General features: G+C 41.3%; 3 protein-coding genes and 1 long non-coding RNA gene across 7 annotated transcripts; 3 read left to right on the forward strand and 1 right to left on the reverse strand.

Moving 5' to 3' along the window:
* Window positions 1-4312: 4312 nt before the first annotated feature.
* Window positions 4313-12286, forward strand: LOC115107006 (calphotin-like). The gene is made up of 7 exons (XM_029630357.2): window positions 4313-4421; window positions 4844-4943; window positions 5508-5613; window positions 8990-10177; window positions 11571-11634; window positions 11736-11860; window positions 11941-12286. The coding sequence occupies exons 2-7, from the start codon at window positions 4899-4901 to the stop codon at window positions 11970-11972; spliced, it is 1560 nt and encodes a 519-aa protein (XP_029486217.1). The 5' UTR covers window positions 4313-4421; window positions 4844-4898; the 3' UTR covers window positions 11973-12286.
* Window positions 12287-15169: 2883 nt separating this feature from the next.
* Window positions 15170-19394, forward strand: LOC115107339 (NADH dehydrogenase [ubiquinone] flavoprotein 3, mitochondrial-like). The gene is made up of 3 exons (XM_029630767.1): window positions 15170-15276; window positions 15717-15819; window positions 19034-19394. The coding sequence occupies exons 1-3, from the start codon at window positions 15232-15234 to the stop codon at window positions 19201-19203; spliced, it is 318 nt and encodes a 105-aa protein (XP_029486627.1). The 5' UTR covers window positions 15170-15231; the 3' UTR covers window positions 19204-19394.
* A 477-nt stretch (window positions 19395-19871) lies between these two features.
* On the forward strand, window positions 19872-35305 carry LOC115107072 (homeobox protein PKNOX1-like). Of its 4 annotated transcripts, none has more exons than XM_029630629.2 (11): window positions 19872-19948; window positions 21541-21652; window positions 24055-24185; window positions 24412-24583; window positions 28706-28894; window positions 30364-30469; window positions 30637-30734; window positions 30821-30949; window positions 31075-31151; window positions 31331-31491; window positions 31731-35305. In XM_029630629.2, the coding sequence occupies exons 2-11, from the start codon at window positions 21599-21601 to the stop codon at window positions 31892-31894; spliced, it is 1281 nt and encodes a 426-aa protein (XP_029486489.2). In that variant the 5' UTR covers window positions 19872-19948; window positions 21541-21598; the 3' UTR covers window positions 31895-35305. The 4 variants fall into 4 exon arrangements, with proteins under 4 accessions (XP_029486489.2, XP_029486526.2, XP_029486425.2 ...); XM_029630666.2 differs by lacking the exon at window positions 19872-19948 and adding an exon at window positions 19971-20211; XM_029630565.2 differs by lacking the exon at window positions 19872-19948 and adding an exon at window positions 20618-20704.
* Window positions 19972-20571, reverse strand: LOC135564672 (uncharacterized). Its single transcript, XR_010461203.1, has 2 exons — window positions 20483-20571; window positions 19972-20278 (listed from the first exon to the last, which is right to left on the reverse strand). It is a non-coding gene; the product is annotated as an uncharacterized LOC135564672 (long non-coding RNA).
* Window positions 35306-72089: the final 36784 nt, after the last annotated feature.

A 72089-nucleotide genomic window follows, 5' to 3' on the forward strand; every position in this document is an offset into this window, starting at 1 on the left:
GGCACCGTTATTGGATGCCACCTTTTCAACAAGCCAGTTCGTCAAATTTATGCCCCGGTCAACTGTAAGTGCTGTTATTGTGAAGTGGAAACGTCTAGGAGCAACAACAGCTCAGCCGTGAACTGGTAGGCCACACAAGCTCCCAGAACAGGACCGCTGAGTGCTGAAGCTCGTAGCGCATACAAATCATCTGTCCTCGGTTGCAAGTATCCTTATTACACCTTTAACATTAGAATGGCGCCGGAGGGGATGTCTGCCATTTTACGGGCACCTAACCAAGTGCTATTTTGTGTGTTTTTTTTGCATTGTTTATAACTTATTTTGTAAATAATGTTGCTGCTACCGTCTCTTATGACCGAAAATAGATTCTGGATATCATAACAGCGATTACTCACCTCGAACTGGACAAAGATTTTTTATTTAATGTGTCCCACACAAGGGATATACTGTTTCTCCAAGACTAGGCTCAAATCCTTGTTATTCACGTGAAGAAAAGACGGAGGTACAGTGGGCGGAGATCGGGGTACCTTGTGAGAATTTGTTGGCGAGTGGGTAATCCGCCTGTACCATCTGTTCTATTGGCCAACGTGCAATCACCGGAGAATAAACTATGAGCTCCATTCGAGACTATCCTACCAACGGGACATTAAAAACTGTAATATCTTATGTTTCACAGAGTCATGGCTCAACTACGACACAGATAATATACAGTTGGCTGGCCACACTCAACTCTAGACCACCTTTACTCCACACACAGAGACCTGTCCAAAGCTCTCCCTCAATTTGGAAAAGCTGACCATAATTCTATCCTGCTGATTCCTGCTTACAAGCAAAAACTAAAGCAGGAAGTACCAGTGACTCGCTCAATAGAGAAGTTGTCAGATGACACAGATGCTATGCTACAAGTCTGTTTTGCTAGCATAGACTGGAATATGTTCCGGGATTCATCCAATGGCATTGAGGAATATACCACCTCAGTCAATGGCTTCATCAATAAGTGCATTGAGGACGTCATCCCACACAGTGACCGTACGTACATATCAAAACCAGAAGTCATGGATTACAGGCAACATCCGCACCGAGCTAAAGGTTAGAGCTGCCGCTTTCAAGGAGCGGGACACTAATCCAGACACTTATAAGAAATCCCACTATGCCCTTAGACGAACCATCAAACGGGCAAAGCATCAAAACAGGACTAAGATTGAATCCTACTACACCGGCTCTGACGCACGTCGGATGTGTCAGGGCTTGCAAACCCAGCCGCGAGCTGCCCAGTGACGCGAGCCTACCAGACGGGCTAAATGCCCTTTATGCTATCTTCAAGGAAAGCAACACTGAAGCATGCATGAGAGCACCAGCTGTTCCGGACGACTGTGTGATCACGCTCTTCTTAGCCGATGTGAGCAAGACCTTTAAACAGGTCAACATTCACAAGGCCGCGAGTTCAGACGGATTACCAGGACGAGTACTCAGAGCATACGTGTACCAACTGGCAAGTGTCTTCACTGACATTTTAAACCTTTCCCTTACATAATCTGTAATACATACATGTTTCAAGCAGACCACTATAGTCCCTGTGCCCAAGAAAGTAAATGTAACCTGCCTAAATGACCACAACCCTGTAGCACTCACATCGGTAGCCATGAAGTGCTTTGAAAGTCTGGTCTTGGCTCACATCAACACCATCACCCCGAAACACTAGACCCACTCCAATTCGCATACCACCCCAACAGATCCACAGATTACGCACTCCACACTGCCCTTTCCTACCTGGACAAAAGGAACACCTATGTAAGAATGCTGTTCATTGACTACAGCTTTGCGTTCAACACCATAGTGCCCACAAAGCTCATCACTAAGCTAAGGACCCTGGGACTAAACACCTCCCTCTGCAACTGGATCCTGGAATTTCTGATGGGCCGCCCCCAGTTGGTAAGGATAGGTAACAACACATCTGCCATGCTGATCCTCAACACAGGGGCCCCTCAGCGGTGCGTGCTTAGTCCCCTCCTGTACTCCCTGTTCACCCACGACTGCGTGGCCAAGCATGACTCCAACACCATCATTAAGTTTGCTGACGATACAACAGTGGTAGGTCTGATCACCAACAACGATGAGACAGCCCATAGGGAGGACTGCTGATCAGTTAATCCAGGTGGCCATTTGACCCCCCACCACCCTTTGTTTTTACACTGCTGCTACCCGCTGTTTATTATCTATGCATAGTCACTTTACCCCTACATGTACAAATTACCTCGACTAACCTGTACCCCCACACATTGACTCAGTACCGGTACCCCCTGTATATAGCCTCGTTATTGTTATTTTATTGTGTTACTTTTCATTTTATTTTATTTAGAAAATATTTTCCTAACTATTTATTGACCTGCATTGTTGGTTAAGGGCTTGTAAGTAAGTATTTCATGGTAAGGTCAGCTGTTGTATTCGGCGCATATGACAAATAAAATTTGGTTTGAAATGGGTCAAATATTGCACCTTTAGTAACTAAAAACTGGAAGCCCTATACAGTGTGTAATCTTCATATAGGGCTAACCCTCATGAATGGTAATGCAAAAACATATATATTTTTGCTGACATGTAATCACAGATATTGGACTTTTACATGGTCCCTAAACCATTTAAGTGCTAGAAATAAGCATATTGCCTCATTTTCGGCTCTGTTAAGGGAGGAGTTAGACCATCGATAAAAACAAAGGGTATACCTTGCTCTCTTCCATCATCTGATCCTACAGTAGATACGGTGCATTCGGAAAGTATTCAGACCCCTTCCCTTTTTCCACATTTTGTTACTTTACAGCCTTATTCTAAAATGTATTAAATAATTTTTCCCGAATCAATTTACACAAAATACCTTGTAATGACGAAGTGAATAGGTTATTCGAAATGATTGCAAATGTATTACAAATAAAAAACAGAATTACATTATTTACTGAAGTATTCAGACCTTTTGCAATAAGACTCGAAATTGAGCTCAGGTGCATCCTGTTTCAATTGATCATCCTTGAGATGTTTCTTCAACTGGATTGGAGTCCACCTGTGGTAAATTCAATTGATTGGACATGATTTGGAAAGGCACACACTTGTCTATATAAGGTCCCACAGTTGACAGTGACATTCAGAGCTAAAACCGAGCCATGAATTCGAAGTAATTGTCCGTAGATCGCCGAGACAGGATCGTGTTGAGGCACAGATCTGGGGAAGGGTACCAAAATATTTCTGCAGCATTGAAAGTCCCCAAGAACACAGTGGCCTACATCATTCTCATTCTTACTGCACACATTTAGTTAATTGCTGAAAAGCTTTAAGATAAAATATAATTATATTACATATTTTCAGGGTCAAAATCAGGTTCCATAATTATTGATGGAAATATTAAAAGTATTAAAAATATGGTTTTATAAATCCTTGTGGATTAGTAGAATATTGAAATAAAAGACAGGCCTACTTCTTATTTGTTAAATTCTGAAAACAAACGTACTTAGTCATAATAGAACAACAAATCAGGAAATTCAATTGACAGGGTTAGAGCTTCCAAGCCCGTTCTATTCATTAATATTTATATGGTAGGGACGTCCCAAGGATTCGTGATAGCACGGACCAGCACAGAAGCAAAGACAGTACAGTATGAAGATAATTAGAAACTGCTTCTCCAATATACATCATCGATTACGCTTGTGGGCGATGCCATGGCGACGTTGGCGAGCTAATAAACTCATGCACAGAAACACATCACAACGAATCTAGTTTGTACCTTTAGATTTCGATCAAATTAACCATGGAAGAAATGTTAACTTCTCTCATTTACTAATAAAATCCCGACCTGGTCTGCTTCACAAGCGTTTCCGGAAATTTTGTGATGTTGCACCTCTGGATTTAGAAACTCTGTGACAGATTTGCGAAAGAATTTGTCGCACCTCATTTACGTCATCAAAGAACAACATGTACACTCCTTTGAATTATGAACTAAGCTTTGTTGCTTTAAAATAAGTAAGGTGACTTTAACAAGGGAGAAAACTATTGCCTGAATAGAGATTTACATAACTCATGTCAAGATGAGTTGAAAAACTGTTTCATGTGTTATGCAGCTGGACCTGAATACAGAATCAGTATGAAAACAAAAGGAAGTGCAGAAAACAAACCAACTGTTCATTATAAATGTTGATATTATGTTGAAGGTTATATAAAAACTCTTGCACACTGTTACATTGATAGAACAATGGGATAGTTATAAAAAATATTTGCTGTTATCTTTGCCACAAGCACTTTCATTGCACTGATGTGTCCCAGACTTGAGGAGGGGGCGTGTACGGTCACTGTTTGAGCTTCTGTTACGTAAGCCGCTTGATGCTGTGACCACCAGGCAGACAGGAGCTTCAAGATTTGCCCTTCCAGACCTATTGGTAGATATCCTATTTTCATAGCTAGGCTATAGAAATTTAGCAAATATCCACCATTGGTCGAACCTTAGTTTGAGGATGTTTCCTGACTAAAGAAGCCATTGAACTTTACTAAAGTTGGTCAAACGTTCACTGAACTTATGGCAACGGCATATTGACCCTGATCTCACATTCGTAAAGAATAATTAAAATACAAACTGTCAATCGCATGAATTATCAATCATGTAATCGTTCTATATTTGCAGACGTGTAATAACTATTGTTATTACTGCTTCAATGAACACGTTTCATATTTGTTAATTGTTGTGTCGCAAAATTAACTCACTTCCCTAACAGTGATCACATGCATTCTGTTATAAAGTGATGATTAAAAAAATGATGGAATATATTTTTATTTGTTTTGTTATTAAAACACACACATGCAGACTGTGGGCCGAAGATCAAGCAGTGTTTCCATAGGAAGGATTTTAAAGCGCAAAGATGGCGGCTTCCTTGCTGAGGATAGGGCGACTTGGCTCTCTCAAGGTAATGAAATGTCATGCACATAACCACAGTATTCTTTAAAGTTTTAACGCACCATTGTTTTCGAAAAGACACCTATAATAACCTGCTCCTTTGTTTTTCCATTTGTGCTGAGAAAAACATGAGTTGTGTGCTTGATTGGATTTTAGAAACATGGAAAGCGCTAGCAAACGTTAGATAACTTAGCTATCCAGCTAACGTTAGCGGTATACTTTTCATATCAAGTGCACACGTGGTTAATTTAGAATATGAGAAAATATTGAGTGAGTAAACAAGTTGTCAAAGTATATAGCTATATCAGCTATTTATTTAAGATTGTCACCGCTCGCTAACTTTCTATACGTAAACGTTGATGTTAGCCAGCTAGATGGCTGGGCGGTGGGGCCTATTCGCCATGTAGTAGGAGTAGATAGTCTTCTGCTATAGCTAACATCTCTGCGCTTAAATGTAATAGCCAACCAACTCAACATTGAACGTTAACTAACTGCAAATCTCAAGTTTTGTCTGACAATTATTAGTTTGTTGCAGTCATGTGAATTATCACTAATTCGTGTGTACTTTGATCAGTGCGTGCATGCGGAGAGCTGGGGCTCTTTGAGGAGAGCTCCTGCAGCTGTTGCCTTATGCACGAATGCTGGTGGTCCCAAGAAGCCCAAGAAGAGCAATTCAGAGAGTAAGTACAATTATTTGTAGTGTATGATACTTGAATAGATTAGTGATGTGGAGTTCACGAACGATTGGTTCTTTTTGAACAACGCATTTTACGTACCCGAGTCATGATTAGTTGTGCATTTAATCATTTCGCGACACTCGCAATAACATCTGCTAACCATGTGTATGTGACCAATAAGATTTGATGATTTGAGTGACTCGTTCATTTAAGTAGTTTGTTTGACCTGCTGACAGTAGGGTTGGTATATGCTCCTGCGGCGCTAGAGTCAAATCAAATTGTATTTGTTAAATGCTTAGTAAACAACAAGTGTAGACTAACAGCCCATGTGCTGGGATGGGAGGTAGATGCAGTGCCTAGGGAACGTATTAAGACCCCTTGACTTTTTACACATGTTGTTACTTTACAGCCTTATTCTAAAATGGATCAAATAAAAATCAGTAATCTACACAATACCCCATAATGAGAGAGAAAACAGGTTTTTAGATTTTTTTTGCAAATTTATAAATTTTTTGAAATAGATACCTTATTTACATAAGTATTCAGACCCTTCGCTATGAGACTCAAAATTGAGCTCAGGTGCATCCAGTTTCCATTGATCATCCTTGAGATGTTTCTACAACTTGATTGGAGTCCACCTGTGGTAAATTCAATTGATTGGACATGATTTGGAAAGGCATGTAAGAGCAAAAAGCAGGCCATGAGGTCGACGGAATTGTCCATAGAGCTCCGAGACAGGATTGTGTCGAGGATCTGGGGGAAGGGTACCAAAAACTGTATGCAGCATTGAAGGCCCCCAAGAACACAGTGGCCTCCATCGTTCTTAAATGGAAGAAGTTTGGAATCACCAAGACTCTTCCTAGAGCTGGCAGCCCGGGGGACTATTTAATCAATTTTAGAATAAGGCTGTAACGTACCAAAGTGGAAAAAGTCAAAGGGTCTGACTACTTTTAGAAGGCGCTGTATATACAGTACCAGTTACAGTTTGGACACACCTACTCATTCAAGGGTTTTTATTTTATTTTTACATTGTAGAATAATAGTGAATAGATCAAAACTCTGTAATAACACATGGAATGATGTAGTAACCAGAAAAGTGTTAAACAAATCAAAAATATATTTTAGATATATTTTAATAATATATTTTCTTTAAAGTAGCCACCCTTGACCAGCCTTGACAGCTTTGCACACTCTTGGCATTGTGCAAAGCTGTCATCAAGGCAACGGGTGGCTACTAAATCACCAGCTTTCTACTTCCTTAGGTACGAATAACGTGGTTGGAGGAGTTTTGATTGGTTTACGGTTAAGTTTTTCTCTAACAAAAAAGCATTTTTTTTGCAAAAATGTGCAATAATTGACATTACCAACAAATGGAAGTATGTTCAGAATAAATAGACACGATATGCAAAAACCAGCTCCCCCCTCAACAGACAGAGATCGATCATCTCGAAAGCTAAAGCAGATATCTTGCTTCGGCCCACCGCCTAAACGTTGAAGTTCGACTTCATGCATCTCTGTTTTGGATCTATTCCAAAATGCCTGGCTGTTGCCTCGACAGAATTTTGCTTTTGCGGATTTCATCACTCCTAGCTTGAGTTAGGTGTTTTATTTGTTTAATGCACATGACTGTGGCAATAATCAGAGGCTTTGTCCATGGTAATCTCATAAACAATTCATTTAGACCCTAAGTTTATTTGAAACGGGTGTTTATTTGCTGAAATATGTCCCCATGCTCCGAGTTTAAAAAGTTTTAGGATACTTTGTTTTTAAGCAGACTTTTACAAGTCTGTCACAAGTGACCGCTCCAATAAGCCCCCTATGGTGAGCAACATTTGAATGAGAAGCTTGTAGAATCAGGACTCAAGTTTAGATCATTGTTCACCAGCAGGGTGTCCTGCGTGCTCTTGGCATTAACGGACTCGAATGAATGAAATGAGTCTAAATATTTGTTATTTTGACTGGACGAGAGAAAGATCAGAGTCAGTAAAAAGAGCCCAAATTCCCATCACTAGAGCAGATGTCAATTCATGAGCATAGTGAGAGTGCTCAAATTGTGGTACAAGTATAATTAGGCAAATAGACTGACTAACTCCATAAACTGACCCTTTTAGCATCATTTTGTTGGATATTTTACAAAGGCATCAAATACTTGGCACACCATGACAAAGTGAGAGACTAGGCTGTGAACCATCTAGAGATTTCATTTAGCTGTAATAAAAGGGCCCAGTAATCTGTTGCTCCAGGAAGAAGAGGATGAAGACCCAGTGATGGCAAGACTGAATAAACACCCCAATCTGGCTGATTAAACACCCCACTTGTGACATGACCACTCCATTTGTCCCAGAAGATTTCTATTTGTCGTGAGACTTTTAAATATGAAGTATTGTGGAACATTTCCATAACTAATCAAGAACACTCCATAATCCTGCCTTTACTGAAGATTGACCAACACTGTCATTATGAAGTTGCATAGAAGATAGGTTTGCCCCCCCCAGATTACATTTTAAATAATTTTCAGATGCTGAAGACGCTGTAGGTGCCATTGGCAGAAGTCAAGACGATGTTTGGAGAAGAACTGAAGATGATAATCTAACTGAAGTCATCTAGGCCTACATGCTGAAGGGAAAGTGACGCTCAAGCGTTCTTGGGTCCCTGGAGCCTAAAGGCTGAAAAATCTACAATTCTGAATCTTCTAGAGATTTGTTTTCTGCAGGCTACTTGTACCACAATTTGAGCAATTATCTTGGCTAGTTCAACCATTAAAAAAAAAAAAAAGTTGTGGTGAACATTTTGAATTTAAAGTCTTCCTTCCCCAGGTGTCAACATTTCTCAACTTTCAGTAATAGGCCTATAAATCTGTTATTTTTCAAATACCTGTATCCTTAAGTTGAATTGTTAATGAAAGTTCGTTTTATCTAGTGGCCAATTTTTGTTTAGTGGCACATAAGCACTTCAATTATGAAACTATACTTTGATTCAGATTTGGGGTTTTTAATATGTCCCTCCCACAGGAGGCTGGTGAGAGGTGGACAGTTCATAATAATGTCTGGAATGGATTAGTATCAAACTGTGTTTTTATACCGTTAAGTGTGCTCATTCCAGACATTACTGAGCTGTCCTCCCCAATTAATGTGCCACCAGCAGTCCATTTTAATATTACAACAACACTTTTTGTACCCTTGCTTGAAATTTGGCACTTGTCTAGTCACCATATGTGTCTTGCAAAGGGACATTCTTGAATACTCTGGGGGTAGCCATGTTGTGTTGGGTAAGTTTCGTCCACATTTTTATGGAAAAGTTGGTGTCCAAGCCTTTTAGACTACATAGAGTATGAATAGAAGTAAATAAATCCTTTGTTTTCACCCCTCCTCCGTCCTAGAAAAGTCCCAGGGCAAAACATACTTCGATATAGAGAAGCTTGTCCCACACAGAACATATGTGGAATTTCCCAGGAAAGACGCGACACCAGCAGCTGCTGCCGCAGCAGAACTTGCTGCCACCCTCAAACCTTTTGAAGCAGTTGCCGCAGAGCCAATTGTCGCCGCCACTGAAGCTGTAGCAGCTCCCTCTGCAGTCGAAGCCACACCAGTTGTAGAAACCGTTGCCCTCTCAGGTGAAGCAGTTGCTGAAGCCGCTGCACCGACTCCAGCCGCTGCTCTGGCAGCTGAAGCTGCCCCCATTGTTGAAGCCATTGCAGTTGAAGCCACTGCAGTTGAAGCCATTGCAGCTGAAGCTATCCCCGCTGTTGAAGCCATTGCAGTTGAAGCCATTGCAGCTGAAGCTGCCCCCGTTGTTGCAGCTGAAGCCATTGCAGTTGAAGCCATTGCAGCTGAAGCTGCCCCCGTTGTTGCAGCTGAAGCCGTTGCAGTTGAAGCCACCCCTGCATTTGAAGCTGCTGCTCCTGCTGCAGCCGAAGCTGCCACACCCGCTGTTGAAACTGCCACTGAAGACGCACCCGCTGTCGAAGCCATTGCACCCGCTGAAGCCGTTGCACCAGCAGCTGAAGCCCCAGTAGAGGTTGCCCCTGCAGAAGCTACCCCTGTTGAAGCTGCGGCTGAAGCCCATGTTGAAGCCATAGCAGAGGTTCCAGTAGAAGCTGACCCAGTTGAAGCTGCTACAGAAGATGTGGCTGAAGCTGCCCCCGTTGAAGCTGTGGCTGAAGCCCATGTTGAAGCCATAGCAGAGGTTCCAGTAGAAGCTGACCCAGTTGAAGCTGCTACAGAAGATGTGGCTGAAGCTGCCCCCGTTGAAGCTGTGGCTGAAGCCCATGTTGAAGCCGTAGCAGAGGCTCCAGTAGAAGCTGACCCAGTTGAAGCTGCTGCAGAAGATGTGGCTGAAGCTGCCCCCGCTGAAGCTGCAGCAGAAGCCCCTGTTGTAGCTGAGCTTGTGGCTGAAGCTACTGCAGAGGTTGTGGCTGAAGCTACTGCAGAGGTTGTAGCTGGAGCTGCCCCCGTTGACGCTGCCACTGAGGAGCTGGTAGACACCTCCCCTGTAGTGGTGGAGGCTGCAGGAGAGGAGCTGATTGCAGAGGCCCCGGCTGATGCAGTACCGATTGAGGCTTCTGAGGGTATACACACCCCCCCTCCCCTAAACCCTTCTCTCCTCTCTGTGGACCCTACAGTCTACCAACAGTCATATTTGTATTCCCATTTGATGTTAATATATTATAACTGTAAGGATAACTTGTAAAGATACCCAAAATCACAAAAGCGCTTTTCGTTCTTGCATTGGGCAGCTTATTGGCTTATTTCTTTTAGTGGGCTTATTTACTCCATGCTATTTATCCCTTAACTACCACATTTCTACATTGCAGTCATGTAGACTCAAGCCACACAACCCCATTCTCCTCTGTGTATTTGTGGTCCTTCTGGGATTGTGTGCATTAACTTGTAACCATGCTGCTTTGACCACCTTGATGCATGCATCTGGATGCATCATCATTTTCTCATGGGTTCATCTGTGATGGCCTGCACTGATTTGCTTGGCTCAGTGTCTTTCTGCACTTTATTTTGCCATGTTTTTCCAGCACTCACTAATTCTGAACTGCCCTCATCTTTGTTTCTCAGCCTCTCCTTTCTATTTTCACTTGATCATTGTGATGTCATTTACCTGCCAATTAATGTATTTGCACAACTCCTCATTTCCTCGTCCTCTATTCCCTTCACCAAATATTGTTTCAAAGACTTGATTCTCAATGGCCCTAATTTTGTTTTTTTATAATTAAAACTACTTTTGGCGTGTTTATGTTAAAGATTATTTGTACGGTTAATGCTAAAGTTACTGTGTACTGTCAAAAGTAATGTTATGGTCATACTAACCAACCAGGGTTTTGGCCAGTCTGTTGCCTCTGGGCAGCTACTGATGGATTACATTGTGAAATGGGGTCTGATTTCCTACTCTTCCCTTGTCACACTTGTTTTACCCAGGAGGTGCATGATATCAGTTATCTGTAATTGATCCCCTCACTTCTGTATTTGTTTGGTGCTGTATGAGATTACTTTGGAAATGTCAACTTTCCATCCACTTTGTGGTCAATGCACTCGGTGAGTTTGAGTTTGCACCTTGGTTGCTGTGTGTGGAATTAAACATGAGTAGGGGAAGAGGTTGTCAATTATTACCTTTTTTTATGTACATGAATTGGTTATGCAGGGATTTAAATTGGACATCTCAATCTCAAATATAGATCCAGTGTCTGCCAAGTGATGCTATGAACTTGTGATGCCTAGCATGACACGGAACTTATTTAACCTGTTACCTGACCTTTCACACTCAATCCTTTCCTCTCTTACCCCTGTAGATGCTATACTGTCTACCATTCCCAGGTGCTGTTTTGTGCATGAGGGTTTAGGTCACAGATGGGATTTGTTTTTTTAATCGTATGGTTTAAGCCAAAGGGGCATGGTCATAGTTGGAATTTCTGTGAATGAATGGAAAATAATTGTATTTTCTTGGACTCTCAGCTCAACTGGACCCCATCCAGAAGCTATTCCTGCATTCGATCCGCGAGTATTCCTCAAAGAGCGCGTAAGTGACAGTTGTTTTTTTTTGTGGCTAGCGCTTCGGTTTTGCTTACAATCACACCCTTTGTCATCAAGCGGACGTTTAGGCCTATTTTTCTCTCTCAGGGCTAGTGGTGGTTTGGTAGATGCAGGCCCTGCATATGAGAAGAACTTGGCAGAAGAGCTGACTAAACTCCAGAGGCTGTATGGCGGTGGTGACCTCACAGCTTTTCCAGAGTTCAAGTTCCCAGGTTAGTATAAAGGTCATGAATCTTTAAAAAAAATGCTTTACATAGAATTCTCATCTCACACCCTTTCTCTCCTTCTTCAGAGCCCAAGTTGGAGGAAGTTGCCCCCAAGTAAACTTCACCAGTCGACATTTCTGTTGTCTTTTCCTGTCAATCTGTTCTTTGAAGCGGACATTTAGTAATAAATTACGTAGGCTACTATATCTAATCAAGGCTAAAAATAATGTTCATTAATTTTGTTTGTGGAGTATACAGCTGTTTCCGTGTATCTAGAAATTCTCTTGCAAATTAGTCTGTATTAGACGTACGTGTTGGAGGACAAGCTGATGCTGCACTTTGAGCTGTGAAATATGCTTTTGCATAGGATGAAGATCCAGAAATGTTTTAAGTTGGATAAGGGAAAAATAAACTCTGATCCATATTGTTTTACTTTTGTCTCCGTTGCATGTTTCATCCGAAAGTGGATCAATATGTTGTAAGTCATCATTGTACATCACATGCAATGCTTAAGTCAAGAGACTACCCATACACAATCAGTGGCTAGTTTATTAGTGACACCCATCTAGTACTGGGTCAGACAGCCTGAATTATTTGGGGCATGGAAACGTTGCTCAATTGGTATCAAGGGGCTTAACGTGTGCCAGGAAAACATTTCCCACACCACCGCCAACAGCTTGTACTGTTGACACCAGACAGGATGGGTAATGGACTCATGCTGCTTATGCCAAATCCTGACTCTGCCATCAGCATGACACAACAGGAGCTGGGATATGTTGCACCAGGCAATGTTTTTACACTCCTAATTGTCCATTGTTGGTGATGGCATACCCATTGGAGACGCTTCTTGTTTTTAGCTGATAAGAGTAGAACCCGGTGTGGCAGTCTGCTGAAATAGCCCATCCGTGACAAGGACTGACGAGTTGTGCGTTCCGAGATGCTGTTCTGTACTGCGCTGTTATTTGCCTGTTAGCTTGCATGATTCTTTCTGTTCTTCGACCTCTCAATGAGCTGCCGCTACCTGGATGTTATTTGTCGCACCGTTCTCTGTAAACCTAGACACTGTCTGCATGAAAAGCTCAAGATGCCTGCTGTTTCTGAGATGGCACCAATGATCATACCACGCTCAGTCGCTTAGGTCACTCGTTTTTTCCATTCTAGCGTTCATTCGAACAGTAACTGTCTGCCTGCTTTATATAGCAAGCCACGGTCATGTGACTCACTGTAGAAGCAAACTTTTTGTGGATTGGGTGGTGTACCACTCAGTGTATGTATTGTACAACTGCACATAAATTCCCATGAATAAGATGAATACAGATTTGCCTTAACCTTTAATTACAGATGCTGTATGTCCACATTAGATTTGGGGTGCCGTATATTGATGAAACATATCAGTGGAGGTTGCTGAGGGGAGGACGGCTCATAATAATGGCTGGAAGGGAGCAAATTGAATGGCATCAAAAACATGGAAACCGTCTTTGTATTTTATACCATTCCACTAATGCTGCTCCAGCCATTTCCATGAGCCCATCCTCCCCAATTAAGGTGCCACCAACCTCCTTTAAAATGTGTACTTTTAAAAAAATAGGGCAGCAGGTAGCCTAGTTTAAAGGTTGCTGGTTCGAATCCCTGAGCTGACTAGGTGAAAAATATGTCTGTGCCCTAGAGCAAGGCACTTAACCCTATTTGCTCCTGTACGCATCTGATAAATTACTCAAATCTACTTTTTATTTGGCCCAAAATTCAAAAGGCACTCGCACATCTGAGCAATCTCTTTGCAGGTGCATGGCAACAGGAACAAGATGAAGGAAAAAGGAGGGTGCTGTGGTTGTTTCGACTATGAAAAATATAAAGAAGAAATTCAGAGACAACTCAGTACTGAACGTGTCTACAGAAAACTGAGTGTTGATCCCCACACAGGTGTTCCAAAGGGATATATGCTCTAATCTGGAGCCCTATTAAACCACCTTATCTCAACCTGAATATGAATATCTTTACTGCAAATCTGCCATACGTCCATGCCTGTACGTTTTACCAAAATTACACAAACCTTAAAACACAAGGCAATTATCCAGGCAGGCCAGTGGTTGCAGGAATAGGCTCAATGCTAGAGCCATTGTCGAACTTTGTAGACTTTTTAATTAAAACTCACGTGCAAGCATTGGCATCATATGTAAAATACTCTATAGACTTCATAAACAAGATCTCACCAATAACGGGTTTAAAAGAAGACTATTCTGATCACATTAGATGTCGAGAGTCTATTATACCAGCATCCCCCATGTATGTGTATGTGTGTGTGTGGGGGGGGGGGGGGGGGGGCTGGGCTGGCAGCACTAGCACACTATTTGGGAGACAGAGATACTAATGAATATCCACCAACAAACTTCATTCTAGAGCTGGCAGAATATGTTTTGACATAACTATTTTAGGTTTGATGATGAATACTACCTCCAAACGAATGGAACATCGATGGGCTCCACATTCGCCCCGAGCTATGCAAACCTTTATGTGGGTCTTTTGAAGAACGTTTTGTTAATAATGAAAACGAAAATCTATTTTTGAATAAAGTCCTGAAGTGGTATTGATATATTGATGACATTTTTTTGCATATGGTAAGGAACTGAACAAGAGCTGTCAGATTTTATGGCACTACTCAATGACATTGACCCCAATCTCAAATTCACTATTGAATGTGACACTCAACGTGTTCATTACCTCGATATGTGGATTGAGCAATCAAATTGAACCCTGTTTACAACTCTGTATAGAAAAGAAACGGACAGATATACTCTATTACAGGGGGACAGCTTCCATCCTGAGCCATTAAAAAGAGGACTTCTAAGAAGACAGTTTTTCAGACTCCACAGAGGATTATCTAGAAAACGCAGCGGAGATGCGCATTAGGTTTCTAAGAGGAGGCTATTCGCCACAATATGTGGATGTTGGCCTGGCGTAGATCAGAAAAGGATCAGAAAGACACCCAGGTTAACGAAGGCTGCATTTACAATACAAAACAATGGAATGTTATTTATTTCTGTGCAGGCTCTCCAGCAAGAGAGCTCTGGCCTTTTGAGGAGCCCCTCTGCAACTGCACCCGCCCAAGGCGGAGGAGCCAAAGAAAGCAAGGTAGTGGAATGGTGGGTTTTGGTAAGTGAAGGGTTAGTTGGCAGGATCATTTTATTAGTATTTTTCCCCGTTTTGAATCACATAGTGTAATGGATTTACACTATCCAGTCTAGTTGGTGGCGGTAATGTACTTTTCGGTTGCCAACCGACTTTTTTTTTTTAAACACAGGAAAAAAAGAAAAGACGCCAATGATGTGTATGTACACGTCTTTTGTTTCCCCACGGAAAATAATAGAGGGAGCACCAAAATGGCGACTTCCTTACTTTGGCTAGGACGACTGGGGTCTCTCAAGGTAAAATGTTTTGGTTATTGACTAAATATGTTGTTCTTCAGTTGTAATATCAGAAGTAACTTATTCGTTAGATGATTGGTTTCTAATCAACGTAGCCCCAAAAAATGTTGTTAAACAACCGACTTCGCCGGTCCTGTTGACCTGAGCTGGACTGCTTGTTAGCTGAAGTTTTGAGACTTGGCTGCACCTATGGCTTTTTATTTAGACGTAAATTGTAGTGATGACATTTTACAATGCATAATAAAAAATACGTGCTCATTGTGATAGCTAGGTAACACATTAAATAACTGAGCCAGGGCACGGGTGCTTAGGCTGGTCCCAGATATGTTTGTCAAGCCATACATGGTCAGCATGACAATTCCATAAGGAGGGCAGAAATAGACTTACACCAAGGCTAATGAACGCTGCATTTACAATGGAATGCATGTATTTCTGTGCAGGCTCTCCAGCGAGAGAGCTGGGTCCTTTTGAGGTGCCCCTCTGTGGCTGCATTCTGCACCAAGGTGGAGGAGCCAAAGAAAGCTAAAAAGGCGAAGGCTGCAAGTAAGAGCACAGGTTTGCCAACTCCTGCGCTCAATAACCCCCAACAGCACACATTTTTTGTTGTAGCCCCATACAAACTCACCTGATTCAGCTTAATGATTAACTTAGTTGACAGGTTGACTCCGGTGTGTTTGTCTGGGGTAAAATGTGTGCTATTTGGGTACTCAAGGACTGGAGTTGGGAAATACTGGTTTATGTTATATGCCATTGCTAGGTCCTTCTTATTTTCCCCTGAGTAGCTAAACCTGAATGACATTTATTTCTCTGGTATAGCCCACACTTGGATTATCTCCATGATTCAAACTATGTGCCAACAAACTTACTCAAATGACCAAATTCCTGGAATCTTACAGATAAATCATGACCATTTTCTAAAGCCAATTGTATTTCTGTAGTTCTACAGAAGCATTGGGGTTAGGTGAGTTTTCTGTATGTTGGTTGGTATTGGTAGTTTTATGTAACCAGTACCATTTGTTCAGCCCTAGAGGCCTCAGAAGAGAGGGCAGCACTACTAGCCTACAAGACCACATTTGCCTTCCTGTTAAGCTTTCAGCCTCAGGACTTTTCCCAGCACAGGCTCTAGGTGAAATCGAAACAGTGGCTAGCCCTGTCACTGCCGAAACAATCGTAGTTGCAGCTTCCGCATCTGCAGAACCAGCTCCCATTTCCACAAGCCATGCCGAAGCTACGCCTGTAAAACTGCTGTGGCCGAAGAAATGGCTAGTCCTGCTGTCGATGTAGTTCTCCAGTCGTTGAGGTGGCTGCTCCTGCTTCTAAGAGTGTTGCAGAGACTGCAGCTCCTTTAGCAGAGGACGCTGCAGCACCAGAAACACCAGTAGTAGAAGCCGCTGCACCAGTCGCTGAGGCCACAGCAGTCGCCCATGCTATTGCCATTGAAGCAGTCATGACAGAGGCCCCAGTTGAAGCGGAGGCTGTCGCCAAACCTGCCCCAGTCGCTAACATTGCTGCTCCCATCGATTTTTGCCTCACCTGTAATCGATGTTGCCACCGAATCGTGGATGCTGCTCCCCCTGTCGCTGAGATTGTTTTTACTGTATGTTCTGAAGCTCCCGCGCCAGAAGACATTCTCTGCAGAACCACCCGGAGTGGCTGCTGCTGCCTCCACGGAACCCAGAGCCCCATCGGCTGAATCGTCCTCCACAGTCTCAGACAACAAGTCTGAAGTGAAATCAAAGGTAAAACCAGCAATCCTAGTAGATTTATTTGCGGCCATTGCTGAAGCTGTGCGAGTGGCTACACCTGCAGTGACTCTGGATTCCGTTACTGAAGATAAGGAAAAAGCAACAGAAGTTGTAGCCGAAGAGGTTCACGTGACCACACTAGTGGTTGCAAGTGCTGAGCTGGTTGACCCCGCTCCAGTCCAGGAAGCAGCCCCAGCTGAAGCTGCTGTGGAGGTTGCCCCTGAAACTGCCCCTGCTGCAAGTTCTGAGGAGCTGGTAGACTCTGCCCCTAAGATCGCTGCTGCCCCAGAGGTTGAAGTGACAATTCCAGAAGTCGCGGCTGCAGTAGAAGCCACTCCAGAAGCTGTCATGGAAGCTGCCCACGAGGCTCAAGGAGCAGTAGAACAAGTATCTGAAGCTGCCCCTGTAAAAGTTGACGCTGAACTCCTATTGAAGCTGCATCGGGAGCCCCTGTTGAAGCTGCACCAGCCAAGGCTGTTGCTGAAGCTGCCGCAGAGGAGCTGGTAGATGAAGCTGCGGAGGAGGAGCTGGTAAACACCGCCCTTGTTGTGACTGAAGCAGGAGAGGAGCTGATTGCAGAGGCCCTGGTTGATGCAGTACCGATTGAGGGTATACACCACACCTCCATAAAACCCTTTTATTTCTCTCCTCTGTGGAACTTTCCAACCACAGATGGTTATATTTCTTCTAAATGTTGTTTTTCATAACACGTACTGTTAGATGTTAATACTCTAAAGTGCCTAACATAAGTGCTTTTGCTTAGTTTTTTTCTCCCAGTCATTTTATTATGCCATTTAATTTGCTCTAGCTAGTATTCTTGCAGTGTGTAATGCAAAATTCTTAAAGTGAAAGTAGACTCATTTCACACGATAATTTTGGCTACTTAAGCCAAGTGCATGACGCATGTTTGCGTTAAATGCTGCGTTTCAACTCGGCTCTACTTGCATTTACCTCTGTACTGATGGTTCCCAGTTGGGACATAGAATCTATTTGCATATAGAATGTTAATTACATAGCAATGTATTTTATTTTGCCTTGCCTGCATTGTGCAGATTGAGGTGTTCCTTGTCTTCTGCACACTTTAACCCCACACCATCATTGTTACTGTATATTTTTGAAAGATGCTGCGATACATGTTATTTTACAGGCTCACATTGGATATTTTCTCACAAAACAAAAAAATGGCAGTAAACTAATCCTGCTCTGTTTCCTCCCCTTCACTCTTTTGTCTAGTATATTTACATGCACACTAATAATTAGATATTAAACTGATTATGGCAATAGTTTGGCATTAGTCATGTGAACACTTTACCCTTATTTTGTAGGAATTTATTTTTATTATTGGCACATGTAAACACCTTAATCAGAGTTCATGCCGTGTATTTGATCTGTGCATATGCTATCATGAGCAGTGTGAGCCTACATCTTTGGCAAGAGTGCGGCGAGTTTGGAAAATCCAACAGTATCTTCTAAATAGTTGAAATACAAACTTTGGCCCAGCTAGGGGAGAACAACTGCCCCCTCTCATTTGAAGCCATGAATGTTCAAGGCTGACTGTGGTACTGCAGGCATTGTTTGCAGAAAACAGGATCCCCCGTTATAGTGAATGGAAAAATGGCAGTCTTAGTGTAAATAAAACAACATTTCGAAGACAATCCTGGTGCCAATAATTGCTTCTTGATCTGATTTATTTTTAAATCCCACACAGAACAAGGTAAGGAATTTAGTTTGTAATGGTAGCCTGCAGTACCCCGGTCTGCCTTCAATTTGATTTACATAATGGGTTGGAGGCAGCACTGAGCACTGTGCTGTTTTTCTGCTAGGTTTTGATGGTTGATAGGGTTCTGAATAAGACTCTAAAACCAAAAGGGACTCACTAATTCAGCAAACTGCTTATTTCTATCTTTTTGAGTTATGGTTTTATTTTTCTAAACTCCAGCCCCTTGGTCAGCCAGGTTACCTATATTACTGTGCTTTCTCTTATACCTGTTTTTGTGTTCTAACCCCTTAAGAGGCGGCAGCGGCACCTCCAGCGCCAGCCCCCGAGTCTTTCGACAACAGTACTTACAAGAACCTCCAGCACCACAACTACAACCATTACACCTTCGCAGACCTGGACCTGGAGATGGCCAAGTACCGTCTGCCCCAGCCCTCCTCCGGCAGACCCTCCCCCAGACACTGAGATGGCCCAGCCTGCCTGGACACCAGGCCACATGACCCCAACCCCATGTCTCTGATCCCACTGCCCAACATACCTGGCCCGGGTGTCTTAAGAATTATTTCCCCCTCTACTTTACAATCCCTAAGACATGCTTGCAATTGTTATAGGAAATGTATGATATTAAACTACACGAAAGGGATATTAGGCTTTGACATTTGTGTAATGTTTGAGGTTTTTCTCTTGTATAAAGTTAGAAAATATCTAACATTTCTTATTTTCTGGGATTAACCTTAGGGGTCATTTGAATAGTGCTGTGCATGCAAATGTTTTTACTCTACGGTCTATTTGAATTACTCCCGAATGACTCTGGGCCTGAAAGTACAGTACACATGACCTAATCACAGCATTACAATCAATACACATCATAGAAGAATGGATCTTCTGTGTAATAATACCCACTGATATGGGAGGAGGATGGGTATTGGTAAATGACAGGTTAATTACATTAATGTAATTGGTATACGGGCTTTTAATTTTGGATTGAACAAAACTTGAGAGCAGCAGTGGTTTAGATTTAGCCTTGTATGCTACCAGCCGCGTGCCTAGATTCTATGGGCGAGGAAAAAGGCACACCAGACGACGACTCCCACTTTATAAATATTCATGAGTAAATGACCCTGCGTGACCAGACGTGATGACGCAGCGCGACAACTGCGAGTCCCCATTGCTGCAGCCGCTTGTCAGTGTGACGAAGATTGGCACTCAGGTAAGCTGTCACTCAAAATCGTATTTTTCTGTTCCCTATCAATCAAACAAACAATCTGGGACGCAAAGAAAAAATGCCTAGGGCTAAAGATAGGGACACAGCCAGGCCAGTGGAGTTTATTTGGCAGTGAATAGATGGCCGGGGCCAAGGAAGATGCAAATCTACAAGAGGAAAAAATATGTCCGCGTTTTGGGCGGAGAAGGATTCTGGAAAATAAAGGGCGAGAGCTAGATGAGGCCCCAGCGTTATCCCCATCAGTAGAAGTGCGAATGGGGAAGGGAAGGGCATCTGTTCCTTGCTTGACTGTTGTGGGCAGGATTTTAGAACCATCTAAAATTAAAGCGACATATTTACACAACAGTAATAATACTGGAATACAATGTACATACACATTCGATGAACTAGGCGTGTATATGCACTTCATTGAGCTAACAGTTTGTTATCCCGCGCGGCTAGCTAGCGAATCCGTAGCAAACGCCTCTGATACATATGGCACTTCTGCTAGCTACGTTAGAGTAAATGTGGTCAACCTACGTTTAAAACAAGGATGCTTCAGTGGGTGTCTCGGCCGTAGAGGGGGTGATGCATATTATAGTTGACATACATTTGAGGTTGTTTTCGAAAAGATTGTCAAATAAAACTGAAATGTATTAGCTAACGTTACTGACCTAGCTACGTTCGCTGTTTTCGTAAATGACCTATTATAGCTACAGCGTGTTATTTCATCCAGCGACCGTACAATCTGGATATGAAGAGGTAAACATTTTCTATGTAGCTAACGTTCTCAAAAATTGCATTTTCTCGACTGAATTCTCACTCGACCGTCCTCCTTCACATGGTTTACAGCTAATCCGATCCTTGCTTGCTAACTAACCACCTACAAACTAGCTTTGTTGCCGCCAGCACGGTAATGAGGTAAAGCAAGTCAGTTCAACATGGTGGGTGTGTAAACATTAATTATGATAGACGGATATGTTTGACCTTCATCGCTTTCTTGTCAATTCGCTACATTGTATGGTATGTTGCTGAACACAAGTTAAACGTGAACAAAACATTCGAATGGAAGTGAATAAACTTGATACATTGTGTTCCCCTAATCATCAAAGGCCTTTCATCTGGATGGAGACATGAGATAGATGCATGTTGTCCCATTCTCTTTGAACACAGACGGTACAGTCAAATAGGCAGCTGGATTATATAGTTTTTATGGTATTGAAGTAAAGTAGAAGACCACCTCTGTCAGAGCAATCAAGCTTTGCAATGCTCCATTCATAGAAATATGGACATTTAGCCAAGTATAAAAGTGGAATGTTATGGTATTTAGACTATCACAACGATCAAATGTTTATAGCATTTGTTCTGTCAGAAGGAAAAACTATTTACATGAACCATTCAAATAGATTTTCACTGAAGCGCAACAACTTTCTCCCACCACAACCCTACTCTATTCACAATACAATATCAGTACTACCATTGTAATTAGAAGTCAGTTTTTCATATTTGCCCTGCATTAGAATAATCATAATTCATCATCATTGATACAGTAATAGTCTTTACTTCTCAAAAATGTATGGGTTTATGTCTCTTTCTAGGTCCGCCAACTCTCCACATCCTTATAATGCTTCAGTGTTTGTGGCGTCTGCAGTGAACATGATGGCTGCCCAATCAGTTTCCATGGACAAGTACACAAAGAGAGAGCAGCAGGTGGGTCAGAAGGACAAATTTAGTCTGAGGCTCCGATTTGAGGCCTACTTAAACCTGCCTAAAACCACAAGTGTGGGTGAAGGGAAGATTTGAAGTTCCTGAGATGATAATTTACATTTTTAATCGGTCAGTTAATGGCAAAGTATCATTAATGGAGTCATTAATGGATTTAGAATGACTAGTATTGCAAAATGTATGGGCAAGGAGATGGATATACAGTGCCTTCAGAAAGTATTCACACCCCTTGACTATCCACATTGTGTTACAAATTGGGATTTAAAATGGTTTTTGTCCTTTTTGTCAATGATCTACACCAAATACAAGGTCAAAGTGGAAGAAAAATTATTTTGTAATTAATGGAAAATAAAACATTTTGATTAGTATTCAACCCCCTGTCAATACATGTTAGAATCACCTTCGGCAGAGATTACAGCTGTGAGTGTTTCTCGGTAAGTCTCTTAAGAGCTTTTACAAACCAGAATTGTACAATATTTGCCCATTTTATTCTTTTTTTAAATTCTTCAAGCTCTGTCAAGTTGGAAGTTGATCATTGCTAGACAGCCATTTAAGTCAAAACTGTAAATAGACCACTCGGGAACATTCAATGTCGTCTTGGTAAGCAACTCCAGGTTATATTTGGCCTTGCGTTTTAGGTTATTTTCCTGTTGAAAGGTGGATTTGTCTCCCAGTGTCTGTTGGAAAGCAGACCATCATTGATGGATTTGCCCCAAACATAATGCTTTGTATTCCGGACAAAAAGTTCATTTCTTTGCCAAATGTTTTGCAGTATTACTTTAGTACCTAATAGCTAACAGGATGCATGTTTTGGAATATTTTTATATTTGTACATGCTTCCTTCTTTTCACTCTCATTTAGGTTCGTTTTGTGGAGTAACTACACATTTTTTGATCCATCCTCAGTTCTCTCCAATCACAGCCATTTAACTCTGTAATTGGTTTAAGATCACCATTGGTCTCATGGTGAAATCCCTGAGTGGTTCCCTTCCTCTCCGTCACCTGAGTTAAGAAGGATGCCTGTATCTTTGTAGTGACTGAGTTTATTGATACACCATCCAAAATGTAATTAATAACTTCACCATGCTCAAAGGGATATTCAATGTCTGATTTTTTATCCATCTACCAATAGGTGCCCTTCCCGAGTGGCGCAGCGGTCTAAGGCACTGCATGTCAGTGCTAGAGGCGTCACTACAGACCCTGGTTCGATTCCAGGCTGTATCGCAACCGGCCGTGATTGGGAGTCCCATAGGGCGGTGCACAATTGGCCCAGCGTCGTTAGGGTTTGGCCGGGGTAGGCCGTAATTGTAAATAAGAATTTATTCTTATTAACTGACTTGCCTAGTTAAATAAAGGTTAAATAAAAAAATGAAATAAAACATTTGCAAGGCATTGGGAAAACCTCCCTGGTTTTTATGGTTGAACCTCTTTGAAATTCACTGTTCGACTGAGGGACCTTACAGATAATTGTATGTGCACACAGTACATTGTTGAGGTAGTCATTCAAAAATCACTATTATTGCGCACAGTTAATCCACGCAACTTATTATCTGACTTGTTAAGCATATTTTTACTCCTGAAGTTATTTAGGCTTGCCATAAAAGGGATGAATACTTATTGACTCAAGACATTTCAGCTTTTCACTTTTTAGTCATTTGTAAAAATGTCTAAAAACATAATTCTAGTTTTACATTATGGGGTATTGAATGTAGATCAGTGACACATCTACATTCAATCCATTTTAAATTCAGGCTGTATCAACAAAATGTGGAAAAAGTCAAGGGGTATGAATTTTTCAACTCTAGGAAAAAAATATTTTTAGTGAGCCTGACTAGCTGCTGGTAGGCATGGTGTAAAAGCAGAAGAGGTGGAGCAATTTGGCTTCCAATCAATGAATGTGACTGACAATCTGAATAAAGCAGCACAAGTTAAAGCTTGGCATGGCTATCAATAACAGTTAAATATGATATGCCACCACCCATCTTTCCATTCTGGCACTGACCAAAGAGATACTGCCATGGCCAGGACACTTCTGCATCATCCACCAATTTTAGAATTGTTAAGATAAGCTATATCCTTTCCATTTTGTACTGAAGTACTCAGTGGTCCTCTGTAGCTCAGTTGGTCGAGCATGGTGCTTACAAGGCCATGATAGTTGGTTTGATTCCTGGGACACCCATATGTAAAATGTATGCACGCATGACTAAGTCGCTTTGGATAAAAGCATCTGGTAAATGGCATTTTATTATGATAATTTTTAGTACCTAAACCTATTGGTATTGTTGGCATTTCCAATCTTCTCATGCCTTATTGTTGAGGAAGGGTTCTGAGCTTTACCTGTCCACCACTATTGCTCCTTACTCTGCTGTCATCTCTCCTCTCATGCAGGGTGTGGAGCAGAAGGAGAGTGATGCTGATCATGATCAGAAGTTCAGTGAGGAGAGGTTGGCTGCAGCCTCCATTCCTGCCCCCACTGAACCCCAGACACCCATTGATGTAGATAAGGCCTCCATATACCGGTACACCTCCTAACTGTTGGCCCCCTGCCAAAACTTTAGTCAAGCGACCCCCTCAACTACTTTTAATCAGGATAATGTTAGTGACGATGGCAGTCTACGATGATCGGGCTTATGTGCCCTACCTAAATAAAAGTATGGGGTAGAAATGGCAACATGTGACAACTGTAGATAGTAGCAATTTGGTAATGTTTTTCTTTGTGTGTGTGTGTGTGTGTGTGTGTGGCAGGCATCCCTTGTTTCCTCTCCTGGCCCTGCTCTTTGAGAAATGTGAGCAGTCGACACAGGGCTCAGACTGCATCACGTCAGCCAGCTTTGACGTGGATATCGAGAACTTTGTCTGCAGCCAGGAGAAAGAGGGCAAAGCATTCTTCAGCGAGGATCCTGACCTCGACAATCTGGTCAGCTTCCTCGTCTGCTGTCAATACTCTGAATGATTTTGCATCACTGTGACCTCTAGTGACACTATTCACAAAATATCTGCAATTGACACATCAAATGTCAAATCACATTTTATTTGTCACATGCTTCGTAAACGGCAACTGTAGACAAACAGTAAAATGCTTACTTTCAGGCCCTTCCCAACAAGGTAGAGAGAAAAGAGATGGTTAACCATTAAACAAACTATCAGTCTTATGTCTTGGGACAGAAGCTGTTCAGGGTCTTGTTGGTTCCAAACTTTGTACATTGGTACCGCTTGCCCTACGGCAGCGGAGAGAACACTGACCTGGGTGGCTAGAGTCTAACCATTTTTAAGGCCTTCCTCTGACACCGCCTGGTATAAAGGTTTTGGATGGCAGGGAGATTGGCCCCAGTGATGTACTGGGCCGTTCGCACTACCCTCTAAACGCCTTGCAGTCGGATGCCAAGCAGTTCCATACCAAGCGGTGATGCAGCCAGTCAGTATGCTCTCAATGGTGCAGCTGTAGAACTTTTTGAGGATCTGAGGGCCCATGCCAAATCTTTTCAGTCTCCTGAGTTCTCCGTCTTTGTTTGTACCGTGATAATTCCTTAGTGATGTGGACACAGAAGAACTTGAAAGCTCTTGACCCACTCCACTACAGCCCTGCCGAAGTGGATGTGGGCGGGCTTGGCCCTCCATTTCCTGTAGTCTACAATGATCTACTTTTGTTTTGCTGTTGAGGGATAAGTTGTTGTCCTGGGTGAACAGTGAGTACAGGAGGGAACTAAGCACTAGTGCTCAGCGATTAGTGTTTGAAGTCTGTTCGGTTGCTGTTCAATTATTAAAAGAGAATCATGGTTTGTGTTTCAATTTGATTTATTTTTTTACATTAAATGTACTATGCATTATGTGGGTTGAATGTTGAAACAGACTAAATCAAATGTCCCATGATGGTAGTGACAGCACATTAACCTAACATGGAAGGAGTAAAATTACTAGACTGAGGGAGGTGTTCAGTCCCAGGGTACAGAGCTTAGTGATGAGCTTGGCGGGCACTATGGTGTTGAATGCTGAGCTGTGGTCAATTAACAGCATTCTCACATATGTGTTCTTCTTGTCCCGGTGGGAGAGGGCAGTGTTGAGTGTAATAGAGATTGCATTATCTGTGGATCTGTTGGAGTGGTATGCAAATTGGAGTGGGTCCAGGGTGTCTTGGATGACTGTGTTGATGTGAGCCATGACCAACCTTTCAAAACATTTCATGGCTACAAAATGCGAGTGCTACGGTGTGGTTGTCATTTAGGCAGGTTACCGTTGACGTTCTTGGGCACAGGGGATTAAGGTGGTCTGCTTGAAACATGTAGGTATTACAGACGGGGTCAGCCACGCTCTGAGTATGCATCCTAGTCATCTGTCTGGGCCCGACCAGCCTTGTGAATGTTGACCCGTTTAAAAAAAAAAAAAGGTCTTACTCACATTGGCTACAGAGAATGAGATCACACTTGTCCGGAACAGCTAGTGCTTTCTGCATGGTTCAGTGTTGCTTGCCCCGAAGCGAGCATAGAAGGAATTTAGCTTGTCTGGTAGGCTTGCGTCACTGGGAAGCTCGCAGTTGGGTTTCCCTTTGTAAGCAAGTTCTGCAACATCCGACGAATGACAGAGCGGGGTAGTAACATTCGATCTTAGTCCTGTATTGACGTTTTGATTGTTTGATTGTTTGATGGCTCGTCAGAGTCTTAGTGGGATTTCTTGTAATAATAATACATTTTATTTTAAACACTTTTCACAACACCCAAAGTCCCTTTACATACACAAGAAAATCAGTATGATAAAAAGCAATAAAATCCCATTAATTAAAGTACAGTGTATTCAGAAAGTATTCAGACCCCTTGACTTTTTCCACATTTTGTAATGTTACCGCCTTATTCTAAAATGTAAACAAAAATCATTGTCAATCACAATACCCCATAATGACAAAGCAAACAGTTAACTTTTTTTGCAAATGTATTAAAAATACAGATACCTAAATAAGGTAACTATTCAGACCTGTTGCTAGGAGACTCGAAATTGAGCTCAGCGACATCCAGTTTCCATTTATCATCTTTGAGATGTTTATACAACTTGGAGTCCACCTGTGGTAAATTCAATTGATTGGACATGATTCCCACAGTTGACAGTGCAAGTCAGAGCTAAAACCGAGCCATGAGTTTGAAGGAATTGTCTGTAGCGCTCCGAGACAGGATTGTGTCAATGGCACAGGTCAGGGGAAGGATACCAAAACATTTCTGTAGCATTGAAAGTCCAAGTACACAGTGGCCTCCCATCATTCTTAAATGGAAGAAGTTTGGAACCACCAAGACCCTTCCTAGAACTGGCAGTCTGGCCAAACTGAGCAATCGGAGGAGAAGGGCCTTGGTCAGAGAGGTGACCAAGAACCAGATAGAGCTCTGTCAGAGTGACTAGTACTCATCGGTGGAGATGGTAGAACCTTCCAGAAGGACAACCATCTCTGCAGCACTTCACCAATCAGGCCTTTATGGTAGAGTGGCCAGACGGAAGCCACTTCGCAGTAAAAATCACATGGCAGGCCGCTGGGAGTTTGCCAAGAGGCACCAAAAGGACTCTGTCCATGAGAAACAAGATTGGTCTGATGAAACCAAGATTGAATTCTTTGGCCTAAATGGCAAGTGTCACATCTGGAGGAAACCTGGCACCATTCCTACAGTGGTGGCAGCATCATGCTGGGGGGATGTTTTTCAGCAGCAGGGACTGAGAGACCAGTCAAGATCAAAGGAAAGATGAACAGAGCAAAATACAGAGATAGATGAAAACCTGCTCCAGAGCACTCAGGACCTCAGACTGGGGCAAAGGTTCACCTTCCAACATGACAATCACCCTAAGCACACAGCCAAGACAACGTAGAGGTGGCGTCGGGACAAGTCTCCGCATGTCCTTGAGTGACCCAGCCAGAGCCTGGACTTGAACCTGATGGAACAACTCTGTAGAGACCTGAAAATAGCTGTGCAGCGACGCCCTCTATCCAACCTGACAGCGCTTGAGAGGAACTCCAAATACAGGTGTGCCACGCTTGTAGCATCATACCCAAGAAGATTTGAGGCTGTAATCGCTGCCAAAGGTGCTTCAACAAAAGTACTTAGTAAAGGGTCTGAATACTTATGCAAATGTAATATTTCAGTTTTTTATTTTTATATACATTTCCTAAAATGTCTAAACCTGTTTTTGCTTCGTCATTGGGGGGGTATATTGTGTAGATTGATGTGAAAAATGTAACAAAATGTGGAAAAAGTCAAGGGGTCTGAACACTTTCCGAATACATTGTGTATAAAAGTACAGTAAACATGAGACTGCGCATGGAGAAAACTAAATATGATGACAGACTACCCATGTAAGTGAACTAGACTAGCGAGGGATGGTGAGGAGGCCAGTGTCAGAGGAGCGCAGTGAACAGGTGGGAGTGTAGGGGTGCAGGTGGTCAGTAAGGTATGTGGTCACCAGTCCATTTAGTGCTCTGTAGGTGAGCCTAAGCAATTTGAAGATGATCATATATTGAACTGGGAGCCAGTGGAGTTTGTGGGAGGGATGATACCATTTATAAACGCAATCCCATTTTATAAGTGTCCGGATTAGTGTCCCACTCCTTGAAAGCGGCAGCTATAGCCTTTAGCTCAGTGTGGATGTTGCCTGTAATCCATGGCTTCTAGTTGGGATATGGAATATGGTTGGAATATGGCTTCTGGTTGGTCACTGGGGTCGACGTCGTTGTTGCACATATTAATGAAGCCGGGGACCAATGTGGAAAATCTTCAATGTTATCAGATGGATCCCGGAACATATTCCAGTCTGTGCTAACGAAACAGTCCTGTATCTTAGCATCCGCTTCATCGGACCACATCAAAGTGAGCTACTGTTTCATGTCAAAGGGTTAATAAAGCAAGTTGGGTACACATTACACACACACAGCATGACAAAGGCCTTATACCAAAGTAGCTACTAGTGGAATAATGAATGTACTACGTAACACTACAGACAACATGAATGCCATTTCTAGTGCAAATGTCCTTGCCTCTGCTAACTCCTCCTCCCTCACCTTTGACTCCAGATGGTGAAGGCCATCCAGGTGCTGCGGATCCACCTGCTAGAGCTGGAGAAGGTGAGTGACCTTTGTAAAGACTTCTGCAGCCGCTACATCGCCTGCCTCAAGACCAAGATGAACAGCGAGACCATGCTGAGTGGAGAGCTTGGCAGCCCCTACTCACCTGGACAGGGCTACTCTCCCACCAAGACCCAGGTACACAGACACACACACACACACACAGGGGCAAAAAAGTATTTAGTCAGCCACCAATTGTGCAAGTTCTCCCACTTAAAAAGATGAGGCCTGTAATTTATCATAGGTACACTTCAACTATGACAGACAAAATTAGGGAAAATAAATCCAGAAAAGCACATTGTAGGATTTTTAATGAATTTATTTGCAAATTATGGTGGAAAATAAGTATTTTGTCAATAAAAGTTTCTCAATACTTTGTTATATACCCTTGGTTGGCAATGACAGAGGTCAAACGTTTTCTATAAGTCTTTACAAGGTTTTCACACACTGTTGCAGGTATTTTGGCCCATTCCTCCATGCAGATCTCCTCTAGAGCAGTGATGTTTTGGGGCTGTTGCTGGGCAACACGGACTTTCAACTCCCTCCAAAGATTTTCTATGGGGTTGAGATCTGGAGACTGGCTAGGCCACTCCAGGACCTTGAAATGCTTCTTACGAAGCCACTCCTTCGTTGCCTGGGCGGTGTGTTTAGGATCATTGTCATGCTGAAAGACCTAGCCACGTTTCATCTTCAATGCCCTTGCTGATGGAAGGAGGTTTTCACTCAATCTCACGATACATGGCCCCATTCATTCTTTCCTTTACACGGATCAGTCGTCCTGGTCCCTTCACAGAAAAACAGTCCCAAAGCATGATGTTTCCACCCCCATGCTTCACAGTAGGTATGGTGTTCTTTGGATGCAACTCAGCATTCTTTGTCCTCCAAACACGACGAGTTGAGTTTTTACCAAAAAGTTATATTTTGATTTCGTCTGACCATATGACATTCTCCCAATCTTCTTCTGGATCATCCAAATGCTCTCTAGCAAACTTCAGACGGGTCTGGACATGTACTGGCTTAAGCAGGGGGACACGTCTGGCACTGCAGGATTTGAGTCCCTGACGGCGTAGTGTGTTACTGATGGTAGGCTTTGTTACTTAGGTCCCAGCTCTCTGCAGGTCATTCACTAGGTCCCCCCTGTGTGGTTCTGGGTTTTTTGTTCACCGTTCTTGTGATAATTTTGACCCCACGGGGTGAGATCTTACGTGGAGCCCCAGATCGAGGGAGATTACTTGCACAATTGGTGGCTGACTAAATACTTTTTTGCCCCACTGTACATACCACCGTACACTTGTGCTATACACCCACCACAGACACACCCTATGTAGCATATACACCTGATAAGGTAAAAAAATAAAGGTGAACTGAGCCTTCATTTAACTAGGCAAGTCAGTTAAGAACAAATTCTTATTTTCAATGACGGAACAGTGGGTTAACTGCCTGTTCAGGGGCAGAACGACAGATTTGTACCTTGTCAGCTGGGGGGATTTGAAATGGCAACCTTTTGGTTACTAGTCCAACGCTCTAACCACTAGGCTACCCTACCGCCCCATGGCGGAATAGTGTTGAACTCACCTGTGTGTGTGTTCTGTGTGTGTGTTGTGCAGACCTCCAGCTCTTTCAAAGGAACCCTCAGTCCCCAGGGGATTGTGGTGGCAGCGTCAGCCCTGCGGCAAGGCAACGTAACAGTCAACCCCATACAGGTTATGGCAGGTATGTCACCCTGGCATACAACAACCACCGGTACCCTCAGACACCAACCACCACTGCTCACCGCCATCAGTTCAATAGGACTGTTAGTGTACCAGCTGGTTTCAGTCTCTCTGTACCTGCAGTTTAAAGTGGTCTGTTTGCAGCCCTTACGTGTGCGTGTCCTCCAGGTGGCGCAGTGTACCAGCCTGTCACAGTAGTCAACTCACAGGGTCAGTTGGTGTCACAGACGCTCTCTCCCCAGACTATACACATTCAGAACACACAGGTAAAACATCTGTCTGGACTAAAACATAAAAGGTTGACATTTACTGCCTGCTGAAGATTGTGCTAATGTAAACGCCTCTCTTGCAGCTTCAGCTGCAGCTCAACCAGGACCTGAGCTTCTTCGGCCACAACGACAGCTCGTCCAAGAACAAGCGTGGCGTCCTTCCCAAACAAGCGACCAACGTCATGCGCTCCTGGCTCTTCCAGCACATCGGGGTGAGTAGAACACAGGCCAACTCTATGGGTTACAACCTGGAATGATTCTGGGATTTGGTTGGCTAGCAGTGTTTTAATCTTGCCCTACGTAATTACTGTTATATTTAATTGTTTTGTTTCCATAGCACCCATACCCCACAGAGGATGAGAAGAAACAGATCGCTACCCAAACTAACCTGAGCCTCCTCCAGGTCAACAACTGGTGAGTTACATGAACCCATGCCATACTACCATGAATAACCACCTACGTGCATGAAATGACAGAACGACTTCTCTTAGAGGGAACCTCAAGTAGTGTTTCAAACTCTTCAATTCCCTTAAGTGATTGGTCAACACTCGTTCCCTTTCTCATGATGGGTCCAATCTCTCCTTCCGTTCCAGGTTCATCAATGCGCGGAGGCGGATCCTGCAGCCCATGCTTGACGCCAGCTCTTCGGAGACGGCCAAAACCAAGAAACCGCTTCCGAACCGGCCGCTACAGCGTTTCTGGCCTGACTCCATCACCACGGGGATGACCCAACAACAGGTCCAGATGGCAGACGGTACATATGGCTACTGGCTTGCTACACTGCTCATTGGATCAGCACTGCTGTGTATTGCGAGTTGCTAGAGCTGTTGGCTATACTTGTTTTTAAAGCAACTAGGCACAAGAGAGCTCACTGTATTGGGAATGATAGCCACAAGGCAAGGTCAAGGCTCTCCTGGTAAAGAAACTTCTTTCTCAATAAGAGACTAAATGTAATGTCGCTGATGTGTCCTCTCCTGGTTGCCTGTTCCCCAGGTACCATGGTGACAATGAGTGTGGAGGGTCTCCAGAGCCTGACTTCAGACGGCGCCACGCTGGCCGTGCAGCAAGTGATAATCGGCGGGCACAGCGAGGACGAATCAGGAGACAGCAGGGACGATGAGATGACTGGGCTGGGCAACAGTGACTCCCTGCAGTAGGACACACACAGGCGTACTGTATCCAATCACCACAGGAGGCTGCTGAGGGGAGGACTGCTCAATAAATGGCTGGAATGGAGAAAATGGAATGGTATCAAACACCTGCAAACCAGGCTAATTTATTTGATACAATTCCACTGATTCCGCTCCAGTCATTACCAGAAGCCTGTTCACCCCAATTAAGGTGCCACCAACTTCCTGTGACTCACACGCACTCAAAAACAAACGTTGTATGCTGCGTTGAAAATATGGTAATTCAGGCCTTCCACAACAAACATACAGACTGATATTGAATGATGTAGGCTGCTAATGAAGTGTGCACACACACACACTAGCACAAAATCAAATCAATGTTATGCAAAAAAAATAATGGCGGCTCAGATCATGTATGTACTGTAGATAGACTGATATTGCATTGCACGTGCACACACTCTAAATCAGTTTACACAGCACAACCACAAGATATACGGGAGCACTCCTGATGTCAATTTATTGAACGGAGTGCGCTGTGTGTGAGAAGTTTCATTTCAGAAACTGTTTTTCACTACGTAGTCTGTAGGCGAGTGCATTTTTTTTGTATAATATAATTCTACGCTCCAAAAGACAAAAAGAACGGACGTAGCTAAAACAAATCATGAAGTGTTGAAAAGCATTACATCTGTACGCTCCGTTAATAAATGTTGAATGATTCTTATTTTTCCATTTAATCTGCTTTTGGCTGCCAAGTTTCAAGTAATCGTTTGTTTTGTTCACTTTGCATGCCTGTGACTTTTACCCACTCTGATCATGACTGACTCTCAGGCTTACAGACTGGCCCTATAGAGCCATCTTCTGTTTACCATGAAACTTCGTTTAACATTAGAAAGCTCTGTAGCAGGATAGCTAACGCTGATATCGGGACCTTAACACATTTAAACAGTGAGTTTATGATGACCATGAAAACACTCAAGACTGATGGCTATAGACAACCAATTGTTAACTTGCACAAGCTGCATTTTAAGTTGGATGTGATCGTATCCACTGTATGGCAAACAAGGTATCTGACGAGTAATTTCGTGCCCAACTTTTCATGACACGCCGGGGAAATGGGTCTCTAGAGAGCAATAGCATCGTTTTGTAGGCACTAATGGGAGGTTAACTCCGCCATGGCTCGTTGGCCAACGCCTATGGGGGAAATTGTAAAATGCCGAAAATAAGGTACATGGTAAACAGGCTTAAGAGATCTTCAACATTTTGTTCTTTGAGATATCAGCTAACATCACTTTGTTTTTTTTTAATGGCATTTATGTAATCAAAACAAGTGGGATGTCATAAGTTTTTTTTTAAATGTACACCTTTGGTCAAATGCCTTTGATGTAAAAATATAACAGGCTTACACGGAACCTAAACCGGCTGTGCGCGTGCACCATCATGCTTAAATGTATTGTCCCCCCACACCAAACGCCAGCATGACACGCAGCTTAAAATATCAAAACAAACTCTTAACCAATTATATTAATTTGGGGACAGGATCAAAAAGCATGAAACATTTATGGAAATTTAGCTAGCTTGCTGTTGCTAGCTAATGTCCTGGGATATAAACAGAGTTGTTATTTTACCTGAAATGCACAAGGTCCTCTACTCCACCAATTAATCCACAAACGGTCAACCGAATCGTTTCTAGTCATCTCTCTTCCTTCCAGGCTTTTTCTTCTCATGACTTTATATTGCGATTGGCAACTGTCATAAATTAGGTGCATTATTGCCACTGGCCTCGTTCGTCTGTCGATCACCCACGTGGGTATAACCAATGAGATGGCAAGTATGGTACCTGCTTCTATAAACCAATGAGATGGGAGAGGCAGAACTTGCAGCGCGATCTGCATCATAAATTGGAATGACTTCTATTTTAGCCCATGGCAACGCAGACGCTCTTTGGCGCGCGCGAGCAGCGTGGGTGCAATAATTGAATAACAGATTTCAAAATGTATTTTACGACGCGAGCGGTGTGTTCAGCCTTTTAGTTTACCTTATCAGCTGGGCCAAATTAGTCTCTGGACAACATTGTTCAGGGAAACTAAAAAACACATTCTCGCTGAAGAGATATGTTGCAACCTGGACCAAAACAATATAACGTTACCATCCAAGCTGGTAAAGCAGAAGGTGTGACGAAGAATGGCTATTACTGTAGTTCCATTTCTCTGACAGTTGGCTACTCGTTAGCAACTGACATTTTAAGCACGAAGACTTCATAATTCATAAAGGTCATTACATTTAAGGTCATGTTAACTGACTGATATTATCTCATAGAACAAAATGTATAAGACCTCCTGAGCCTGTTTTAACCTCAGACTTCATTTTCAGCATTTATCCCAAAACCACAATTTCCTCCCATAGGAATGCCTAACAAATCAGAGGTAGAAAATGCTAACTCCTTTCCATTTTGTAGGACTACAAGCTGCCAAGCTATATAGGCCCAACAGAGCCCGTGAGAAAAAAAGGGAGATGCATATTTTTTATATACGAACATAAGTATATGTTTTTGGGTTTGTGTTCTCTTGTTTTGTATGGAATGTTTGTACAAAATGGTTCGTTATTTAAGCTAGTTGCCCTATTTACCAGGGTCCGATTAAGTTTTCTAAATATTTAAGACGAATGAGAAACAAAATGCCTATTGGTTTTAAACGCCAGATCTGAAAAAGGCCTTGTGTTTTTTTTTTTTAAAGACCTAACTACCACAGAAAGCTTAACTAGATGAAGCTATATACCTATAGTGAAATTAGTCAAAAGGAAGCTAAAATGCAGGACACTGACTTGGCTAAGGCATAGTAATGTTACATTGTCAATCACAGTTCTTTGAAATTCAAATATACTGATATGTACTTGATCACAGTTAATTGATTGCAGTACTCTAATTTTCTACAAACAAGTCCAGTTTTGCCACAGTGTTATGTTTTGTAATCATGTATAATAGTAGCATAGATGTCACTTTCAAGTGCACAATCCAGTACACTATGCTTATAACACAATCACATGGAACTGAAATCGATATTATGGTGCTTAGGCAGACAGATGCAGTACAAAAAAAAGAGGATATTTTGCATGTGTTAATCAAGAGTGCAGTTGAGATCCTCAGACCTTACAGATGGCACATTGGTCCTCTGGGGAATGAAAGACTAGTGCTGTGGCTGACCAAGGGCCAGCTTTAAGGAATGTTTTCCCAAACGCTCAATCTTATTTTTCATATTATTGCACAAGTTATGAAAACCTGCACCGATGTATCATTCAAACCTGAGCCTGAGATCCCCAGTTTCAGGCTCTGGGTCCGGTGGGTCTCAGCTGCTCTCTCACATGTCGCTTTTTATCTACTGTGCACTTCTGTCTGTTTGCCTTAAAGCTTTCTATTTTGGAATAAACAATGCCTAAACTCAACTGTTACTCTACCTTCATTGTGCTTGGTTATAGACATGATTTGTGACAAACGGTCAACCCCACAGGTTATGGCAGGTATGTCACCCTGGCATACAACCACAGGTACCCTCAAGACACTGCCCACAACTTGGCAAGTGATGATATGGCTGGGCTAGGCCTGGACAACAATGACTCCTTGCAGTAGAACACACAATGTACTGTATACACATGAAGACATACACTCAAAACCAAACTTTGTATGCTGCGTTGAAAATATGGCAGTTCAGACCTTCCACAACTAACATATCATTTTGGCAGGCTGATATTGAATGTAGGCTGATAATGAACTGCATACACACCAGCAAAAAATCAGATGCATTTGTTATGCTTTACCATTTTTTTTTTAGGATGGCTCAGATCTTGGACTCATGTATACACCGTAGATATTTATTTACATGTTCACACTGCCATTATACCTTTGGTGGATTGGACACTTGAATACACAATCTCTGCCTATAGTTGCAGAACACCCACTAATTATTCTGTTTTTATGTAAGAAAATATGATGGCTACCAGATTATTGCCAGTTGGTCGCTCGTAAAACCATAAATACGTGCTCAAATCTCAATTCCTACCATTGGGCCATGAAATCGCTAAAAACCGAGGGAAAGCCTAATGCATTTGCTTCCCTCTGCTGGATACAACCATAACTGCAACGTGTATGCTTTCTATTTTATCATTCTCTGGTCAAATCCACAGAGCCAATTTTACCTCCTGACATAAATACAACAGTTTATGCAATAGTCAGTAAATATCAAGAGTTCAACTGACAACACACAATCCCTGGCGCACGTGAACATTTTACATGACACCGATGGTACCTGCATCAAAATCTTAAAAAGACAGGCCTACTCTATTCAAGTGGTAATTGAGAATTTAGTAACCAGGATAACTCTAGACAGGAAATAGTATAGCCTACACACGTTTTCTCTTCGTGTTGTCAGATGGATCTTGCAGGCTAGGAGAATGCTGCTGGTAAACAGAACACATCTCACCCTACATGTAGTTAATAGGATCTCTTTAAGGCTTAAACCAATCAACTTGACATGACTAGTTCAGTTCATATGTGCCAAATGTTGCAGATGGCTTTGTGGCATTTCTATCTACATGGAGGAATATTTGTTCTACATTACATTTCCATCTGAACGTTCCAAAACAATGTCCTGCTGAACACACCCCAGGTGCCAAGTTAATTTAATGGAGGGTCGAGTGTTGGTGTTATCACTACTCCATTGTACCTGATTAGATAACTCCCCTCACCTGTCTAGACAAAAAAAGGCACAAACACTGCCAAAGACCGTCTTAGAGTGACCGCTCTAACAAAGAAAATTGATTGTCCTCAAAGATGGCAAGACCATTCTAGCCAATGAGTGCAAATATGAACAGGCTAAATCTTTGTGCCACTGCAGCACCTGAGAGCATGGGTAGTGCCATCTCCATTTTAAAGGTGGTCAATTTTCTTCATTGGCTGATTCCGGCAAACACAGGAATCCCCACCCTATTTGGCTACTTTAAAATGGTGGAAGGCCTCAATGTCCATACTAAAACAGGTTATATACGTCCATCTCTTGCACACACAACGCCGATTTAGTAATTATTGGGTCCGTTGCCAAAATGCAATCAGTACATTCATAACCTAACCACCACAGAACTTCATTCAATCAAGTAAGGCTCATGTAGCACAACAGTAAATACATTTTTTTTGTTTACCAGATTAGACAAGCGCATCGACCTCAATTCCTCACGTCGTGGGCTTATTCTAGTGGACAGATTTCAGGCCGCACTTCCTCTGCCTTGCATGGAATTCGTTTGACATCCCTGCCACAGAGCACATCTCGCCACATTGGTCATGTAATTTCAAATGGACTTGGTTTCATACTCAAGAGCATAATAATTGTGCAAAGTGGCTACAAACTATATCTACAAAGCCATGACATATGGATTAGACATGGTTTACAGCTACATTATAGCTTTGCGTTTACTTGCTCAGGGGTCATATTAAGGACCAACAGAACATTAATTTGAACAAAAAGTGCTTATCACAGCCACTAAACAGATTTAGTCTCCATTTAAAACAATCTTTGTTTACGCCTTCAACATGACAAATGAAGGCTTATAAAGTTGAGAAACCATTTCACACAAACAGTCATCCCAATATCTTGAAATCAACATTTTATTTTGTCCTAGATCATTAAAATGTTTGCTTTCAACACAATGTTACTACATTCATCCTTGAAATAACAATACCATCTTCAGTTGGATGGACAAACTACAATGAAATCAAGATACTTTTTACAGAGTGAGGCCGTAAGCAAAAGTAAATAATTTATTAAAGCAGTCAGCAAATCAAGACACTCCTTCAAATCTATTGGAAACATTCAGAGATTGATTGTAGTCTGTAATGTCACCCGGGAGACCTTCAGCAGCAGGACAATTCCCCAAGTCCTCAACAGGCCGGGACAAGTGCAATACCATACAAGTAATGAGCATTGCTGCCTATCCCAACCTGCACAGAAAGGGATTGCTATTCTGATGAATGATTTTAAATCACTGCTATGATCAGTTTTGCATGGATTTGCACAGCAGTACATTGAAAAGCTGAAAGCAAACCAGCAAAACTAACCAGAGACCAGTGGCTCCAGCCCCAAGTGGCATCTGCTGTACCCGGTGGTGATGCATTCATCTAGAAGTACTTCAAGTGCTCACACTGCAGTAGATATCCATAAAACTACCTGCACTATAAGCACTTTAATACTGCTGAAACCCATCTGCAGCGCACATTAACATTGCTGTGGGAGAAAGGGTCTTGGATGTCCAAGCGCCTTCCAGGATGCTCAACCGATGTCAATGTAGACAAACAGGACAGATGGACACACAGGCCACCGACAGTTTTGCATAGATTTGCACAACTCAATTTTTCTTGTAGTGCAACTATGCAAAACTAGCAGAGATCTGCAAGAATAAATCATACACGTCATAGACCAGATGAGTCCCAGACCCTTATGCCAGAAGGAGCACTTAGGGCAGTAGGTGCTAGTCTAATTCACTATCTGCACTAGATGCACCTTAGCATAAGCACCAGTGAAGGTTCGGAAGATTAGTGTACAATGAAGACAGTGTCAGTATAGTGCTTAAAGTGCCTTCACTGCAGTAGATATTAGAAGACTACCTGCACTGTAAGCACTTTGACGCTACAGTGACTGCCAGTTCAGTGAAGCATTCCAACACCAACAGATGCTAGGCTTCGGGGTCAATTACTTGTGATCTGGGATCTGATTCTAGGGGTGCATCACAATGCAATGACTGTCTGCAAAAGGAGAAAAAAGGCAATTAATTTCTACTGTTTATGTAAAGACTAATGCACAGAATTTTCTAAAATACATAGGACTAAGGTTGAGAACTTGATCACTAGTTGAGAAATTAAATCTACATCACGCAAAACGATTTCAGAACAGGAATACATTGTGACATGCCTGGCAACACAAATTGAAAAGTAACCCATGCTGATATTAGTTGGGTCAATGTTACTTTCAAGTGTGTTTACGGAATTAATTAAACAAACGGATATTGTCAACGCATCACACAAGGCGATTTGGACAGGCGTAAAGATCAAGCACGCAATCTACCAACATGGTGCTAATTAATCCAATAGTGAGATTCTTGGAAGTCATGGCAAACGTAAATCTTGTATGAAATGCGCAACTTGTGGCCCACGTCGTAGGAACTGCACATGCGTTAAATTCAATACCCCTCCCCCACGTTGTGCACTAGCTAACATGGCGCCGCCGAGTCCGCAATACCAATATACATTTTAGTTGTAATAAACCACCAATATAACCCATAATCAACTTAACACATCCATAGACTACACATGTTGAGATATGGAAATATGCCTTGCTAGTTGGCCAAGCGCCCCACGCGAATGATATATCGCGAACTTAACATGAATCCACACATCAAGACGCTGCATACAAAGCATGTGAGAAGCTAGCTAACGTTCGCTGGCAGCCCATGCCACGACAAGTGTCACGTTGAGACCAACTTTGGCATGTTAATGTTAGTGCTAAATCATAGATTGAGAGTCTGGTACAAAATGTGGGAAAGATTTACACCAACGTATGAAAACAAGAACAGCTCTACGAAGCTCAAAACCGCCAGCCATTACTGTAGCAAGCTAAAGTTGCCTCCCGGCCTTCAACTCTGCGCATATTTTTCAACATTGTTGATGTCACCGACTGCACGATATGGGCACTTAACACGCGAAACAAAGTCTGCCCAGCAATAATTTTATACAGCTATCAACCAGCGGGTGGCTAACGAGCTATCTGAATGACAGGCAAAGTAATTTAGCTAGCTAAGTGCTCGTTGGCATAGCCTGCCAAGCTAACAGAGGCGCGCGGCCTTCAGCCCCATGTGTTACTGCTTTGTTCTGGAGGCACTTCAACGCACACGCCACTGAACAGACAAAATAACGCAACTTTATTTATTGCCTGGTCATAAAATGTATACCATTACACAAATATATTTCTAGCGACATATCCATAATTACCTAAAGTAATGTTCACTTACACTAGCCACACTAGTAGAAGCATTGCAGAGGCAGCAGTGCACGCTTTTCAAATCTCCCTCATTCTCAGAACTATGGAGGAAGGGGCCATGCGCCTCTTAACGTTACATTGTTTTAAATGCAAAAACAGCCGATAGAGAATATATTCCCTGCATCAATTTGGTAAATAAAATGCATAAATAAGCATTGTTTAACTTCTACAGTCGCATCCCATGAAGAGGCTAACAACAGGTTTCTTGTCAATAACATGCGCGTACTAAGACATTCGCCTCTGAAATCCACCATCTTCACTCACTACTGCAGACTTACCGTTTACTGTCAATGCTCCAGGCATACCTACGAAACTAAACCATAAACTTGTCAAATGCGTCGTAGCGAAGTAAAAAAAACACAAATAAACGCATCCCCGTATGCTGCTATTTTGATTCGACAGGACTTTGTGAATCATAGTAAAATTGTGAAAGTGGCGCGAACGTCCCCTGCTTTTAACCATGTGGTGAATGAAGGGCGGTTCCCGCCGTCGAACGTAAATATCTACAACCCCAACTCCTTCATTAGCATAAATAAACTACTTCCGATCTTTACCCTCGGCCAATCCAAAACACGAGTTTACTACAATGGAAATGTTGGCCATGAGCTCTTTTCTTGTTCGAAGTCATGTTGATCGATCATCGATTGGCTACAAATATATCAATAATGGATCAACTGCAACATTTTAGTTCAAGTAGCCTATGCGTCTCATGATGAATTATTTGATTTCAGACTAGTGGAGATAAAATAGCAAAGTTTACTCTCTTAATCAGTCTGAAGTATTTTCTGTCTTAGATTTTACATTGGTTTCTTATGCAATCAGAAATCATTATGATATGGACGATTAATTAGTTAATGTTATTCTAAGTAGGTGAGATTTACATGACTTTTTGAAAAGTTACACAACTGAATAGGCTATTGGAGGTAAATCGTGGTTACACTTTGTTAACATTGCCTGCAGGTAGGCCTATAAATGCTTTATTACTTGTTATAAACAACATGATATATAATCTCTTATAAAGAGGTTTATATGTTATGCTTATAATGGACATTTGCAGCTGACTCAAAACGTCTATTATTTATCCAGGAATCAGCATCATTATTAGATTATATAACATTATAAAAGGGTATATTACATGACACGTCTTACGATGCCTTATAACATCACCATAATGCGTTATAACTGAAGGATTTTAAGTCAAATGTTACCTAAATCATTAATGCATTCTCAATTGAACATGTTGTTTAGATAACGAGGAATTGGCTTAGTCTGTGTACAGAAAAACAATAATTAACAAGCATTACTTTTATTGCAAAGTCAATTTAACTACGGTCATTTCGGAATTCCATCTTAATAAATTGTTCCCCCCACTGTGATTACGCCTATATGCCTATACTAAACCCAAATCTCATCTAAAATATATACGTTTCTTTCTATCGTGCATTGGGCCGCATTTTACATTCATAAAGTATATTGCAGACCGTTCTTAAACTAGGATCTTGCGGACTGGACAGTTATCCATTTGTTTAAGCTACCTTGTTCAGTCATGTTGGCTCATTAGCTAGCTACAGCTAACAACCTGGGTCGCGTTCACAAGGGGGCAACGCTTTTGAATGTTCGCATAGAAATATGCTATAGAACAATCATGCGTCTCTAACATTTTGAATAAGGAATGACGTCGGCTTTATTCATGAAATGTATATCGTGGTCCTGTTAACATTACCTGTTGCCTATATGGATTTTTTTTGTTGGCACAAACAATTTATTGACTAAATCCCTCTTGCCACTACGCTATATCTGGCTGTCTAAATAACTTTATTTTAACTTAATGTGGACCCAATGACTCAGACTCGAGCACTGGGACTTGAACTTTAACCATAGGGTCGACTCGACCATTGGTGACTCCAACTCGGACTCAAGCACAGGGGACTTGGGACTCGATGTTTGGTTACTCGACTACATCATTGGGCGAAACAGTCATTAATACCTCCCGTTCTACGTTTGGACATGCTGAGGTGCAAATCATACTACTTTACGATACCATTGGGTGAAAATCTCGCACTCGCTCTCTCCCTCTGCTTGTGTGTGTCTGTTTTGTACTTAATGTGCAATATTTATGTAGGCTGAATTAGGATTTTACATGGCCAGATAATTCTTATATAATATTATATTTTTCTTACAAGGTATATTTCTGCTGTTAGGAGATAATATAATGCTATGGAAGTTTGTAGGACAAGGCTATGTATGTTTGTGCTCATGGAAATCAGGCACGAAAAGCATGAAAGGACATGTAGTTGACTAAAATGTCCCACTGTTTTCATCATTTTGACAATAACTAGATTAAATCATTATTTAAATGACAAATGTGACTAAGACTTCATTATATTTTTGTCAAAAATCACTAAGACTAGACTCAATCTAAAAAAGAGTGCCAAAATGAACACTGATGCAAATGTGATGATTTGGAGAGAAAAATGATATGAATAGCTTAGTAGGCTATAATGTCTTAAATATTATAAATATAGGTGAAAATGCATACTGTAGGCCTGTGGTTCCCAACCTTTTTCGGTTACTGTACCACCAACTGAATTTTACTGTGCCCGGAGTACCCCTGAAGTACCCCTTCATGTACATTTGACCAGTATGTCTATGGTCTCTTGAGCCTTCTCAAGTACCCCCGGTGGATAGGCCAAGTACCCCCAGGGGTCCTAGTACCCCTGGTTGGGAACCACTGCTGTAGGCTATATGACATGGTGCTTAATCCTTACAGAAAATTACAAAGATGCCAGTGTTGTGGAAAGTACTACATTATTGATATGATAGATGATGTTTCCAACAAAAACAAAGATGGCTGGCTTCATGTTGTTGCACATACTATCCAGCCCTGTTCGTGGAGACCTACCGTCCTGTAGGTTTTTACTCCAACCCTAATCTAGCGCACATCTAATAATTAGCTGGTTGATAAGCTGAATCAGGTTAGTTACAACTGGGGTGGAAGCAAAAACCTACAGGAGGGAAGCTCTCCGGGAACAGGGTTGGAGAGTCCTGCAATAGACTCAGTACTAGTCCTGAGTAGTGAAGGGAACCACTTTGAATTCCCCCTACATTCAGGTGATGCCAGAGCACCATACAGTAGGCCTACTGTAGTTTACCACTTGTCACTCCCTTCTGATGAGTGCCTCTTCTCTGCTCTGGCTTCTAAGTGGCAACAAACTTCTTATTTACAGTATGTAATATTATGTTATAATATAGTGAGTATAAGACTGTTAGGTGGAATACTATGACACTGTGTTAGTTTTGTGAAGAAATCATGTGAAACCTACACTTTGACAAAACCTAAAAGGGTTCTTCGGCTGTCCCCATGAGAGAATCATTTGAATAATTTTAGGCTCCAGGTAGAACCCTTTTGGGTTAGATGTAGAACCCTTTCCACAGAGAGTTCTCCCATGGGGACAACGAAAGAAAGAGTGTACATGAAACCCCTCATTCTTCCCCCTGTATGGTATTGTTTCACTGACTCTCTGTTTCGGAATTATCCATAGAGTAATGCTGCGTTCATAACCAAGTTGGAGGTGGGAATTTACCAGTTGTGAAGTCGTAAATACCAGTTGGATCCATTCACGTGGTTTTAACTAGTTGAGAAACACTGATTGGCTAATTGGCAACAAGCTGTGTAAACCATAAACTAAAAGTACAGCTATCATGCTTGTTAACAAATTACAGTGCTTCTTATCAATGATGATTTGTTTTTGCATTTAACTGCCGAAATGCCGTTATCAAGTTAATTTCTTAGGTAGGTGACGTCAGCATGTGGGAGAAGTGGGAGCTCAGGATGGTAGACGAGTTTCCCATAAGAAATTACCAGTTGGAGGGCCGTTCAAATGGGTTTTTACCAGTCGTATGTGGTAAATTTCCATTTCCCACTTGGTTACTAACACAGTATAACTGTCAACTTGTGAGTCAAGGTGACATTGGACGTAAAGGAATCGGCATTGTATGCACACATTTTATGTTCAAAGTCCTTATTCTCAATGCATACTTATGTTGTTAAAATGACCTTGAAGGTAAAGCTCATCCTGCTAGTATAAGTCCATGTATGTCACCTATGCAATTTTTTAATTTGGAGATAAATTAAGAAACTAGAAACACTTATTTGGCATAGATGCTTTAAAAATATGGTAAACTGTTTATTTTTGTGTTAAACAGTAGGGAGTTTTATTTCTATGCAGATCCATGTGTGAATCCCATACCATCTCAGTGTGAGAGCTAGTAATGGAATCCTTGAAGTAGCAATGCTACCAACTCTTTTCTAAAATGGCAGTTGCTGAAACTCCTCCCACCGTGGGGCCACAGGAGTGTTCCACACCATAAAAGCAATGCTTGGAATTGTCTTGCTTTGTGACCTGAGGTCAGGCCAGCTCACCTCTCACATCTAGCCCCATTCATGTGTAAAATCTCACACAAGGGGTGCAAAAACACATAGGTCTTTCCTCTCAGAGCCACATGACAACCAGCCAGACAACAGATAAAGCATTACCAAAAATTCAATGTTGCTGCGTACTTGTGCAATGTCAAAACTAATTGGTTTGAATGTATCTGACGAACTGAATGGTTCGCCAAGTTACTTTGTGAAATTAAAATAAAGTATTTATTCAGCTTTCCATAGATATAAATAAACAATACTTCTAACCCCCTCTTAATTTTTTTGTGCATTATTAACAGAAAAAAAACATTGAAAAAAAGATTGCAGTATAACTGAAAGTACTTTGTCCAAGTTATGTTTTTTTATTGCAGTAATTTTGCAGTGTAATTGCAATACACTACAGTTATTCTGCAACTACTGCATCCAAAATACCACAGTCAACTGCAGTTACTGCACTTTTACAGCAGTATCAAAACAGCAATCTTTTTTTGTGATGGAAACCCCCTCGAAGTTATTAATATTAACAATTGAATGCAAGTAACTAAAAACGAACTACTGAAGCATTTACATTTTTCACTTATAATCGTGCATTGATCCCACTTTTGATCCAACAGTTGATCCCACTTACTCTTCTGAGGCTAGGGTATTTGCATGTTTGTTTTTTTCTTTTCAGATTCAACTAAATGTCCTGGGAAGAATAATATAGAATTGAAGGGAAAGCACGTTGTTTAAAAAAAAAAAAATTGGTAAAAAAAAAAGTGGCTGCAATAAATCAGATCCTAGATACATCCTTATCCTATTTGGTGTACAAAACACGGAGCCATGGCAAAATAATTACATTGCTCCCTGCAGTTGTGTCCTCATAGCGACAAGCTACAAACAACTTTACTCTGAGCATATCCACCCAAGCAAACCTCAGAGCAGACTCTGTGAAGGTTAGGCTACTACTACCTTCACAGCCAGTGATTTTCTATCACAGGTTCAAGATGCCCCTGTCTTGTCCCGTCCTCACTATATTTAACCAAAAGTAGTAGATTGGCATTGAGTAAGTCAGTAAATCTTTCATAAGGTTTTTGTTTTCATTTAAAAAGATTAAGGTAGAATAAACCAAATGTGAAAATTAGATGTATGGTTTGGGTTGAGTAAATAAACTGCTAGAAAAATAAAACATACACCCTTTCATATATCCTGGTCCTGTGAACCTCTCAAGTTGTCCATGAACTGAACATCTCTACTTGCCGATACTTACTGAGGTGCTTCAACCAAAAATATGATAGTGTCTTCTTGATGCTCTGTCCCCCTGATACATCCCCTGCTCTAATCCCACACTAGTATGTGTTGAAGGCTAGTATCTGCTGAGCACACCAGAGGTCATACCCTCCCCTCCCTTCGACCCCTCCAACCCCACTCACACTGAAAGGGAATTTATGTTCCCCACACTTAGTCTACTCTGATCTCTGAGGACTCCCACAACTTAAATTCTATTTAAGACAATTGAGCGTGTTCTTGGTGCCCTCCTAACAGTGATACTTCCCCTTGGACATGATCCCTACTAGACTACTAAAAGAGGTTATGCCTACTGTTGGCCCCAACATTCTGTCTATTGTAAATAGCTCCCTGACCTCTGGCTCCTTTCCAGCCTATTATAAAACCGCTCTGGTCCAACCTCTCCTTAAAAACCCCAGTCTAGACGCCTCCTCACTGAGTAATTACAGACCTATCTCGAGGATGTTTTAGTCGCATGATTTTTCATCGAACTAAGGTGTTTGGTGCAGTATTTCTCAAGTAAAAAAACGTGTGAGATTTGTCTTATGTAAACAAAGTCCAAGCTGCTGGGCAAGTCTGTCTTACTGTCTATGCTATTGGATAGAGAGCTATCAATGCCCACTAACCCGATGTTAGTGGGCATTGTCAAAACAAAACCCAATCTTAATGTTGTGATGCACGGATGTTCCAAACTCAGTTTTACACTTTGTAGTCAATTTTGACTAGAATAACTGTTTCTGACTCATATCGATGCCACATAGGCTGTTTTCAAAGGGGTTTGTTGCTTTTTAAAGGCTCTTTAAAACAATTGGTGGCTTATTAGTGTATGAACTACTCATTCGAAAAATTCCAGGGGCTGCTGAGGAGTATTTCTGTCTGTAATAAAGCCCTTTTGTGGGAAAAACTGATTCTGAGTGGCTGGGCCTGGCTCTCAAGTGGGTGGGCCCTTGTCCAGTCATGTGAAACCATAGATTAGGGCCCAATTAATTTATTTCAATTGACTGATTTCCTTATATGAACTGTAACTCAGTTAAAATCTTTGAAATTGTTGCATGTTGCGTTTATATTTTTGTTCATTATACTTCACACTGGATATATTTAATCTAAACAAAGCAACCTTTAAAAATATATAGTTTCCTTAATTAAAGTTTCTTTGAAAAAGTAGTTCACTGCATGGAAACCACTTTGTGATATATAATCATATCTAAATCTGAAATATCATAGACTACCAGTGGTGGAAAAAGTACTCAACAGTCATACTTGAGTAAAAGTAAAGATTCCTTAATAGAAAATGACTTATGTAAAAGGGAAATTCACCCAGTAAAATACTACTTGAGTAAAAGTCGAAAAGTTTTTGTTTTTAAATATACTTAAGTATCAAAAGTAAACGGAATTGCTCAAATTTACTTAAGTATCAAATGTAAAAGTAAAAGTATAAAACATTTCAAATTCCTTATATTAAGCAAACCAGACAACACAATTTCCATTTGTTACTTTTTTTTATTGATGGATATCCGGGGGCACACTCCAACACTCAGACATAATTTACAAAACAAAGCATTTGTGTTTTTTGAGTCTGCCAGATCAGAGGCAGTAGGGATGACCAGGAATGTTCTTTTGATAAGTGTGTGAATTGGAACATTTACTTGTCAAAATGTAACAAGTACTTTTGAGTGTCAGGGAAAATGTATGAAGTAAAATGTACATTATTTTCTTTAGAAATGTAGTGAAGAAAAAGCTGGCAAAAATATAAATAGTCAAGTAAAGTACAGATACCCCAAAAAACAAGTTAAATAGCACTCTAAACTATTTTTACTTAAGTCCCTTACGCCACTGTGGACTACTAATTGTCAGATGTTAACAGAATTAATTTAGCCTATTAAAAACAAAAATTATGTTTCAAGTGAGAATTAAGAAGGTTCTTTTCTCTTTGCTAAAGAAGTAGTGTGTAGGTCTAGTAGTAAGCTACACCGCTACATGGCAAACAAGTAATTAACTACAAAAAAAACACTACCAAGATTAGAATTTAGTTCAAATACCACCAAGCTACTGCATGTAGTTAAGTTACTAGTTGAACTACATGTAGTTCACTACTCCCCAACACTGGTTGTCCAGACCTGCTTTAATCATGTAACATATATAAATTGAAGTATTTTCAGTCACTGATCTGGAGAAAGTTATACACACTTTTATTTCCTCACACCTATGTTACTGTAACTCTTTGTATACATGTCTCAACCAGAAATCACTCCATTGTCTACACTTAGTTCAAAATGCTGCAGCTCTGCTTTTAATAGGCACCATAAAATGTAACCATATCACACCTGTTTCTTTACACTGGCTACCAGTGACTTTTAGAATATATTTTAAAATATTATTAATCACATGTAAGGCTTAGCCCCATTCTACATTTACATTACATTTAAGTCATTTAGCAGACGCTCTTATCCAGAGCGACTTACAAATTGGTGCTTTCACCTTATGACATCTAGTGGAACAGCCACTTTACAATAGTGCATCTAAGTCTCTGAGATCCTCTGGCAGGCCACTGTTGACCATTCCAAGGTTGAAAACAAAAGGAGACCGACGTTTGCCATTAGGGCCCTTAGACCTTGGAATGGTCTTCCAGAGGACACTTGCATATTCAGTGGCTCTTTTTAAATCTCTGATGAAGACACATTTTTATAAAGATTCTTTTAATGTATGATTTCAATGTATGACTTTAGTTTGCTTTCTTTTTTCTGTTCTCCTTTCTCCTATCATTGTTTCTTTGTCAGCACTTTTAATGTATTATTTTATGATGTGAAGAGCTTTGTTTACTTGTGTTGAAAAGCGCTATACAAATGAAGTTATTAGTTATTATAATTTATAATTTATTATAATTTTGCACAGTACCAGTTCAAAATTTGGAAACACCTACTCATTCAAGGGTTTTTCTTTATTTTGTTAAACAATTTCCTCTCATGAGGACCACCACAGGAAAGGAAGACCCAGAGTTACCTCTGCTGCAGAGGATAAATTCATTAGAATTAACTGCACCTCAGATTGCAGCCCAAATAAATGCTTCACAGAGTTTAAGTAACAGACACATCTCAACATCAACTGTTCAGAGGAGACTGTTTGAATTAGGCCTTCATGGTCAAATTGCTGCATAGAAACCACTACTGAAGGACACCAATCAGAAGAAGAGACTTGCTTGGGCCAAGAAACATGAGCAATGGACATTAGACCGATGAAAATCTGTCCTTTGGTCTGATGAGTCCAAATTGGAGATTTTTGGTTCCAACCTCTGTGTCTTTGTGAGAAGGGATGATCTCTGCATGTGTGGTTCCCACCGGGAAGCATGGCGGAGGTGTGATGTTGTGGGGGTGCTTTGCTGGTGACATTATCTGTGATTTATTTAGAATTCAAGGCACACTTAACCATCATGGCTACCATAGCATTCTGCAGCGATACACCATCCCATCTGGTTTGCACTTAGTCAAATCAAATCAAATCAAATTTATTTATATAGCCCTTCATACATCAGCTGATATCTCAAAGTGCTGTACAGAAACCCAGCCTAAAACCCCAAACAGCAAGCAATGCAGGTGTAGAAGCACGGTGGCTAGGAAAAACTCCCTAGAATGGCCAAAACATAGGAAGAAACCTAGAGAGGAACCAGGATATGAGGGATGGCCAGTCCTCTTCTGGATGTGCCAGGTGGAGATTATAACAGAACATGGCCAAGATGTTCAAATGTTCATAAATGACCAGTATGGTCAAATAATAATAATCACAGTAGTTGTCGAGGGTGCAGCAAGTCAGCACCCCAGGAGTAAATGTCAGTTGGCTTTTCATAGCCGATCATTAAGAGTATCTCTACCACTCCTGCTGTTTCTAGAGAGTTGAAAACAACAGGTCTGGGACAGGTAGTATGTCCTGTGAACAGGTCAGGATTCCATAGCCACAGGTAGAACAGTTGAAACTGGAGCAGCAGTACGGCCAAGTGGACTGGGGACAGCAAGGAGTCACCATGCCAGGTAGTCCTGAGGCATGGTCCTAGGGCTCAGGTCCTCTGAGAGAAAGAGAGAATTAGAGAGAACATACTTAAATTCACACAGGACACCGAATAAGACAGGAGAAGTGCTCCAGATATAACAAACTGACCCTAGCCCCCGACACATAAACTACTGCAGCATAAATACTGGAGGCTGAGACAGGAGGGGTCAGGAGACATTGTGGCCCCATCCGATGATACCCCCGGACAGGGCCAAACAGGAAGGATATAACCCCACCCACTTTGCCAAAGCACAGCCCCCACACCACTAGAGGGATATCTTCAACCACCAACTTACCATCCTGAGACAAGGCCGAGTATAGCCCACAAAGATCTCTGCCACGGCACAACCCAAGGGGGGAGGGGACGCCAACCCAGACAGGAAGATCACATCAGTGACTCAACCCACTCAAGTGACGCACCCCTCCCAGGGACGGCATGAATGAGCACCAGTAAGCCAGTGACTCAGCCCCTGTAATAGGGTTAGAGGCAGAGAATCCCAGTGGAGAGAGGGGAACCGGCCAGGCAGAGACAGAAAGGGTGGTTTGTTGCTCCAGAGCCTTTCCGTTCACCTTCACACTCCTGGGCCAGACTACACTCAATCATATGACCCACTGAAGAGATGAGTCTTCAGTAAAGACTTAAAGGTTGAGACCGAGTCTGCGTCTCTCACATGGGTAGGCAGACCATTCCATAAAAATTTAGCTCTATAGGAGAAAGCCCTACCTCCAGCTGTTTGCTTAGAAATTCTAGGGACAATTAGGAGGCCTGCGTCTTGTGACCATAGCGTACATGTAGGTATATGTATATATATATGTATATATACATATACATATGTATATGTATATGCAGGACCAAATCAGAAAGATAGGTAGGAGCAAGCCCATGTAATGCTTTGTAGGTTAGCAATAAAACCTTGAAATCAGCCCTTGCCTTAACAGGAAGCCGGTGTATGGAGGCTAGCACTGAAGTAATATGATCAAATTTTTTGGTTCTAGTCAGGATTCTAGCAGCCGTATTTAGCACTAACTGAAGTTTATTTAGTGCTTTATCCGGGTAGCCGGAAAGTAGAGCATTTCAGTAGTCTAACGAAGAAGTAACAAAAGCATGGATTAATATTTATGCATCATTTTTGGACAGAAAGTTTCAGATTTTTGCAATGTTACGTAGATGGAAAAAAAGCTGTCCTTTAAACAGTCTTGATATGTTCTTCAAAAGAAAGATCAGAGTAACGCCGAGGTCCTTCACAGTTTTATTTGAGACGACTGTACAACCATCAAGATTAATTGTCAGATTCAACAGAAGATCTCTGTTTCTTGGGATATAGAACAAGCATCTCTGTTTTGTCCGAGTTTAAAAGTAGAAAGTTTGCAGCCATCCACTTCCTTCCTTAGTGGGACTATCATTTATTTTGCAACAGGACAATGACTCAAAAACACACCTCCAGGGTGTGTCAGGGCTATTTTACCAAGGAGAGTGATGGAGTGCTGCATCAGATGACCTGGCCTCCACAATCCCCCGACCTCAACTCAATTGAGATGGTTTGGGATGAGTTGGACCACAGAGTGAAGGAAAAGCAGCCAACAAGTGCTCAGCATATGTGGGAACATTCCCCATGAAGCTGGTTGAGACAATGCCAAGAGTGTGCAAAGCTGTCATTAAGGCAAAGGCTGCTTTGAAAAATCTCAAATCTAATATCGATCTAGATTTGTTTAACACCTTTTTTGGTTACTACATGATTCCATATGTGCTATTTCATAGTTTTGATGTCTTCACTATTATTCCACAATGAGGAAATAGTAAAAAATAAAGAAAACCCCTGGAATAAGTAGGTGTGTCCAAACGATTGACTGGTACTCTTTGTCTGCCCCAACTTCCCACATATTATATATGAATGTCTGGCTCTGGAACCCATCTCTCCTATTCTCACTTCTGCTTCTCTTGCAGGGAATCATCAATATTTAAGGGAAATGGTCTCAAATACTAAGGGACCAGGTAACAAGGTTATCTGATTGTAGCTTCAATGTTTTATTATGCCTGATCTATTTGCCCTGTTTAAAATAAAATATTGTGTTGTTTGTAAATGATGCCCTGGCTTTGTACAAAATTATATTAAATCAATGCAAGCATTATGCTACATTATGCCACCATAAGAAAAGTGATTGTCCTGGTAATCTGCCAGAGGCTTTTTCAGTCTCCAATAATCAATCGCTAGATACAGTACAGTGAGGGAAAAAAGTATTTGATCCCCTGCTGATTTCGTACATTTGCCCACTGACAAAGAAATTATCAGTCTATAATTTTAATGGTAGGTTTATTTGAACAGTGAGAGACAGAATGACAACAACAAAAATCCAGAAAAACGCATGTCAAAAATGTTATAAATTGATTTGCATTTTATTGAGGGAAATAAGTATTTGACCCCCTCTCAATCAGAAAGATTTCTGGCTCCCAGGTGTCTTTTATACAGGTAACGAGCTGAGATTAGGAGCACACTCTTAAAGGGAGTGCTCCTAATCTCAGTTTGTTACCTGTATAAAATACACCTGTCCACAGAAGCAATCAATCAATCAGATTCCAAACTCTCCACCTTGGCCAAGACCAAAGAGCTCTCCAACGATGTCAGGGACAAGATTGTAGACCTACACAAGGCTGGAATGGGCTTCAAGACAATCGCCAAGCAGCTTGGTGAGAAGGTGACAACAGTTGATGCGATTATTCGCAAATGGAATAAACACAAAAGAACTGTCAATCTCCCTCGGCCTGGGGCTCCGTGCAAGATCTCACCTCAGTTGCAATGATCATGAGAACTGTGAGGAATCAGCCCAGAACTACACGGGAGGATCTTGTCAATGATCTCAAGGCAGCTGGGACCATAGTGACCAAGAAAACAATTGGTAACACATTACGCCGTGAAGGACTGTAATCCTGCAGCACCCGCAAGGTCCCCCTGCTCACGAAAGCACATATACATGCCCGTCTGAAGTTTGCCAATGAACATCTGAATGATTCAGAGGACAACTGGGTGAAAGTGTTGTGGTCAGATGAGAACAAAATGGAGCTCTTTGGCATCAACTCAACTTGCTGTGTTTGGAGGAGGAGGAATGCTGCCTATGACCCCAAGAACACCATCCCCACCGTCAAACATGGAGTTGGAAACATTATGCTTTGGGGGTGTTTTTCTGCTAAGGGGACAGGACAACCTCAACGCATCAAAGGGATGATGGACGGGGCCATGTACCGTCAAATCTTGGTTGAGAACCTCCTTCCCTCAGCCAGGGCATTGAAAATGGGACGCGGATGGGTATTCAAGCATGACAATGACCCAAAACACACGGCCAAGGCAACAAAGGAGTGGCTCAAGAAGAAGCACATTAAGGTCCTGGAGTGGCCTAGCCTTTCTCCAGATCTTAATCCCATAGAAAATCTGTGGAGTGAGCTGAAGGTTCGAGTTGCCAAACGTCAGCCTCGAAACCTTAATGACTTGGAGAAGATCTGCACAGAGGAGTGGGACAAAATCCCTCCTGAGATGTGTGCAAACCTGGTGGCCAACTACAAGAAACGTCTGACCTCTGTGATTGCCAACAAGGGTTTTGCCACCAAGTACTAAGCCATGTTTTGCAGAGGTGTCAAATACTTATTTCCCTCAATAAAATGCAAATCAATTTATAACATTTTTGACATGCGTTTTTCTGGATTTTTGTTGTTGTTATTCTGTCTCTCACTGTTCAAATAAACCTACCATTAAAATTATAGACTGATCATTTCTTTGTCAGTGGGCAAACGTACAAAATCAGCAGGGGATCATATACTTTTCCCCCTCACTGTAAGTAGTGTGTGAACTTTTCCCTCAGAGAGGTATTGTGCCATGCTTGGGTTTTGCCAGCAGAGGACGCTCTGCACATACCATGCAAATAAGACTGTAGACTGGATTAGGATTTACAACCCAGAGATGCTCATACTCTTTGCTTGAGTTCAACATGGGAAACAATAGCATAGACATAAGGTTGGAATGTGAAACCTTTCCTTTTCTGTTTTAATAATCCTCAAACAGTAATCCTTACTAAAGGATTAGTTTCTATACATAACATTAGTCATGTGACCAAATATTTAGGAATAGGTCATAATTTCAATGAGTCTGAAGGAAGAAACCACATGGAAAAAGTGGGAATCAATTTAGGTCCAAAAAACCTGACTTTCACAAAGTCAAATAAATGTATTGTGTTATAGGTTTCATGATGCCTGCATCTAACTCAAAGTATATTGTTTAAAAACAGTGTAATACATCATTTGGGGTCTCTATATGCTTCAATATAAGGTCCCAAACCTAGCATAAAATGCAGCCTTTTAGCTGTGTGGGCTAATATAGTCAAAATGGTTGCTGTGGGGTAAATTGAGCCATTGGACCAGGGACAAGTTCAAATCAAATCAAATTTTATTTGTCACATGCGCCGAATACAACAGGTGTAGAACTTACTGTGAAATGTTTATTTACAAGCCCCTAACCAACAATGCAGTTCAAGAAATAGAGGTCGAAAAAAATTGACTAAATAAACTAAAGTAAAAAATAAAATAACAATACCGAGGCTATATACAGGGGGTACCGGTACCAAATCAATGTGCCGGGGTACAGTTTAGTTGAGGCAATTTGTACATGTAGGTAGGGGTAAAGTGACTATACATAGATAATAAACAGCGAGTATCAGCAGTGTAAAATCAAAGGGGGATGTCTGGGTGGCCATTTGATTAATTGTTCAGCAGTCTTATGGCTTGGTGGTAGAAGCTGTTAAGGAGCCTTTTGGACCTAGACTTGGCGCTCCGTTACCGCGTGCCGTGCGGTAGCAGATAGAACAGTCTATGACTAGGGTACCTGGAGTCTTTGACAATTTGTTGGACCTTCCTCTGACACCGCCTAGTATATACAGTACCAGTCAAACGTTTGGACACACCTACTCAATCCCGGGTTTTTATTTTATTTTTTACTATTTTCTACATTGTTGAATAATAGTGAAGACATCAAAGCTATGAAATAACACATATGGAGTCATGTATTAACCAACTTCCATTAAAGAACACCCTCTGTATTCTGTTAGACAGGTAACTTTTTATCCACAATATAGCAGGGGGTGTAAAGCCATAACACATGTGTTTTTCCAGCAATAGACTATGATCGATAATATCAAAAGCTGCACTGAAGTCTAACAAAACAGCCCTCACAATCTTTTTATCATAAATTTATCTCAGCCAATATTCAGTTATATGTGTAAGTGCTGTGCTTGTTGAGTGTCCTTCCTTATATGAGTGTTGGAAGTCTGTTGTCAATTTGTTTACTGTAAAATAACATTGTATCTGGTCAACACCATTTTTTCCAAAAGTTTACGAAGGGTTGGTAACAAGCTGATTGGTTGGCTATTTGGGGGAATAAGTGGAATAATTTTTGTTCCCTCCAGGCCTGAGGGCACACACTTTCTAATAGGTTTAAATTGAAAATATGGCAAATAGGAGTTGCAATAGCATTCACTGTTATCCTCAGAAATTTTACATCGAAGTTGTCAGACCCCGGTGGCTTGTCATTGTTGATAGACAACAATATTTTTTTCAGCTATTCCACACTTACATTACGGAACTCAAAATTATAATGCTCGTCTTTGATAATTTGGTCAGATATATTTGGATGTCTAGTGTCAGTGTTTGTTGCTGGCATGTCATACCTACGTTTGCTAATCTTAGTAGTTGGAAACATCAGTGGGTTTTGTGATAAATTAGCCATCTGATTCAGTGAATGATGGAGCGGAGTTTGCCTTTTTGCCCAAAATTTCATTTAAGGTGCACCAAAGCTTTTTACTATCATTCTTTATGTCATTTATCTTTGTTTCATATTATAGTTTCTTCTTCTTTTTATTCAGTTTAGTCACACTATTTCTCAATTTGCAGTACGTTTGCCAATCGGTTGTACAGCCAGACCTATTTGCCATTTATTTTGCCTCATCCCTATCAACCATACAGTTTTTCAATTCCTCATCAATCCACGGGGATTTAACAGTTGTTACAGTCATTTTCTTAATGGGTGTATGCTTATTAGTAACTGGGATAAGCAATTTAATAAATGTGTCAAGTGCAGTGTCTGGTTGCTCCTCATTACACACCACGGACAAACAAATATACTTTACATCAACAACATAGGAATCGCTACAAAACTTATTGTATGACCTCTTGTACACTATATTAGGCCCAGCCTTTGGAACGTTGGTTTTCCTAGATATGGCTACTATATTGTGATCCCAGAAACACAAGACCCGTGGGTGAACAGGGAGTGAACAGGGTGAACAGGGAGTACAGGAGGGGACTGAGCACGCACCCTTGGGAGGCTCCAGTGTTGAGGATCAGCGTGGCAGATGTGTTGCTACCTACCCTCACCACCTGGGGTCGGCCCGTCAGGAAGTCCAGGATCCAGTTGCAGAGGGAGGTGTTTAGTCCCAGGATCCTTAGCTTAGTGATGAGCTTTGAGGGACTGGATCCTGGACTTCCTGACGGGCCGCCCCCAGGTGGTGAGGGTAGGTAGCAACACATCTGCCACCCTGATCCTCAACACTGAAGCCTCCCAGGGGTGCGTGCTCAGTCCCCTCCTGTACTCCCTGTTCAATCACGACTGCATGACCAAGCACAACTCCAACACCATCATTAAGTTTGCAGACGACACAACAGTGTTAGGCCTGATCACCGATAACGACGAGACAGCCTATAGGAAGAAGGTCAGAGACCTGGCCGGGTGGTGCCAGAATAACAACCTATCCCTCAACGTAACCAAGATTAAGGAGATGATTGTGGACTACAGGAAAAGAAAGACAGAGTACGCACCCATTCTCATCGACGGGGCTGTAGTGGAGCAGGTTGAGAGCTTCAAGTTCCTTGGTGTCCACATCACCAACAAACTAGAAAGGTCCAAACATACCAAGACAGTCGCGAAGAGGGCACGACAAAGCCTATTCCCCCTAGAGGAAACTGAAAAGATTTGGCATCGGTCCTGAGATCCTCAAAAGGTTCTACAGATGCAACATTGAGAGCATCCTGACTGGTTGCATCACTGCCTGGTACAGCTAAAGCTCAGCCTCCGACCGCAAGGCACTACAGAGGGTAATGTGTACGGCCCAGTACATGACTGGGGCTAAGCTGCCTGCCATCCAGGATCTTTCCACCAGGCGGTGTCAGAGGAAGGCCCTAAAAATTATCAAAGACCCTAGCCACCTCAGTCATAGACTGTTCTCTCTACTACTGCATGGCAAGCAGTACCAGAGTGCCACGTCTAGGACAAAAAGTCTTCTCAACAGTTTTTACCCCCAAACCATAAGACTCCTGAACAGGTAATCAAATGGCTGCCCGGACTATTTTCATTGTGTGCTCCCCCAACCCCTCTTTTACGCTGCTGCTACTCTTTGTTTATCATATATGCATAGTCACTTTAACTATACATTCATGTACATACTACCTCAATTGGCCCGACCAACCAGTGCTCCCACACATTGGCTAACCGGGCTATCTGCATTGGGTACCACCCACCACCCGCCAACCCCTCTTTTACGCTACTGCTACTCTCTGTTCATCATATATGCATTGTCACTTTAACCATATCTACATGTACATACTACCTCAATCAGCCCGACTAACCGGTGTCTGTATGTAGCCTCGCTACTTTTATAGCTTCGCTACTGTTATATTTCACTGTCTCTTTACTGTTTTTATTTCTTAACTTACCTATTGTTCAACTAATAGCTTTTTTGCACTATTCGTTAGAGCCTGCAAGTAAGCATTTCACGGTATTCGGCGCACGTGACAAATAAACTTTGATATGATCACTACATCCGATTGATTTGGATAGTGCTTTCAAACAAATTTCTGCAGCATGAGTAAAGATGTGATCAGTACATGCAAATTATTTAATTCCGGTGCTGTTTGTAACTACCCTGGTTGGTTGATTGATAACCCGGACCAGGTTGCAGGCACTTGTTATTTAAATAACCCAGAAAAAATACCTCTCTATTGATATCACATACATTATCAAGCATTTCACACATGTTATCCAGATCCTGACTGTTAGCACTTGGTGGTCTATAGCAGCTTCCCACCAGAATGGGCTTTAGGTGAGGCAGATGAACCTGTAGCCATATTACTTCAACAGTTTTTAAAATGAGATCCTCTCTAAGCTTCACATGAATGTGGTTCTGAATATAAACAGCCACAACTCCACCTTTGGCATTTCTGTCTTTTCTGTAGATCTTATAACCATGTATTGCTACCACTGTATCATCAAAGGTATTATTTAAGTGAGTTTCAGAGTATGGTAAGTCAGAATTGTTTCATTGGGGCGGCAGGGTAGCCTAGTGGTTAGAGTGTTGAACAAGTAACCGGAAGGTTGCAAGTTCAAACCCCTGAGCTAACAAGGTACAAATCTGTCATTCTGCCCCTGAACAGGCAGTTAACCCACTGTTCCTAGGCCATCATTGAAAATAAGAATTTGTTTTTAACTGACTTGCCTAGTTAAATAAAGGTTAAAAAATAAGATACATTTGTTAATGTGGGCTAATTTTAACACTTTTCTGGGATACTTGATTGTTTTTCTTTCTTTACTGGGAAGCTTACCAGAGGTTGACACGCTCGGGTTATTTATCTTAGTGCAGGGTGAGCTGCACACCACCTCAGTGCTAACAGTATAACTCTGGTTCATAGGCATATGCTTACTGCATACAATAGCTGAAGGATCAGCAAAGGCATTCAGGGCAGTAAGAGGGACATAAATGAGGTTACTTACATTTTGTCTTCCAGCGCCCCTGTGAAAATGTACATTTGCTGAAGCATTATGACAGCTCAGCAGCACAATTGTAGAGATTAAATGAGCTGGGCTTGGGTCATTGATAAGTCATTGTCTCAATGCAGCCTTATAATGCGGTGAAATAATCCAGGAACCCAAATGATTTGGGTGGATCCAATCCTCCTTATAATACAAGCTTTGTTTCCAGAAGGTATCACTGAATATCCCTTACATAGTCTACTAGCCTATGTATTTGAAACAGGAGTATTTCTGTCTGTAGTAAAGAGCTTTTGTGGGGAAAAACTCGATCTGATCAGCTGGGCCTGGCTCCCAGCGGTTGGTCTTGGCTCCCCAGTGGATGGGCCTACAGTGCCTTGCAAAAGTATTCATCCGCCTTGGCGTTATTCCAATTTTATTGCATTACAACCTGTAATTTAAATAGATTTTTATTTGGATTTCATGTAATGGACATACACATAATAGTCGAAATTGGTGAAGTGAAATGAAAAAAATTAATAGTTTAAAAAAATGCAATTTAAAAAAAACAACGTAAAATTAGTGTGTGTATATTTACCCTTTTGCTATGAAGCCCCTAAATAAGATCTGGCATAAACAATCACCTTCAGAAGTCACATAATTAGTAAAGGGAGGGTAGTTGTTCAGGGTGGATTATTTTATTTAACTGGGCAAGTCAGTTAAGAACAATTTCTTATTTTCAATGACGGCCTAGGAAGAGTGGGTTAACTGCCTTGTTCAGGATAAGTACAACACATTTTACCTTGTCAGCTCAGGGATTTGATCTTGCAACCTTTCGGTTACAAGTCCAACACTCTAACCACTAGGCTACCTGCCGCCCCAAATAAAGCCCACCAGTGTGCAATCTAAGTGTCACATGATCTCAGTATATATTCACCGGTTCTGAAAGGGTCTGCAACACTACTAAGCAAGGGGCACCACTAAGCAAGGGGCACCACCAAGCAAGCGGCACCATGAAGACCAAGGAGCTCTCCAAACAGGTCAGGGTCAAAGTTGTGGAGAAGTACAGATCAAGGTTGGGTTATAAAAAATTATCTGAAACTTTGAACATCCCAAGGAGCACCATTAAATCCGTTATTAAAAAATGAAAATAATCTGGCACCACAACAAACCTGCCAAGAGAGGGCCGCCCACCAAAACTCACGAACCAGGCTAGGAGGGCATTAATCAGAGAGACCAAAGATAACCCTGAAAGAGCTGTAAAGCTCCACAGCAGAGATTGGAGTATCTGTCCATAGGACCATTTTAAGCCATACACTCCACAGAGCTGGGCTTTACGGAAGAGTGGTCAGAAAAAAAGTCATTGCTGAAAGAAAAATAAGCAAACACGTTTGGTGTTCACCAGAAGGCATTTGGGAGACTCCCCAAACATATGGAAGAAGGTACTCTGGTCTAAAATTGAGCTTTTTGGCCATCAAGGAAAGAGCTATGTTTGGTGCGAACTCAACACCTCTCATCACCTCGTGAATACCATCCCCAGTGAAGTGAAGCATGGTGGTGACAGCATCATGCTGTGGGGATGTTTTTCATCGGCAGGGACTGGGAAACTGGTCAGAATTGAAGGAATGATGGATGGCGCTAAATACAGGGAAATTCTTGAGGGAAACCTGTTTCAGTCTTCCAGAGATTTGAGACTGGGACGGAGGTTCACCTTCCAGTAGGACAATGACCCTAAGCATACTGCTAAAGCAACACTTGAGTGGTTTAAGGGGAAACATTTAAATGTCTTGGAATGGCCTAGTCAAAGCCCAGACCTCAATCCAATTGAGAATCTGTGGTATTGCTGTATTGCTGTACACCAGCATTGAAGAATGGGCAAAAATCTCAGTGGCTAGATGTGCCAAGCTTATAGAGACATACCCCAAGAGACTTGCAGCTGTAATTGCTGCAAAAGGTGGCTCTACAATTTTCTTATTCCAGGTTGTAAGGCAACAAAATAAGGAAAATTCAAAGGGAGGTGAATACTTTCGCAATCCACTGTGTGCCCTCCCTGCCCTGTCATGTGAAATCCATGGATTAGGGCCTAATGAATTTATTTCAATTGACTGATATCCTTATATGAACTGTAACTCAGTAAAATCATTGAAATTGTTGCATGTTGTATTTTCGTTCAGTATATTTAGGGAATTTCAATATTTTCACTTTTTTGAAAGTACGTTTTTTTAGATTTTTCGTTGAATTTATCGTTGAATATTGGAATGTATTTGGAAATACTCAAATACACTGACTCATAAATACCATCCTATGCATTTAACCATAGCATTTTAAAATATTATTTGAAATAAGTATTTGAAAATAGTTTAAAATAGGCAATGTTTTTAGAAATTATTTTAAAATACTTTAAAATACTCCTATGAGAAGTAGTTTATTCAGGCCACATTATTTGAAAATACTCAAATACACAGAAAACAAGCATTTAAATAACAAATAATTAAATACACATGTACAGTATGTCATCCCAGTTCTCATACCTTATTTATTTAGTCTCCAGTGGTATGAAAGAGTGGTGCAGTGGAAAACCAATGCATGTAGACAACCTCAGTAATTAGTAAGAAAACCTTTTTCGTTTGCTATACTGAATCATCATAAAAATAGAGTATATTCCAGCAAAACAAACAAATGTTTATATTGCAGAAAAACATAAATGTGTTAAAATAACAATTCACAACCTTTCCTCTTCACTCCAAATCTGAAAACGGATCAAAGTAAATTCACAGTTGAGCACTTTGAAGTCATCCTCATGCCTGCAGCTAGAGATTTCACAGTGTTGGGGTGTGCAGGAAGCATTCTTTTGAAGGGGAGATGACTCAGTTCCTCATTTTTCGCCATTTTCTTTGGATTCATGTACAGCTCACGGGACGGCCATGGCCAAACAAACCCCAGAACTCTGGATGGAGAAAACATTATCTCTGTTGTTGTTGATTTGTCAACACTATTATTAGTCTTTTGGTGTTGAGGTTAAGTAGGGATGGGGTCTTGCTGTCAGAAGGCATTTTATTGAGTGGAGAAGATATGGAAGAATGTGAGGAAGGATAGATTGTGTATTTGGGTGATTATGGTATAGGGAATATGATAAACAAGGTCATGCTACACAAAGTCAAGAGTCAAGTACTTGTTTATCTCATTACACATTGCAGACAAGCGTGAGACAAGGTAATTTACCAATTGACTTCGATGACAGAAGGTGAATGACTAACTGTGAATAGATCTGCAATTAAATATGGTTGAGGAAAGAACAAATTCTGAAACACGGTACCAGTTAACGGAAGAGACGCTAGTGGAGTGAATGCTCTCTCTCAGTAATCCCCTTCTCATTTGCATTTCAATTCTCTCGCTTTTTGCTCAGCCTCAAAGCTAATCCAGTACCAGCTTGAATGTGGCCTGTGTGTGCAGCAACAATTCCTCAAGGCCTCTCCACAACAGACGTGTTACTGTCTGACACGACAGTTCAATTTGAATCTCTATAATAGCTGTTCTAAACCAATCTTTTGACTGATTTCTCCAGTTGGTGCATAAGAACAAAACCAGCATTACCATTTCTACCCTTTTTCAATTTAAAACTTGGAAGCTTCGACATACATTATATTACCCTGAAAGTCTGGGGGGTATGCAGCATTTAACACGTATTGTCCTGCAGAGTGACTGATAAAAGGCCTGGATCATCGTCAATGACTTTGCGACATAGGCGTAATGGTATTAGCTATCCTTCGCCAGTGCCTTCCCCGCCTAACACCATTTCCTGTCCCCTAAGTGGCATTCATCCATGAGTGTGGATCCATGTACTTAGTAGTCCACTCAGCACCTCTCCTGAACCAACCACTCCATGGACATTACAACGTGAGAGTGATAGCATTCTACACTTGTGAAGCCAGCAATTGCCGATAAACCATTCTTTACCTAAACTAAACCCACATCTGCAGGCTTTAAATAGTGGCATATTCCACACAGTTTGTTAAACCTCCTCACCCTCTCTATGAATAGGGAGCTGAAACCTCTTCACCTTCGGAAGAATAGAGGGTATGATACACTTGCATACGTTCCTCTCAGTATTTGAAGTTCTTTTGACGTGAAGAAAACAAATGAAAGCGCTTAACATTATGTTCTGTCAGTCAATTTACGATGGATTTGAGCATTTCCATTGCGAAGCTGACTATGCAACAGCGGTTGGAAGGCGACATCGAGTGCCATAGTGTGAGCAAAAAGGAGACATGGTAAGATTTGTTGTCAAAGGAGCATGGTAATCATGCAGATATACCGTTATTGCCTCCCACAATTTGTGTGATTCCATATGCTTTGTTGAGTTATCACAGGCTACTTAACGCATGTTGACATTATGAACGGATCCATGTTAATGCAACAACAACCCAATCATCCCATGGCAAATACGTTGATGCCACCACCAGGTGGCAGATTCACAGAGCATACATCTTGTACAGATGGTAAACATGAAACACACTGGCTAAATCCATGGTGCTTCACAAAATCAACAACCAAAGAAGAAAGAATGACATAGTCACAATGTACTCTAACACAGCCAATAACTAAAGCTTTCCGTTGGTAGCTTACAAGCAGAGGCAATAGCAAAAATGAACTGTTGAAATAATTAGGTGCCATAGCTCAAGAGATGGTTTGCACAGTGAATCATAGTGAATATTAATCGCTGATGTATGGAGCTGGGGGTTTTGAAAAACAATGTACTTACATGTAGATTAATTAGCCTCATTGTGTCTCTGTGAGTAATGTTCAAACTGACACTTGTGCAATTGCAAGGATCTCGGTGTTGCATAACTGTGTTGACGTATCCCCCTCCCCCCCAAGACTCACCATTTGGTCACAGTGATCATCAGGACTCCGAACAGGATTGTTGTCAGCTCACCAGACATATCAAGGGCGCTAAGTAGTGCCAAGGTTTGAGTAGAGCAAAGTAGAGCAGAGCATGTAGGCTTCTTCTCCTGATCTCTCTTTCCCTTACTGCAATACACTCATGCCATTATTGGGAATATATTATGCAAACTCCTTTGCCCCATGTGTCCCCTCCTGCAAATGTAGGTTAAGAGCTGCATTGTGATTTAATTGTGTTGGATTATGGAATTGAAACACAAAGTGGAACAACGCTACAGGAAGACAATGCAATGACAGCCGAAGGTCAATTGTAAATACATACTCAGCTATACTGTTTCATATTCACACATGTAGCATCCTGGTAGGCTAAATGTATTCTATCCTTACTTTACTAGGTCTGCAAGAGGCATATTGTTGCACAGGAAGCAGACGTCTGATGCTCTGGAAAGTTAAAATCTTTCCAATGTTCCAACTTCAGGTCATGAATAATGAATGCACTTACAGTACATTCACATCGCCTTGACGTTGGAAAACATTGTGCTTCACATACCATTTCATGAATGTTGTGAGAGAAAAAACATGACAAAGCAAGGTTCATCAGCTCGGTGAGAAACATTCTATGTGAGTCGAGCTGCAACATAGCATCTGGCTATAGAATAGTATACATGGAACTCTACAGTGTGTAAGGAATGTGTCAACTGAAATGTTTTTCTACAGACGGCACAATGGCATATTTAATTGACTCACTTGACTGTGAGGAAACATTCTGTGACTCAAAATGGTTGACCTCATTCTTGAGGAGTGATGCATTGTGGGGCCTTCTCTTGATCAGAAGGAGTTTTCATCATTCGTGTCTTGGTGGTTTAACGCTTATCAACTCATCCTGCTGTTGATTAAGCTCCATCCCTGCTTTAATCCGTACTGCTTAATTATAAATCTCATACTTTCATGGATGACTCCTATTCCAAGTGCTGTGGTGAATATTTGATGTTGTAGTCGTCCTGTAGCATGGCAATGAAAAATCATCTGCTCTCTTGGGACTGCCTATGAAGAGTTTCATTCCAAAACGCTGTATATCCATTTTCAGAAATGTTAGTAAATGACCATTTATTGTTTAACGAACTTGTGAAATTGATTGGTGTGTCACTTGATTGGTTTCATTGAAGAGAGCCAAATACTGTAATGACGTTTTTTTGCTGAATGCTATACTGTATATCCACCTCACTCTCAGATAAATAAGTAGTACTAGGTTTTACACGGTCTAATGTAACAAATGACTACATTTGTAATATTTTTTTTTTTACAAATGATACATATCTGACATCAATATTTAAAAATGTGAAAAAAGATTAAACACAGTAGTGTGATCTGTATGTAATACATATACGTTTGACATTTTAGTCATTTAGCAGATGCTCTTGTCCAGAGCGACGCAGAGTAAGTGCATTTATCTTAAGATAGCTATGTGAGACAACCACATAGCACAGTCAAATATATAGGATACAAAACAATGGAAATATAGCAATTTAAGTTTTTTTAAAAATCTATTAATAAAAAATCTGAGAACGGTAATATTTGACACACACATGAGAGAACCCATAAGCTATAATCTCTGGTAAAAAAAATCAAATATGAAAAATTGGTGGAAATAAACTCATATTCATATTCATGTATGCATGAAAACATTCTGTTCAAACATTGATGTTGTCGGGAGTGAGCCATCCGTAGAGGCTAATGAAATATATATATTTCAAGTTCAGCACACTGGGATTTATAACTGATATGTACTACTAGCCTACTTTTGGGTCCAAGTATTTCTTAAGGTTATAGCTTAATGTTTTTTTGCACAGATACACTGAGTGGACAAAACATTAGGAACACCTGCCCTCAGAACAGCTCAATTTGTCAGGACATGGACTCTACAAGGTGTCGGAAGCGTTGCACAGGGATGCTGGCCCATGTTGGCTCCAATACTTCCTACAGTAGTGCCAAGTTGTGTCTGAAAGGCACACATACACAATTCATGTCTCAATTGTCTCAAGGCTTAAAAATCCTTCTTTAACCTGTCTCCTCCCCATCTGATTGAAGTGGATTTAACAAGTGACATCAATAAGGGATCATAGCTTTCACCTGGATTCACCTGGTCAGTCTATGTCATGGAAAGAGCAGATGTTCCTAGTGTTTTGTACACTCAGTGTATAATGAAAACGGTACCATTAAATGCTTTTCCAACATATTTTCTCTATTTTGTCCCAAGACACTTTGGAGCATGAGCGATGCCTTTGTTGTTAATATTTAACAAAAATATTGAGCCCAATATTTACAATGGTACAAAACATAGAAAAACTGGACATTTCAGTAATTCCATGTAAAACATGTAATTCCAGTCCAGTATGAGAAAATCTACCAGGAGTAGGATTGGTTGCTACAGCAACCACTCCATCTCAACTCTGACTGTTTTCCTGTATATTGTATTTCCCTTTGATGTGGGTAGCCAATGGCTAGGCGAACAGTTTAACTATGTTATGACCGATGGGACAATTCTCCCTGTGGAAGAATGGCTCTACAATTTCCATCATGTGGGAGCAGCACTGGTACAGCAACGTTTCTGCATTTACAACTTACCTACAGCAAAATATAAATCAGGTTCATTATTATTAATTACAATCTTTTTTTACAATGGGGATATGGGAATCAATTCTCAACTTCAGAAAATAAAATTATTGTATTTTTCAACCTTTTCAAACAGTACAATTATGACGTGGTTCGTGGCTTATTTACATGACATACTAATTAAACATGTAATTGTGCGATACAGTGTGTTAAATGATCATTTTCTATAAATAGTTATGGAAACCACACAAACTGAGGTATTGTCATATGTTCAAGATACCATGAATTATTTACAAACATTCTGAATATCTAAAAATGAGACTCTGAATAATTTATCCCCACGTCCTTCTGAATTCCATATTGTAAAACAGTTTGGAGGGATTGATTTCATATCACACATTTCAAAAGAACCACCTGAACCACATTCATTATCCTCTACAGTTAGCTGACATGCAATATGCATGCATAGAGATGGAGGAAAAAGCTCCAGAGATATCTGGTAATGTGAATTCTTGCATGGCATGCTCAGAAACACTGTAGGATGTGAAGCCATGAGTTTTGGAACGCTTCACGTGATGATATTTCACGTGGATTCTTGCGCGTTCACACAACCTTTCCCATGTCGATTCAAATTCTCACATCAGACTTCACATTTTATGCCTTGAAAAACACACAGTGCTTTTAACATACAGTGTTTTCAACTTTCATGACAACATTTGAATAGGTTTATACATACAGTCATTATGATTCAACATGGGATTTGAACTCACAACCTCCTTGTTCACAGCATTTCAATCTTCCTCCTATGCTACCATGTCTGTGTTAGTAACTGAATGCACCTGTATTCCTACACTTTGGACTTAAAAATACACTCAAGAAAAATGATCACACACTGAGTGTACAAACCTTTAGGAACACCTGCTCTTTCCATGACAAAGACTGACCAGGTGAATCCAGGTGAAAGATATGATCCCTTATCCATGTCACTTGTTAAATCCACTTCAATCAGCATAGATGAAGGGAAGGAGACAAAGAAGGGTTTTTAAGCCTTGAGACAATTGAGACATGGATTGTGTGTGTGTGCCATTCACAGGGTGAATGGGCAAGACACATATTGAATTGCCTTTCAACGGGGTATGGTAGAAGGTACCAAGGGCACCGGTTTGAGTGTGTCAAGAACTGCAACACTGCTGGGGTTTTCACGCTCAACAGTTTCCTGTGTGTATTAATAATGTTCCACCACCCAAAGGACATCCAGCCAACTTGACACAACTGTGGGAAGCATTGGAGTCAACATGGGCCAGCATCCCTGTGGAACGCTTTCAACACCTTGTAGTCCATGCCCTGATGCATTGAGGCTGTTCTGAAGGCAAAAGGGGGTGCAACTCAATATTAGGAAAGTGTTCCTAATGTTTTGTACTTAACATAATGATTCAGGAGTAACATTAAAACTGTCACACACTGTCACATAGTTTGCTTTGTACGTTTCTATGCTTTGTTTGGTCATGGTGTGATCTGAGTGGGCATTCTATGTTGGATGTCTTGTTTGTCTGTTTCTGTGTTTGGGCCTGATATGGGTCTCAATCAGAGGCAGGTGTTAGTCATTGTCTCTGATTGGGAGCCATATTTAGGTAGCCTGTTTTGTGTTGGGTTTTGTGGGTGATTGTTTCCTGACTTTGCACCAGATAGGGCTGGTTTTTTTTTTCTTTTTCCCCCCCATGTTTTCTTATTTTGTATATGTATATTGTTCACGTTATCATCTTTATTAAAGATGTTCAACCATAACCACGCTGCATTTTGGTCCGCCTCTCCTTCACAGGAAGAATCCCGTGACAAAAACAGTAACATTAAAACAGAATAATATGCCCCACCAACTTAAGTAAGTTGTTTAAACCAATGATGAGAGAATAGTCAGAATAACAGATGGCACTCTATTGCTGAGTCCAAAGGTCGTGAGTTCAAATCCCAGGTTGGGTCAGAATTTAGCTGAACAGCGATAACGCGTGGAATTTCACATGTGAAGTGTTCCAAAAACACGGTTTCACATGTGAAATCATATGGTTCAACATGAATCTATACTGTTAGCCATTGATATTCATTTTGTGGTAAGTTCTACAGTCATTATACGGTACATTTCTACAGGATACTATATTAGTGTTTTGCTATTTACTTACTGTCAATCGCAATGCACATGGGTACTTTTTGGCTCGTCCTGCAAATTAACTTTGCATGCCTCACTTGAAATTCCATTTAAACTTATTAGAAAGCCTAGTTTAGATGTGTTTATGGCACAAACTGTTTTTTTTTTAAAATCGGTACAATATTATAGTAAGTTACCGGCTACTGAGTTGCGGTGGAATAAGAGCAAACAACTTTTTAAGTACTTCTACAGCTGAACTGTATTTTGTCAGTAAATATACAACAAAATGTATTCAGGAAGTACACAGAAATTCTAATTCTATTTAAAATATTTTCAATACTGGAAAGTTGGGAATTTGTTTAACTTTTTGAATTGACTGGAACTTACATCGAATTGACCTCAACATTGGTCAACACAATTGGGATTTAAATTCACAACGTCTTAGATGACAGGAACCTGAATTTCCTGCTTCACCACCAGGTCTGTGGCTACGGCTGAGATCAGCCACAGATGTATTGGCAAGAATACATTTCTGCACATTGCTCAATGTTACCTGGAATCAAGTCAATAATTGTGCGATTATCTGACAACACCAACTAAAAAGTATCCGTGTTCAGGGACACTTGACATTAAGGCCTAGATTCAATCAGATCAAGTGTAAACATGTGATAGGCGACACTCGCATAGCTGGTATTTTGGTGGCGTCACTGCATTAGAGCTGTCAAATCAGTGAGCGCTGCTTGTGTGGTCGTTGTCACAAAGCCACACCCGTCCTACTCGCATTAGAAGTACAGAACGAGTGTCACGATCGCTGAATGAGGAGGACCAAAGCGCAGCATGGTAAGCGTACATATTCCTTTATTTTGGATGACGCTGACAAAAACAATAACCATACAAAACCAACTGTGAAGCTTAAGGGCTATAATGCTACTAACAAAGACAACTTCCCACAAGTGGGAAAAAGGGTACCTAAGTATGGTTCCCAATCAGAGACAACGATAGACAGCTGTCCCTGATTGAGAACCATACCCCGCCAAACACAAAGAAATAGAAAACATAGAACACAAAGCATAGAATGCCCACCCCAACTCACGCCCTGACCAAACCAAAATAGAAACATAAAAAGGATCTCTAAGGTCAGGGCGTGACAACGAGAAAGTGTAGGCTATAGACCAATAGAAATAATGACACTCAAATTGAAAATCATTAAAGAAAAGAATGAGGATTTCTATTAACCTTATCGAGGTGTAGATTACATATCACATTCCAGTGTTCCAACTTGTAAACAAGGCTGCATGGGATATATTTGACCACGCCCCCAAATATGCTATATAATGTGAATAAGTATGAAGCTGGTGGCACTGCAGAAACATTGATGCAACCAAGAGGTTGCAAGTACAAATCTCCAAATAATTAATGTATACCCCACGAATTGAAATCAGAATACAGCAGCATACTGTCTTTTTATAGAAATAACACCTTCAAGTTGTTGTCTATAAAGTGCCTTCAGAAAGTATTCATACCGCTTGACTTATTCCACACTTTGTTGTGTTACAGCCTGAATTAAAAATGGATTAAATATTTTTATTATTATCACCAATCTACACACAATACCCCACAATGACAAAGTGAAAACATGTTTTTAGAAATTGTAACAAATGTATTGAAAATTAAATACAGAAATATCTAATTTAGTATTTACACCATTCAGTGAATATTTTGTAGAAACACCTTTGGCAGCGATTACAGTTGTGATAATTTTTTGGGTAAGTATCTAAGAGCTTTCCACAAATGGATTGTGCAACATTTGCCCTTTATTTTATTTTTTTAGAAATGTTCAAGCTCTGTCAAATTGGTTGTTGATCATTGCTAGACAACCATTTTCAGTTGTTGCCATAGCTTTCAAGTAGATTTAAGTCAAAACTGTAACTCGGACACTCAGGAACATTCACGTTCTTCTTGGTAAGCAACTCCAGTATAGACTTGGCCTTGTGTTTTAGGTTATTGTCCTGCTGAAAGGTGAAGTAATCTCCCGGTGTCTGTTGGAAAGCAGAACAAACCAGGTTTCCCTCTAGGATTTTCCCTGTGCTTAGCTCCATTCTGTTTCTTCTTTATCCTGAAAAACTTCCCTGTCCTTAATGATTACAGGCATACCCATAATATGATGTAGCCACCACTATGCTTGAAAATATGGAGAGTGGTACTCAGTAATGTGTTGTATTGGATTTGCCCAAAAATAATACTTTGTATTCAGGACAAAAAGTAAATTGCTTAGCAATTTTTTTGCAGTATTGCTTTAGTGCCTTGTTGCAAACAGGATGCATATTTTGGAATATTTGTATTCTGTACAGACTTCCTTCTTTTCAGTCTGTCAATTAGGTTATTATTGTGGAGTAACTACAATGTTGATCCCATCCTCAGTTTTCTCCTAACAAAGCCATTCAACTCTGTAACTGTTTGAAAGTCACCATTGGCCCTTAGCGGTTTCCTTCCTTTCCAGCAACTGAGTTAGAAACGATGCCTGTATCTTTGTAGTGACTGGGAGTATTGATACACCATACGAACTTCACTTTTCTCAAAGGGATGTTCAATGTCTGCTTTTATTTTATTTTTACCCATCTACCAATAGGTGCCCTTTTTTTGTGAGGCATTGGAAAACCTCCCTGGTTTTAGTGGTGGAATAGGTGTTTGAAATTCACTGCTTGATTGACTGACCTTGCAGATAATTGTGTGGGGTACAGAAATGAGGTAGTCATTCAAAAATCATATTAAACCCTATTATTGCACACCAGTGGAGGCTCCTCAGAGGAGGAGGGGAGGACCTTTTTAGGGAAAATTATACTAAATATATTCACATCACCAAATAATCGATTAAAACACACTGTTTTGCAATGAAGGTCTACAGTAGCCTCAACAGCACTCTGTAGGGTAGTGCCATGGTGTAGCCAGTTTCCGTCCTCTTCTGGTTACATTGACTTCAATACAAAACTTAGGAGGCTCATGGTTCTCAACCCCTTCCATAGATCCACACAGTCATTTTGACAACTTCCGGAGGACATCCTCCAACCTACAGGACTGTTTTGCTAGCACAGACCGGAATATGTTCCGAGCATTGAGGAGTACACCACATCAGTCACTGGCTTTATCAATAAGTGCATTGAGGACATCGTCCCTACAGTGACTGTACGTACATACCCCAACCAAAAGCCATGGATTAAAGGCAACATTTGCACTGAGCTAAAGGGTAGAGCTGCCGCTTTCAAGGAGCGGGACTCTAACCCGGAAGCGTATAAGAAATCCCGTTATGTCCTCCGATGAACCATCAAACAGGCAAAGCGTCAATACAGGATCGAATCATATTACACTGGCGCCGACGCTCGTCAGATGTGGCAGGGCTTGCAAACTATTACAGACTACAAAGGGAAGCACAGCCGAGAGCTGCCCAGTGACACAAGCCTACCAGACGAGCTAAATAACTTCTATGCTTGCTTCAAGTTAAGTAACACTGAAACATGCATGAGAGCACCAGCTGTTCCAGACGACTGTGTGATCATGCTCTCCAGAGCCGATGTGAGTTAGACCTTTAAACAGGTCAACATTCACAAGGTCGCAGGGCCAGACGGATTACCAGGACATGTACTGCGAGCATACGCTGATCAACTGGCAAGTGTCTTCACTGACATTTTCAACCTGTCTGAGTCTGTAATATCAACATGTTTCAAGCAGACCACCATAGTCTCTCTGCCCAAGAACACTAAGGTAACCTGCCTGAATGACTACCGACCCGTAGCACTCACGTCTGTAGCCATGAAATGCTTTGAAAGGCTGGTCATGGCTCACATCAACACCATTATCCCAGAAACCCTAGACTCACTCCAATTTGCATACAGATCCACAGATGATGCAATCTCTATTGCACTCCACACGGCCCTTTCCCACCTGGACAAAAGGTACACCTATGTGAGAATGCTATTCATTGACT

This window comes from Oncorhynchus nerka, linkage group LG1 (genome assembly GCF_034236695.1).
Source record: "Oncorhynchus nerka isolate Pitt River linkage group LG1, Oner_Uvic_2.0, whole genome shotgun sequence".
In the NCBI taxonomy this organism is placed as follows: Eukaryota; Metazoa; Chordata; class Actinopteri; order Salmoniformes; family Salmonidae; genus Oncorhynchus; species Oncorhynchus nerka.

Excerpts from the sequence above, each read along its gene's own strand:
- LOC115107006 (XM_029630357.2), top strand. The coding sequence starts at position 4,899 with ATGGCGGCTTCCTTGCTGAGGATAGGGCGACTTGGCTCTCTCAAG. Across the intron at positions 10,178-11,570 it reads ACCGATTGAGGCTTCTGAGG|CTCAACTGGACCCCATCCAG; the intron begins GTATACACACCC and ends TTGGACTCTCAG. Across the intron at positions 11,635-11,735 it reads GAGTATTCCTCAAAGAGCGC|GGCTAGTGGTGGTTTGGTAG; the intron begins GTAAGTGACAGT and ends TTTCTCTCTCAG.
- LOC115107339 (XM_029630767.1), top strand. The coding sequence starts at position 15,232 with ATGGCGACTTCCTTACTTTGGCTAGGACGACTGGGGTCTCTCAAG. Across the intron at positions 15,277-15,716 it reads GACGACTGGGGTCTCTCAAG|GCTCTCCAGCGAGAGAGCTG; the intron begins GTAAAATGTTTT and ends ATTTCTGTGCAG. Across the intron at positions 15,820-19,033 it reads TAAAAAGGCGAAGGCTGCAA|AGGCGGCAGCGGCACCTCCA; the intron begins GTAAGAGCACAG and ends TAACCCCTTAAG.
- LOC115107072 (XM_029630478.2), top strand. The coding sequence starts at position 21,515 with ATGTATGGGTTTATGTCTCTTTCTAGGTCCGCCAACTCTCCACATCCT. Across the intron at positions 24,584-28,705 it reads ATCCTGACCTCGACAATCTG|ATGGTGAAGGCCATCCAGGT; the intron begins GTCAGCTTCCTC and ends CTTTGACTCCAG. Across the intron at positions 28,895-30,363 it reads ACTCTCCCACCAAGACCCAG|ACCTCCAGCTCTTTCAAAGG; the intron begins GTACACAGACAC and ends TGTGTTGTGCAG.